General features: G+C 38.6%; 3 protein-coding genes and 1 long non-coding RNA gene across 6 annotated transcripts in view; 1 reads left to right on the top strand and 3 right to left on the bottom strand.

Annotated features, from left to right (window-relative positions):
* LOC138901935 (uncharacterized) overlaps positions 1 to 534 on the bottom strand; it is a 16,528-nt gene extending 15,994 nt beyond the window's left edge. Inside the window, exon 1 of the mRNA XM_070189735.1 lies at positions 301 to 534. Within this exon, the coding sequence (XP_070045836.1) occupies positions 301 to 534 (234 nt within the window). The remainder of the gene's footprint in view (positions 1 to 300) is intronic.
* Positions 535 to 13,091: 12,557 nt separating this feature from the next.
* LOC138900756 (uncharacterized) lies at positions 13,092 to 17,062 on the bottom strand. The gene is made up of 2 exons (XR_011412003.1): positions 16,561 to 17,062; positions 13,092 to 14,939 (listed from the first exon to the last, which is right to left on the bottom strand). It is a non-coding gene; the product is annotated as an uncharacterized lncRNA (long non-coding RNA).
* Positions 17,063 to 19,372: 2,310 nt separating this feature from the next.
* LOC104120069 (magnesium transporter MRS2-11, chloroplastic) lies at positions 19,373 to 38,331 on the top strand. 3 transcript variants are annotated; one of them, XM_009631751.3, is made up of 14 exons: positions 19,373 to 19,943; positions 20,732 to 20,804; positions 21,248 to 21,318; positions 26,095 to 26,180; positions 26,273 to 26,363; positions 27,242 to 27,310; positions 28,599 to 28,679; positions 28,760 to 28,925; positions 29,037 to 29,082; positions 30,403 to 30,483; positions 31,357 to 31,439; positions 37,020 to 37,063; positions 37,166 to 37,284; positions 37,821 to 38,331. In XM_009631751.3, exons 1-13 carry the CDS (start codon positions 19,602 to 19,604, stop codon positions 37,259 to 37,261), a joined length of 1,329 nt encoding a protein of 442 aa, XP_009630046.1. In that variant the 5' UTR covers positions 19,373 to 19,601; the 3' UTR covers positions 37,262 to 37,284; positions 37,821 to 38,331. The 3 variants fall into 3 exon arrangements, with proteins under 3 accessions (XP_009630046.1, XP_070043971.1, XP_009630047.1); XM_009631752.4 differs by lacking the exon at positions 31,357 to 31,439 and having other exon boundaries at positions 19,466 to 19,943; XM_070187870.1 differs by lacking the exons at positions 26,095 to 26,180; positions 26,273 to 26,363 and having other exon boundaries at positions 19,401 to 19,943.
* Positions 38,332 to 39,111: 780 nt separating this feature from the next.
* On the bottom strand, positions 39,112 to 45,698 carry LOC104120068 (uncharacterized). Its single transcript, XM_009631750.4, has 4 exons — positions 45,226 to 45,698; positions 43,562 to 44,542; positions 39,869 to 39,916; positions 39,112 to 39,768 (listed from the first exon to the last, which is right to left on the bottom strand). The coding sequence occupies exons 1-4, from the start codon at positions 45,433 to 45,435 to the stop codon at positions 39,346 to 39,348; spliced, it is 1,662 nt and encodes a 553-aa protein (XP_009630045.1). The 5' UTR covers positions 45,436 to 45,698; the 3' UTR covers positions 39,112 to 39,345.
* Positions 45,699 to 72,089: the final 26,391 nt, after the last annotated feature.

The raw sequence follows: 72,089 nt of genomic DNA, 5'->3' as shown, positions 1-72,089 counted from the left end.
AGCTGAATGAATGGGGTGACCCACATAACCCCTACCATGGTGGGCTATTGGGGCATGAGCTCCAAAATAAGAACCAGTCTCTCGAGACCTCTTGGCCTCTTTCTCCTCTCGGTCCCGGGAAATCATGCCCTCTAATCTCCTAGCAATAATCACAACATGCTGGTAAGGAATATCCATCTCCAGCTCCCTGACCATACTAATCTTGATACTGGGGTGGAGTCCCTCAATAAATCGTCGAACACTCTCTCGAACTGTGGCAACCAAGGCCGGTGCATGTCGGGCCAAATCACTGAAGCAAACTGCATACTCTGACACATTCATAGCATCCTGGAGCAACTGCTCAAACTCCACGCACCATGAGTCCCTGAGGCTCTGAGGGACATACTCCCTCAAAAACATGTCCGAGAACTGAGTCCATGTAAGTGAAGCTTCCTCATCCTGACTACTCAACTCATAAGCACGCCACCACTGATAGGCTTCTCCTCTAGGCTGAAAAGTGGTAAAAGAAACCCCACTCATCTCTGCTACGCCCATAGTACGGAGAATACGATGACACTCCTCCAGAAAACCCTGAGCATCATATGTAGCCAATCCGTTGAAGGTAGGTGGTTGGTACTTCTAGTACCTCTCAAGTCTGAGTTGTTCCGCCTCAGAAGCGGTTGTCCTAGTCTCATGCTGAACCGGGGCTACCGGCGGCATAGGAATGAACTCTAGGGTCTGATCAACTTGGACCCTCTGTTCAGAAGTGTAGGCTACGGGAGTCTATGCCCCTCCCCCGGCCTGAAATATGGCGGGAGCTATCGGAATCAATCCAGCCTAAACTAAGGTGCTGAACAAGCTCATGAACTGGGCTAGAGTCTCCTGGAGGGCTGGTGCAGCAATAGGAACCTCCGGTGCCTTCCCTCCAGCTGGAACTATTGGGGGCTCCTCTGTAGCAGCTCGCGTGGCTGCACCGCGTGGCCGTACTCTACCCCGGCCCCGGCCCTGGCCTCTGGCAACTCTAGCAGGGAACGCAGGTGCCTGGTCGTCAGATCCTCCTGTACGGGTCCTTACCATCTGCGAGAATGAATAGAATAAAGAAATTTTAGAATTTAATGCCAATAACTCGCACGACAAGGAATCAAAGAAGTATGTTTGTTCCTAACAGTTCCATAGCCCCCCGAAGATAAGTACAGTCGTCTCTGCACAGATCCGCGAGACTCTAATAAACCGGCTTATGACTCACGACTGCCATGAACCTAGAGCTCTAATACTAATTTGTCATGACCAAATTTCTCCCTCCATGAATCGTCGTGGCGGCACCTAGTCTCTACGACTAGGTAAGCCTAACACTTTTGCGGAAGTGAAACTAAAGCATGAACATTAAATACTAACAGTAACAAATATCTAATAAACAACTGAATGCCACTCGGCATATATAATTAACACCTCTAAAAATGTACAAAATAATTTTCCAAAACCCCGGAATACCGTAAGACACAAGCTACTAAGAAGTCTTAACTGTTCTATACATCATTTCTACAGAAAGAAGGAAAAATGAACATAAGGGGATAGAGAGGGACTCCGAGGATCTGCGGGCTAGAGCATATGTACCTTGAAGTCTCCAATAAGCAGTCACGACGGTAACTAGTGATGAGGCTGGTAAGATGAACCAGGATCTACACACGAAAAATATGTACAGGAAAGGGCGTGAGTACACCACAACGGTACCCAGTAAGTGCCAAGCCTAACCTCGGTCGAGTAGTGACTAGATTAGATCAGGGCCCTACTGGTATAAATATAATAAAATATCACAGTAAAATAAATTCGGAAATCTAACAGGATCAGGAATATAATCAATGAAAGACAACAGCTCATAACAAAGTGATAACAATATGAGATTTCTCGAGATACCGTCTCGTAGTCCCAAACATAAATGTGCATGGGGATCTCCCAGAATACCGTTCTGTAGTCCAAAAATAAATATGCAAAACAGGGGAATCTCCCGGAATACCGTTCCATAGTCCCAAAGTAAATATGCAGTAAAGGGGGATCTCCAGGAATACCGTTCTATAGTCCCAAAGTAAATATGCAGCGCAACCAACCGAAATAACAATTACAGCAAGAAATCCTACAGTTTAGACTAAGTTCAAGTTAAGGAAAGCAGGTAATTTCACTAAACGTGTTGTACAGAGTTCAAATAGGCAGTTAAACAACTAGGCATGCTATTCTAGTCTAAACAGGATAGTTACATATGCTAGTGTGTTTCAAATAAGGAGAAAACAAGTTATGACTTAGTGTAAAATGGAGTTTTACAACAAATAGTCTGTATACATACTCATCACCTCACGTACATGGTGCTCACATATCAAACAGTACCAAACCCTAAGGGGAGTTCCCCCACACAAGGTTAGGCAAGCTACTTACCTAGAACCAAGCTAAAATCAATCCGTCACAATGCTCTTTTCACGAATATCCGGCTCTAAGTGGGCCAAATCTAGCCAAAATCAATTACATAGCATAAATATAGCTACAAGAAACTTATCTAGCTAACGAAATCAAAGCTAAGGCAAGAAATTGAATAATCGCTCAAAAAGCCTCCCCGGGCCCACGTCTCGGATTCGGGTAAAAGTTACCAATTAAGAACACCCATTCGCTCAAAAGAACACTCGTACCAAAATTATTCAAATCCGATGTCTAAATCCCACTCAAAACTCAGAAAATCGGTTGGGGAATTTTCCCCCATTCTCACAACTTTCTCACTCAAATTCCTTAATTAAATAGAGAAAACAACCATAGATTAATGAAATACAACCAAAAATAAGTTAGGAATCTTTACCCCAAAGCTTTCTCTGAAAATCCCTCAAGAAATCGCCTTCTCCCGAGCTCAAAAATCAAATATGTGAATATGAACCTCAACATTCGATTCTGCCCCTTTTTGCCGAGCGATCTTCGCACTTGTGGGCCATGGGTCGCACCTGTGACGCCGCATCTGCGGAAAATCCCTCACATGTGCAAAAATTGTTTAAGAGGGATGGGTCCACATATGCGGCAGTGGGGGCCGCACCTGCGCGTGCGCGCCTGCGGAACACTGTCCGCTTCTACGGTCTTCCTTCACACTTGCGAATCCTTGGGCGCATCTGCGGGCATCACAAATGCGGAACTTCCTCGCACCTGCGACCCCTGGTCAAGCCTCCAAAATCCGTATTTGTGCCTATTACTCCGCACGTACGAGCCCGCACTTGCGGTCTCCCCTCCGCAGGTGCGAAATACCAAAACCAGCAAAAACTCAGCAACTTCCCTAAGTCCAAAATTCATTCGTTAAGCATCCAAAACACACCCGAGACCCCTGGGACCTTAACCAAATATACAAACCAATCCTAAAATACCATAAGAACTTAGTCGAGCCTTCAAACCACATCAGATAACGCTAAAATCACGAGTCACCCTCCAATTCAAACTTAAAGAAACTTGAAACTTCCAAATTCGACAACTGATGCCAAAACCAACCAAACCACGTCCGATTGACCTCAAATTTTGTACATAGGTCATATTCAACACTACGGACCTATTCCAACTTTCGGAATTGGAATCCGACCCCGTTATCAAAAATTTTAGTATCGGTCCAAAACTCCAAAAATTTGACTTTTTCCATTTCAAGCCTATATGAGCTACAGACCTCCAAAAACACAATCTGGACACGCTTCTAAGCCCAAAATTACCCAACAAAGCTAACGGAATTGATAAAACTCCATTCCGGAGTCATCTTCATACAGTTCTAACTACGGTCCGAATCCTAAAACTTAAGCTTTCCGTTTAGGGACTAAGTGTCCCAAAACACTCCAAAAACCAAAGCGGAATCTCCCGCCAAGTCACAAAAGCAGAAATAGATATGAGAGAAGTAGTTAATATGGAATCGAGGCTATTACTCTCAAGACAACCAGCCGGGTCATCACATCAGGGCTTTATAAGGGTGGCTAGTACACGGAGTGATACAGGTGGTTATCGGAGAGATAAGAGTGGCAATGACATGGATGATGTGTGATGGTTTGTGGATATTGTATTGGTAATTTTTGCATAATGGTGTGATTTTCCTTGTGTTTGTCATACACCTTAGTCTTGATACTTAGTACCGACTGTGGTGTACTCATATTACACTTCTATATATTTGTTTGCAGATCCAGGTACTTCAGAGTCTGTGGATTGTTAGATAGCGGATCAGATATTGCTATGGAGACTTCAAGGTATACCTTGTGTCGCGTTCGCAGGCCTTGGAGTCACCTTCAGAAGTTATTTGTGTACAGTTTATTCCTATTACAGAATAGTTGTACTTAGAGTTTTTAAAGCGAACTCAGTAGAGCTTATGACTTGTACTACCGGTTTTGGGATTGTTGGCTATGTATAGAAATTTCTGTTTCATATTTAATAATTGTTGGTTGAATTTTGGAATTTATTTAATAAGTGTTAGGCTTATATAGTCTTAAAGACTAGGTATCGTCATGACATCCTACGGAGGAAAATTGGGATGGTGATAAGTTGGTATCAGAGCTCTAGGTTCATAAGTGCTACGAGTCATAAGCGAGTTTAGTAGAGTCTTGTGGATCGGTACCGAGATGTCTGTACTTATCTTCGAGAAGCTACATAACTATTAGGAAAAATCTCCATTTCTTTTATTCATGTCATGAAGATTTGTTGATTTCAAAGTTTGAGCCTTTAGATGGCGAGGATACACACTACCGGATCAGCTGAGAAGACACTTGTCACCTTTGCTAGAGCAGCGAGAGGCCAGGGCCGAGGTAGAGGCCAAGGAGGGGCACGTGCCGCAGCTGGAGCACCTGTCAGAGCAAGAGTTGAGGAATCGCCTGTAGCTCCGATTGGGGGACAGGCACCAGAGGCGCCTGTTGTTACCCCTGGACTTCAAGAGACTTTAGCGTAGTTCCTGAGCATGTTTGGTACATTGTCTCAAGCAGGATTGATCTCCATTGTACTAGCCACTTTGCAGATTGGGGGAGGAGCTCATACTCCCAACGCCCGTACTCTAAAGCAGCAGGCTCATATTGGTTAGGTTTCGGATGTGGTGCTAGTACAACCTGTTATTCTGGTTTAGTCTGAGGCCAGGCCGGGGGCATCATAAGGGGAGCAAAAGAGGATCGAGAGGTTCAAGAGGTATAGTCTACCTACTTTCAGTGGCATAGCTACCGAGGATACATAGTGTTTTTTAAAGAATATCATTGTATTCTCCGCACCATGGGTATAATGGAGGTGAGCGGAGTTTCTTTTACTATATTTCAGTTGTCGGGAGTAGTGTATCAGTAGTGGCAGGTTTATGAGGAGGGTAGACCAGCCGATGCAGTACCACTCACTTGGGCTCAGTTTTCAGAGATATTTTTGAGGGAATTTGTTCCCCAAACCCTCAGGGATGCGTGGTGTGCAGATTTTGAGAAGTTGGGTCGGGGCACCATGACGGTGTCAGAGTATGCTATCAGGTTCAGTGAGTTATCCCGCCATGCACCTACTTTAGTTCCTACAGTCAAAGAGCGAGTCCGCAGATTTATTGAGAGGCTCGGTTATGGTCTAAAAGTTAGCATGGCTTGTGAGTTGGAGACTGATACACCATTTCAATAGGTTATGGAGATTGACAAGAGGTTAGAGTGTATCTGAAGTGAGGATAAGGATACCATAAGGTCTCGAGGTTTTGGAGGATTCAGTGGATTCTACTCTTCAGCGATGACCTATCATGGCAGAGGCTCGGCGAGTCGGCCAGTCCAACCCGCACGTCATATTACTCGTGGTGTTCCAATTAGTAAGGGTACTCATATGGGGTAGACATCTTTAAGTGCGCCACCTACACGTGGTTCTTACAATGGTTATTCCAGTTATCTGGCACAAACTCAGTACGAGAAGTCACGCCCGCCGAGGGGTTGTTATGAGTGTGGTGATACTAGGCACATCATGAGATATTTCCTTATACTTGGGAGAGGCGTATTTTATCATAGCACTCAGTCTATGTGCTCCATTCTATTTGTTACTCCACCTACATGTCCAGCTAGGGGTGGAGGATAGGCGGGTAGAGGGTGCCTTAGAGAGGGAGGCCCGACCCGTTGATATGCTTTCTGTGGTATAGATGAGGTCGATGCACCAGATGGTGTCATTAAATGTATATTTTCTATTGTTATATAGGAGCATCATTCTTATTTTGATTCGGTTCTGCTTATTGGGGTGTGTCCTCCTATCTTGCTTCACATATAGGTGAGTTTCGTGATTGTGTACTCTGCTTATGTGCTTACCCCTTTTGGGATATTCTATAGTGGTAGCCGACTTTATCGTTTCGTATTGATTCACTATTGAGAGATATGAGACTAGAAGTGACTTTCTGTTACTCATTACGGTAGGTTTTTGTGTGATTTCCGGATGGTTTGGTTACGATTTGTGATTTTGATGCTCTATCGGTATGGGGAGTCCATTACGTGTTGTGATTTTGTTTGCAAAATTGAGTTAGTAGTAGTTTTTGATTGGTGTGATGTGTATTCTACTTGTGATTCAGAGCTGAGGATGGGATCCTCACGTATTCATGTGGTTTGATGTGTTTGAACCGGGCTACGTGCCGCGGTAGAGTTTTTTTAGGATGAGATCCTTGTGATTATTTCATGTGTTTTGATTCTCCCTGGTGGAATTAATTCATAGCATGGTACTGATATGGAGTTGTTCCTGTCGGGCTTGTTTGATAGTTCTCTCATGTGTTTCTCTTTGCATATTCAGTCATATTTGTGTTGTGCTTATTGGGTTTTAGCTTGTGAGGTGTGTGTCTAGGTGGAATTAGTTGTGACTTGTTGATTTGAGTGAATGTTCATGGTATCTTCATGTTTCTTGCATCTTCGTCAGTGTTGTGAAGGTTTGGAACAGGGTGTTGGATTTGATTATGGGCAGTTATGGTGGTTAGAGATGTTGTTATGGGCATATGTATGATGTTTTACATCATGTGGTTATATCTCGTGGGTGTAGGCATGATTTATTGCAGCTGGTTGAGGCTGATACTGTGTGTTGATGTGGGAATCGAGTCTTTGGGAAATGATCGGGTGGTGAAAAATTTGGTTCTAAGGTTTATTAGTATGGGTAGAAGGAACAATTTTAAGTTGAGATGGTGTTGTCAGTCGTATGTGGATTGGGGTGATGTGGTATCACCCGCGATTACATGTATGGTGAGTACATTCAATGATTTCATGACTTCGGAAGGGTTCTTGGCACGTTCAAGGACGAACGTTTGTTTAAGAGGGGGAGAACGTAACAATCCCACCGGTCGTTTTGAGATTAGCGTTCTTTTCGGTGGCTTAAGGTCTCAAGCAACTTCATATTGTGTATCATGACTTGTGTGTGTGGTCGAATTCGGTTTTCGGATGATTCGAGATTGATTTGGAAGAATGATTCTTGTTTTAGAAGCTTAAGTGGCAAGAGTTGATTGGAGTTTGACTTTTATGTATACGACTGCAGAATGGTATATTGATGATTCCAATAGTTTTGGATGATGATTTTGGACTTAGATGTATATTCAGATTTGGATTTGGAGATCTGTAGGTTGATTTGATGCATTTTGGCAAAAGTTGAAAAGTCAAAGGTTTGGAAGGCTGAGAGGTTGGCCAGGAGTTGACTTTATTGATATCGGATTCGAATTTTAATTCCGGGAGTTGGTATGGCTCTATTTTGTCATTTGAGACTTGCATGCAAAATTTGACGTCACTCCGAGTTGATTTGATATGATTCGGTGCGAGTTGTAAAAGTTGAAAGTTCATAAGTTTATTAAGTTCGGTTTGAGATGCGATTTATAGTTTTGATATTATTTGATGTGATTTGAGGCCTCAATCAAGTCCGCGTTATATTTTGGGACTTATTGGTTTGTTCGGACGGGGTCCCAAGGGGCTCGGATGAATTTCGGATAGGTTTGGGTTGTGTTGCACTTGTTTTTATATTTCGACATCGTTTCTTCAAGCATAAAGAGTAACATATTAAGAAAATGAGCTGCAATTTTTGTTTTGATTGAAGCATTAGATCCGTATCGTAATTACGTAGCCATAGCAAAAAGAATCGTCGAATTTGGACATCATATGAGGAAGTTATGCTCATTTTAGTGTCGGAGAAGAGAGTTGGTGCTTCGCAGATGCGAAGTTGGGTCTGCATATGCGATCCCGCAGGTGCGAAAAATGGTTCACAAAAGCGGAAATGACAGCTGAAAATTCGCAGGTGCGGCATTTTGGGAAATACTTGTGTATAAAAAATCTGACTGTGTTCTTTTGGTATTTTGAGCATATCTTGAGTTCTAGAGCTCCGATTGAGGCGATTTTTACGGCGTTCTTCTCGTATTTTCATGGGGGTCAGTATTCAATCTTAATTTTGTATTTTAATATGATTCAAGTAGTTCATTTGTGAATTAATTCATATTTTGATTGGGAAATTGGGGATTTTTATCAAAAACTTTTTTAAAGAGAATAATTGGGTTTTGAACATCGATTCGGAATCTGAATTGGATAAAATTAGTATGGTTGGACTCGTAATTAAATGGGGTATTCAAATTTTATAAATTTCGTCGGGTTCCGAGGTGCAGGCACAGAGTTCACTCTTTGGGTTGACTTTTAGTTTTCAGTAAAGATCGAAACTTTATTATCCAGAATTATTTTCTCTCGTTTATATTTACGATATTAAGTTATTTTGGCTAGATTTGAGTTGTATAGAGATTGTTTCACATGATAAGGTCATTTTACAGTATCGGTTTAGCTTCTTTGAGGTAAGTATCTTTGCCTAATTTTGTGTGGTGGAACTACCCCTTAGGATTCGAGTCGTTTGTGTTTTTTGTGTCATGTGAAAGCCATGTACGCAAGGTGACGAGTACGTACTTGGGCTTATATACGGAAATTGACCAATTTAGACTCTTAGTCTTCTTTCATGTATTCATTTGCAATTGTTAGCACATGTTGTATCTTTTATTCGTCATATCTATTATCACATGCTTTATTTGAAGTTGTCGTTATATGTCACATTCTTTATTAGTCGAGTTTGCTCTTATATGCTTTATAAGAAGTTGTTATCACTTTTATCATTATGTGATTTCTTTTATTGTGGAGTTATTCTTAGTTGAAATTGTTGTACATGATATCCCTTTTGTTATCGGATTATTCTCATGCATTTAGACGTAGTACTAGTTCGTGCCATCTCTTTCATTATTAGCCTAATTCATACACTAGGAGACGAAGTTTGCCATTTTATGAAAATATTTTCACTATTGAGTTTATCCTTAAACAATTAATTGGAATTGAGGTTATCGAAAGTCATTAATCGACTTTAATTGAAGTTGTGTAAAAAAAAGGGTGTCACTTCTTCTTGAGTTACTTTCCCATTCCTGTTATTGTTATTGAGATTTTATACACATTGTGTTTGAGCTGTGGGCTATTTGTTGTGAAAATATTGATATTATTGGATCTTTGGAAAGGTTGTGGCCTATGGGCATGTATTACGAGTTGATACGTCGTGTTGTTGTAATGTTAGCATTTGTGAATTATTGTGTAGTTTTGGTTGTTATTATGTTGGAGTATAAGGGTAGCATTTCACCATTATTTTTATGCGTAGTATAAGGGTGGCATTTCACCGTTGTTGTTACGCGGAGTAGAAGGGTGGCATTTTACCGTCGTTATTATGCAAAGTATAAGGATGGCATTTCATCGTTGTTGAATGTACAAAGTGATAAGGGTGGCTATTGTGTTATTGTCCGGGCGGGGTGATAAGGCTGGCTATTATCTGGAATGATATGAGTGGCTATCATAGAGATAAGGGTGTCAAATATTATTGTTAGGGCGGAATGATAAGTGTGGCTATTGCACGGAGTGATACGGGTGGCTATCGGAAAGATAAGGGTGGCAATATCAGGGATGATGTGTGATGGTTTGGAGACATTGTGTTGGTGATTTTCGTGTGATGGTGTGCTTTTTCTTGTGCTTTTCATACACCTTACGTGACTTGCTTTGTTTTTTCGATGAGCTACTCGATGTCTTTGATATTACTTGTTGACTTGGGTTGCAGTAGTACACTCACACAAGCATATACCATAGTATGCCATGTATACTAGCTCAGGAGTATGAAACTTGGCATTTATTGATCATGCCCATGTGTTCTTGTATTATCCATTTTTATGTTGATATTGAGCATGTGACCGTGTCGGGTGGATTGTGATTGTGAGCCTATGACCATGCCGGGCGGATTGTAATTGTGAGTCTATAATCATGCTGGGCGGATTATGATTGTGAGTATATGACCACACCGGGCGGATTGTGAATGTGAGCATGTGATCATGTCGGGCGGATTAAGATATTGGCACGTTATTTGTCCGTGTGGTTGTGATTCGAGATGTGGGCACGAGGTGCCATGCGTACATGATGGTGGGTTGAGACTTGTGACTATGAGATGAGGTATCACGGGGTGATTTCGTTGTGAATCTTGTGTTAGCACGACTTGATTAATTGATTGTCCTTTGTGTTCCTTATTTGGTTTCAACGATACTTCTCGGTGTTCTTGTTGCTTTTCTGTTTATATCACATGTTGATTTTGTTGTCATTTACTAATTTCTGCTTTCCATTATTAGCTTTATACTTCTATACTGCACAAGTTACTTTGTCTAGTGAGTGTCTTAACTTGTACCCCGTCACTATTCCACCGATATTAATCTTGATACTTACTGGATACTGACCGTGGTGTACTCATATTACACTTTTGTATATTTTTGTGCAGATCCAGGTACGTCGGAGTCTGTGGATTGTTAAATAGCGGATCAAATATTGCTGTGGAGACTTCAAGGTATACCTGTCATTGCGTTCCCAGGCCTTGGAGTCACCTTCAGAAGTTATTTGTGTACAGTTTATTTCTATTCCGGAACAGTTGTACTTAGAGTTTTTCTAGCGAACTCAGTAGAGCTTATGACTGTTACTACTGGTTTTGGAATTGTTGGCTTTGTATAGAAATTTTTGTTTCATATTTAATAGTTGTTGGTTGAATTTTGCCGTTTATTCAGTAAGTGTTACGCTTACCTAATCTTAAAACTAGGTGCCATCACGACATCCTACGGAGAAAAATTGGATTCGTGTAACTTGCCTTTTACAAATTACTAATCTCATTTTTTATAACCGCTATATGTGGTTAGTTGATAGAATAAATTCTTTTAAGCTAAGTGTATGGAAATGTTTGAGAAAGTTTGTGTGCATAAGAAAAGTCTTTTTTTGTCGAAAATCAACTAACGGCTAATCAAAAGTTTTAGCCAGAGTTGAGAGACACCAAACAGAAATCTCGCCAAGCTTTCTTACAGAGACAGCTAGACAACCTATCGGAATTTAAAAGCAAGTTTGGAGGATGAAATATAACTAAAAATTAGTAGCCTATTTTTGAGGTCTCAATGATTGATTTTAATCACCTATATATATATATATATATATATATATATATATATATATATATATATATATATATGTGTGTGTGTGTGTGTGTGTGTGTCGCATTACAAAACAAAATTCATAATTCTTGTAATGAATTTCAAAATAAAATCCCTTCCGAAAAATAGAGAAAAAAGAACCTAAGAATTTGCAGTGCATGATCAAACACATCATCCCTCATTCCATTAATCCGTTGTTACCGTTTCATTAAGGTATAGACTATCCATTTTAATTGTTTTATTAGCGCAGGTGTTCGTCAAAAGCGAAAGCTGATGAATTTTCCAGCTTTCCACGAACTGAGAAGGTCCGTCGCTCCCCATTTTCTTACTTGAAATCCACTAATCCAGCTACAAGATTTCGTCTTTCTCAGTTAGCTTACTTTAAAGAGCATGTCCAATTTCTCCAAACTAATTGAAATTTCAGCCTGCATATTTCACAAAACTTGTCACCATATATGCAATAGCAATATGTAAAAAGTCGAATTGAAGTGTATATTGAAGAAAAACAATTTAGGGTTTGAGAGTTTTTGAGAACATTTTGGGGAAAGACATTCTTCTATTACTCAAATGGCAAAAGCTGTAAAATGAGCTTCAAGTCTCCTATTTATACATTGGGTCAAAGTGAAAAATGAAACTAAACTAGCATACCACTTACAAAGCTATACAGACTAATCAGGCCTAAATACAAAAATACACATAAATAATATGCATAGCCCAATACTTATTGTGTTCATAGTGTAACTCCAACATCTCTCCAACTCAAGTTGGAGGATGAGCATACGCCCAACTTGCCAGTTAAAGAATGATGAGGAGCACCTGTCAAACACTTGGTAAAGATGTCAGCTATTTGCAAAGCACTAGGAATGTGACTCAAAGAGATTAAACCATCAACTAGCTTTGTGGGTATAAAATGATAGTCAATCTCTATGTGCTTCATTCTTTCATGAAAAACTGGATTGCGTGCTATATGAATAACAACTTGATTATCACAAAAAACTGGAATAGGTGCAGAGAATGTCAAACCCAAATCTAATAGCAAACGAACCAACCAAGACAATTCAGCAATGACCTTACTCATGGCACGATATGCGCATGATAGGAAACTACATTATTTTTTAGACTTCTAACTAATGAGACTACCACCCAAAGTAACACAAAAATCACTAACTGAATGTCATGAATCTGGGCAGACAACCCAATCAGTGTCATAATAACGAACCAAAGAAAAATCGACAGAGTTATTCAAGAAAAGTCCAACCTTAGAAGTCCCTTTTAGGAATCGCAGAACATGTAGAGCTACAGTCATGTGGGGGACTCTAGGAGATTGAAGGAATTGGCTAAGATGTTAAATCAAAGTAAAGGTCCGTACGAGTGTGTGTAAGAAAATTAAGTTTCCCAATAAGACTCATATACATCCTAGGTAAAAGCTCTCCAACATCAGACTTTAATTTGATAGTTAAATCCAAAGAACATATAACAGAAGAAGCTTCAGAACAACTAATTTCAACCAAAAAGTCATAAATGAACTTCTTTTGGTGCAACAGAACACCAGACTGATGATAATGAACCTGTATTCCCATAAAATAGTTAAGAAGACCTAGATCCTTTATTCTGAATTGCTCATCCATAAAGTCTTTTAATGCAGAAATTTCGGTCAAATCATTACTAGTTAAGATGATATCATCTACATATACAGCAAGAAAAATAGTAGAGTTATCTGATCGTCTCACAAATAAATAATAAGCATTTAAAGAATGGGTATAACCTATGGAACAAAGCGCTTAGGACAACTTAGCATACCATTGTCTAGAGAGTCGCAAACCATACAATAATTTTTTTAATTTGCATACTAGATGAGGAATAGAATTAGTAGTTGTAGTAGATGAAGAGACGACAAATAACCCTTGGGGAAGTTTCATATATACTTCTTCATCCAAATCACCATGCAAAATGGCATTGTTAATATCTAGTTGAGAAAAAGACCAATTTTGTTTAGATGCATTAGCGATGAGACATCTAATAGTGCATATTTTTACTATAAGGGAGAAGGTATCATGAAAATTAATGCCTTCTACTTGTGTATCCTCCCTTACAGCTAGCCTCACTTTATATATTTCTACACTCCCATCAGTCTTATATTTGATCTTATACACCCACTTGCAATCAATTTCTTTCTTTCCCTTGGGTAGCTCCACAATTTTCCAAGTCTTATTTGCTTTCAATGCCTCAAACTTCTTCCTCATGACTTCCTGCCAAGATGAACTAGCAGCAGCCTCGGAATATGAGTGGAGCTCAACTGCAACAGTTGATGCATCAGAGATGGAGGCAGCAGAAGAGCAAGAAATAGAAGGAGAAAGCTGAACGACATAATCTTGAAGGTGGGAAGGAAGTTGATAAGATTTAGTGAATCTCCTTAGTTTTGGGAGAGGAGCGGCAAGGGAAGGAATTGATTCAGATTGGACGAAATGGGAAAGGATGAAAGATCAGATCCATAATATAATAAAGAAGAATTGGAAGAAGTAGGGGGAACATGAGTGGAATAAGGGAAAGAGCCATAGGCTCATTGAAAACAGTGGAAGAAATAGGAGCTGGAGAGGTAAATGAGGGAGAAGAATGAAGTAAAAAGGGAAAATAGACTCATGAAAAGTGACATCCCTGAAGGCAAAAACAGATTTGGTGTGCAAGTTATAAAGCTTATACAATTTCTTGCCAAAAGGATAACCAATAAAAACAGAAGGAACAACCCTTGGTTGGAATTTATATCTAAGACATTTAGGCACGGTTGCTTAACATATGTCTTTTTTAAGATAATGAAAATATTCCAGGGCATTATCACCTCTAATTGTGTGGACATGATGGTTAAATTATGTCTTAACCATTGCACTAAATGCTTTAAAAAGAGTAATAGCATTGCTATTAGAGCACATTAAATATGTCCAAGTAGCTGTACTATAGTCATCTACAATTGTTAAGAAGTATCTAGCACCAGAATAAGTTTAGGTATGATAAGGTCCAGATGTATCAACATGGATAAGCTGAAATAAAGAAGTAGAAAGAGATGTGTTATCTGTGAAGGGCAATATAGCGTGTCTAGCTAAAAGACAAATAGGACGAGTAAACGACTGTTTGGGAGACAAATCAGGAGATATAGAAGATATACACTTCATCTTCACAAAAGGCATGTGACCCATTTTGTGATGTCAAAGTACATCAAGTATATTCAAAGAAGCAGAAGAAGAAAATATAGTGTCATTCACTTGTTGTACAATATCGGTAAAAAGAGGAACATGAAAAACATTCACACTACTTGCAACATTATTCAAGGCTGAACTAGGAAAATTATCCAAACTTTACACGACATTGTTCAAAGCAGAAGTAGAATTTTGCATCACATTGTTTAAGGCAGAAGTAGAAGAACATGAAGAAGGGAAATGATAAAGCTTATACAGTCCTTGGTCCAATCTACCAGGTACCAAAAGCTTCTTCCTCAAAGGTCCTGTATCAAATAGGAAGAAGAAGTGAAAATGACTACACTGTTAAATTGTTGAATTAATATGTATACGTAAATGAGGTTGTAATTGAAAGTAGGAATGTAAAGTACTTTATGTAGAGTAGAAGTAGAAGATAAAGTGAGTGATCATGTATAGGTAACCTTTAGTTTATATCTATTAGGCAAAGTAACAAAATAAGGGATAGAAAAAGGTGTGATATCAATAAGAAGTTCTTTATCAAAGGTCAGAGGTTAGTCGCTCCTGAGTCTAATCCAAACACATTTTGCCATGCTAGTCAATATGCAAGCAGAATAAGCAACATGATTAAACTCAGAGTGGGGAGATTACTACCAACAAAGTTGGCAGAACCCATAAGGTTGGGCTGAGGAGTGGAAGCAAGACAGTTGGACTGCTGTAGTAGATTCATGAGCTAGAAATATTATTTCCTTAGTAAGAGGACAACAAAGAATCCAGACCAGTGAAAGCACATAGTGGACCAAATTCGGGATTCCTAGAAGATGAAGACTCATCATTTATAACAGTGTCAAATTTTTTGCCCTTAGTAAACTTGAAAAGTTGGGGAAATCCATTCAATTTGTAGAATTTATCAATAGTATGTCCACTCTTCTTACAATATTTACAAAAAAGAGAACCCTAGTTATTTGTATCAAAATTAACCTTCTGATTGAATTATCTGTGTGGAGGAAATTCATTGGTTGCATTGACATTAAAGGAGGCCAGATCAGGAGAAAATTGAGTACTAGGAATCACTTGTCTTTGCTTTTCATCTTGCAAAAGAATATTGTATACACTATCAAGTGAAGGAAGTGGATTCATCATCAGTATATTACTTCTTACATTGACGTATATTTCATTGAGACCTATTAAAAAATGGTGGATTTTATTCTCTTCATCTTCCTTTAGTGAACCAGGTTTTGCAGCATAAGTACAACTCTTAGAATGATTTGAGCCCATGATCTCCATTTCATCCCAAAGTTTTTTTCAATTTGTTAAAGTACGAGGCTATGTCAAGAGGTCCCTGGAATGTGGAAGATAATTCTTTCTTTATTTAAAATTTGTGTGTCCCATTTACCGTCCCATATCTATGATTTAACTGCTTCCATATACTTTCAGTAGTATCAGAGTATTGTACACTCTCAGCAATTTCAAGAGAAAGAGAACTTGTTAGCCAAGAAATAACCATATTGTTAGACTTATCCTATTGTTTGAACTCGGGAGATCTTTCAGTTGGTTAGGACATGTACAATCGATGAAACTTTATTTCTGGCAAACAACGATATAATTATGCTCTTTCTCCATCCACCAAAACCATACCCATCAAAAAGGAATACTAACTAGTGACATTCCAGGAATGTCAAAGGAGTGAATGAATAGAGGACTAGAAGAATGAGAAGTAAATTTATAATCACTATCACTAGAGCTTCCTATTTTTAGAGTTAAGTGAAACAGGAAAACTGCTAACCCAGAATACCAAGACAACTATCCGAATATCAACATCTACATGAATCAAATCTACACATGTAAATACTAACAATAGAAGAGCAAGTTTTTCATAATGACTCAATCCACAATCATGGAAGAATATAGAGAGTGAAATAGGTTTACCACACTTCTTCATAACCGGAAGAAGCGCAGCCTTCAATTATCAAAAACTCACAGCAACAAATGATGAGAAATACCCTTCACGTTACCGGAAGAAACCCTAGTTCTGAAGGTAAGCAAAGAAACTCCAACCGTAAACAAAAACACCACCAAAACGACGATTGAGTGGAGAAAATTAAATGAGAACTCTGAATCCCACCAAAAAAACAAAAAAAGAATCTAACGACCGGCGAACAGAGAAACCGACGAAACTCCGGCGAAATAGGCCGAGAGTACCACTGCTCGAAAGATGATGATGAGATCTCCCAAAACCCCGCTCTGATACCATGTAAAAACTCAAATTGAAGTGTATATCAAAGAAAAATAATCTAGGGTTTGAGAGCTTTTGAGAACATTCTAGAGAAATACATTTCTTCTATTACTCAAATGGCAAAAGATGTAAAATGAGCTTCAAGTCTCATATTTATACAATGGGCCAAAGTGAAAAATGGAACTAAACTAACAGACCACTAATAAAACTGTACAGACTAATCAGACCCAAATACAAAAATACACACAAATAATCTGCACAAGCCCAATACTAATTGTGTTCACTATGTAACTCTAACAAAATAAGCAAATGATCCAGGCAATTCACTTGACCTAGAAAATCCAACAGTACTAATATTTCCTGAACTTCTATATTAGGTAACTATCAATGAATGTATTTAGCACAGAAATATTAGAGATTAAATTAAAAATGTTGACCATATGAGTTCTAAATAAATCCTACAATCAACAAATCGAGTAAATTACTCAAGACCATATATGTCTTTTGTCATCTTGAGATTACTGCATTATAGTATATGGGTAAATTAGACAAAATTCTAAAAACAAAATATCGTGATTTAGTATAGGTAGAGAGTTATAATTTTGAGTGCCAAGCTAGAAATCATCCAAAGACAAAAATAACTTTTTCCTAATGGTTGCGGTGATGTTAAACTGAAAGTCTAACGGATAAGTTGCCGATTTAACCCGTTTCACTTTTTTTTTAAAACCAACTATATATGCTGATTCTGAAAGGAAAAAATAAATGCTTACTCTGTCTCAATACCTTTTCTTTCTCGTTGGAAACAAGCATAGGAGGAGTGTTCAGAAATAGCAATGGAGACTGGATCCTTGGGTTTCACAAATTATGCTATGCAACATCTGTCACAACCCAAAACCTAACATATCGTGATGGCGTCTAACATGCAACTAGGTAAGCCGACAACTCAATTATTTCCAGCAACTTTAAATTAAATATGAGCTAAAACAGGTTTAATAATTTAAGCTCTAATAAACTGGATAAGATCAAAACTAAATATGAAATACGAAAAATTCCCAAAACCTGGTATCACCGAGTACATGAGCATCTATATATAACAACATAGTCTAGTACATTGTCTGGAAAGTAAGACTAAATAAATAAAACCAAAAGATAAGGAAAGGAGGATCATGGTCTGCGGACGCCAAGCAGCTACCTCGATGATCTCTGAGCAGGTAGACTCCACGATCAACAACCGTCGTGCCCGAAAATGCCTTAATTTGCACACGAGATGCAGGGTGTAGTGTGAGTACAACCAACTCAATAAGTATCATAAATAAATAAGGCAAGGTAAGAGAAGTTTAATTTATTGAGGTCACTAATAAAAGCAGTACAATTTTGTCCCTTTTCATTAGCCTAATATACGATTTAAAGTTAGATCATAAGGATTCGTGATACGAATATTCGTGTGTGCATGTGCACTGGTTCTAAAATATCCTACTCAATAGTATTGTGGCATGTAGGGGAAAGAAAATAAGTAAATCAGATAAATGATCAAGAAAATATAAGTTCCACACATTGCACTTATAACTCACGTGATGCACGGACAACTCACGTGCTAAAAATAGAATTTGTACGGGGTTACAACTCTCAAAATGACCGGCCAGGTCATTACAACATCCGCCATGCAAACTGAATTAATGGCTTTACGGGAAGGAATACAAATTGCAAGAGAAATGAATTTCCTCAAAATGGAAGTTGAAACAGACTCCACATAAATCATCAAACTCGTGAATGAAAACAACCAACATTTTTCTAACATTCTTCTTGATTGCAGGTTATTAATGCACCAGCTGAAGCTCCCAATTCTCAGGCATAACTTCCGAGAGGGAAATGGAGTGGCGTACACCGCCTAGCTAAGGAAGTTGTTAACCACTTCACACCAGCTAAATGTAGTTACCTCGCTCGTCCTCCCCCTTTTGTTGAACTAGAATTGAACAGGAACAAACAAGGAGTTAGTAGTAGTATTAAGTATCTTTCTACCTCTGTTTGTAATAGCATTGCCGCTTTTGGCAATAGTAATATCCTCAGGAACCATGTAATGACCGTGTAATCTCTTATGTTAGCAATATAATTCCTGTTTGTACCTTAAAAAATACCTTTTCTTTTAGTCCGTCAAAAAAAAAAATATATCTTTTTATATTTAAAAATACTTTTATCTTTAAACTTATCAGTTATCTTTTTATCTTTAATGAAAAGATTTATAGTCATAAAGTTTTTTGCAACTTATTTTATACCATAAGTTTCAAATATAGTTTTTTTCCCTTAAACTTGTGTCTATTTAAGCACCCTTACATTGGTGGAGCGACTAGAAAGTTGTTACGCTAGTGAGTAAGCTAAGTATAACGGATTTTTAACGGTTTTGGAATTAAAAACGGTAAAAAGAGTCAACGTTAAGGTCGTTGGGTATTATCCAGTGAGGTGGAAGCAATCTTCACCATAAAATATGTTTTCTTCTCTTTCCCTCCCATTCACATGTTCTTCAAACCACAACCACCAGCTTCATCGTCTTTTCTCTCTCTCTCTCTCTCTCTCTCTCTCTCTCTCTCACACACACACACACACACACACACACACAGTTTCTCACCTACACCTATATATACGCCATTGTCATCCCGCATTATCCGTATGACTTGAGAAATCACCAGAAGATTCTCTAGATCTAATCTTCACGTGATCTCCGCTAGCTTGTGCATTAATGGCGGCAACTGCTCCGCATGTACTTCAGTTACCGGTTCGGTCGCCGGAGCTTCGAGTTTTGATAGCTGGATACGCGGTTTTCGGGTCGCGATTGGAGTTGCCGTACTTGCGTAAGAATCACGCGCCTCTGCAGGTTAAGGCTCGGAAAGTGAAAGTTAAGTGTGTTGCAAAATCGACTGAAGAGGAGACTGAGCTGGAGGCGTTGGTCAAGGACGATGAAGATGATGATGACGTGGCGATTCGTCGGGAGTACTCCAATGGCTCAGCTAGTTCGCAAAAGACTGTTTCTACCTCTACTGGCGATTCCTTGTCCCTTGGAATCCGTGAACCTGTTTATGAGGTCCTTAACTTTCTGATAATGCAGTTAATTTTACACAATTTTGTTCCTAAGTTACTTTCTACTCAAAGATTTTGCTTAACTTGTAACTTAATCTACTTTAATAGCAAAATCAAAAAACTTTTTGTTGGTCACATTAAAATAATTGAATTTTACTCACTTTAATAATAAAATCACAAAATTATACTTACTATAACAGTAAAGTCACAGATTTAATTTTCTGTCACAGCAAATTCACAAAACTTACTATAAAGACAACTATTTTTACTGTTATAACGGATTAACGGTAATGTTTTGTGATAGTGGGTAAAACTTTATGATTTTATTATTATAGTAGGTAAATTTCAGCCTACTTTAATGTGATATAAGATAGTTTAATGACTTTAGTGTTATAATGGTTAACGTGACTACATATGATTTTGTGTATTTAGTAAAGTATGCAAAAATTGAGTTGGTGGATTGGAGCTACCGCAAAATTTACACTGCACATACATATGTACCTGTTGTCAAATCTATTTGATGCACCACTTTCAGTAAAGTTTTGGCCAAATTTATGTTTGATCTGAACTACGAGAAATGGTTAGGCATAAACATGTGCATTTGTCACTAGTTCCCTTGGAGGAGTTCGCGATTATTAAGATAACAATAAGGGAAATCAGGCATGTTGAATTCCTAAAAGGAAGAGGTTTTGAGTTTTTGGCTGCTTAAAAAGGCATTGATATTTGCTGATGGATTGCGAATTCATATTTTCTTGTGCTAAGTCATTGCTAACACTTCAATTCCTTCTTAAGGTAGTGGAGGTAAAGTCATCTGGGACGGTAGCGAAAAGGAATATAAACAGAAGGCACTTGCTGAAGTCAAGTGGTGAGTCCCTTCTTCTTCTTCCCTCTCTCTATATCTCATACCTTCCCTCCTTTTCCTATAAAGTTGAGATAATATGATCAACTGACTATGCACTCCGCAAAAAGTTCCGCGCATTTGAGAGAAACTCCGTCTTTGTTGATTGTGTGAAATTGTAGAGTTCTAATGTTGAATGATATGGATTAGCTGGTGTGTGTTGTGTTCTCTGATTCAGATAAATCTCTTGTTAGTATCTTATTCTATCATTAGCTCACAAAACTAACTCTCAACTTCTCTGTTAAACATTGATCATGCTTCTCTGTTTAATCATTAGTCACACTTTGGACCCTTTTATTCTTCATTCTTCTAATAGATATTACATCTCTATTAGTTTGATCTGAAATCCTTGATATTAAAACCTCTTTCTTATGTGCATTCACTGGTTTCCTGAATATATATGAAAACAGGTCTACGCCCTCGAGATATCAGGAGTGTTGATCCATCATTGTGGTTGACAAATTCAATGCCTGCTTTGCTGGTACTCCAATTGCTTTTAACCATGTATTTTATCTGAAAGCATTCCGTGGATGTTTTATTTGCTTGTTCTCAGTTTAATAACCTTTCAAATGTAGTTAAAAGTAAAAGTAAGTAAACAATCAACGATCAATATAAAACCTTTGCTACATGCAACTTATGAAAGGTTTTTTTCATTAATGTGAAAACTGCATGGGAGAAAAATCTATTATTAATATTCTATGTTATAATGGGCCCTATTTATATGTATACATAACACATAACCTACTCCTATTACATAAGGGACTAGAACTAACTATATATATATATATATATTCACATAACTATTCTAACACTCCCTCTCAAGCTGGTGCATATAAATCATATGTACCGAGCTTGTTACATATGTAGTTAATACGAGGACCAGTGAGGGACTTGGTGAAAATATCTGCAAGTTGATCATTCGATTTCACAAACTTTGTAGCAATATCTCCCGAGAGTATCTTTTCTCTCACAAAGTGACAGTCAATCTCAATGTGTTTAGTTATCTCATGGAACATTTGACGCAATATGAAGAGCAGCTTGATTATCACACACAAGTTCCATCTGGCTGATCTCACCAAATTTCAACTCCTTGAGCAACTGATTGATCCAAATTAGCTCACATGTCGCCATAATCATTGCTCGATATTCTGCTTCTGCACTACACCGAGCAACCACATTTTGTTTCTTGCTCTTCCAAGACACCAAATTTTCTCTTACTAAGACACAATATCCAGACATAGAACGTCTATCAGAAGGTGATCCCGCCCAATCAACATCTGAGTATCCAACGATCTGCTCATGGCCTCGATTCTCAAACAATAAACCTTTGACTGGAGCTGATTTTATATACCGAAAAATGCGGACAACTGCATCCCAATGACTATCACAGGGAGAATCCATAAACTGACTCACAAGACTCACATAAAAGAAAATGTCAGGTCTAGTCACTGTGAGGTAATATAATTTACCAACCAGCCGCCTATATCTTGCACGATCACTAAGAGGCTCTCCCTGTCCTGGCAGAAGATTAGAATTCGGATCCATTGGAGTGTCAACAGGTGTACAACCTGTCATTCCTGTCTCCTCAAGAATGTCTAAGTCATACTTCCGTTGTGAGATCACAATACCTGAGCTAGACTGAGCGACCTCAATACCTAGAAAATACTTTAATCTGCCCACATCCTTAGTCTGAAAGTGCTGAAAGAGATGTTACTTCAACTTAGTAATACCATCATGATCATTGCCGGTAATAACAATATCGTCAACATAAACGACCAGATAAATACAGAGATTTGAAGCATAATGTCGATAAAATACAGAGTGATCAGCTTCACTACGAGTCATGCCAAATTCCTGAATAATTATGCTGAACTTACCAAACCAGGCTCGAGGAGACTGCCTAAGACCATAGAGTGACCGGCGCAACCGGCATACAAGGCCACTAGACTCCCCCTGAGCAACAAAACCAGGTGGTTGCTCCATATAAATCTCATCCTCAAGGTTACTGTGAAGTAAAGCATTTTTAATGTCCAACTGATGGAGAATCCAATGGCGAACAACAACTATGGATAGAAAAAGGCGGACTGATGCTATTTTAGCCACGAGAGAGAAAGTATCACTGTAATCGAGCCCAAATATCTGAGTATACCCTTTTGGCAACAAGACGAGCATTAAGTCGATCAACCTGGCCATCTGGACCAACTTTGACTGCATACACCCAACGACAACCAACAGTCGATTTACCCGAAGGAAGAGGAACAAGCTCCCAAGTACCACTCGTATGTAAAGCAGACATCTCGTCAATCATAGCCTGTCGCCACCCTGGATGGGACAGTGCTTCACCTGTAGATTTTGGGATGGAAACAGAGGACAAAGATGATACAAATGCACAATGGGATGATGACAAACGATGGTAACTTAAACCGACATAATGAGGATTAGGATTAAGTATGGACCGTATATCTTTTCGTAGTGCAATCGGTTGACTAAGAGGAGACAAGTCCGCAGTAATAGCAGGGTTAGGTGCAGGACGTGAATCAGCTAGGCCTGATGCTGGGAGCGGACGACGATGATAAGTCAGGAGTGGTGGAGCTGTAGAAGGTTGAACTGGACTAGGTGGTAGCACTGGAACTATAGGTGGTGGAGCTGCAACTGGAGCTATAGACGAAGATGAATGGGAGATAGTGACTGAATCTCCAAAAACTGGAATTGGTAGCACCTCAGAAATATCTAAGCGATTACCTGGACCTGTGAAGTATGATTGGGTTTCAAAGAAGGTAATATCAGCAGACATAAGGTACCGCGGGAGGTCATGACAATAGCATCGATATCCTTTTTGCGTTCTCGAGTAACCCAAAAAATACGCACTTAAGAACACAAGGAGCTAACTTATCTTTTCCTGGAGTAAGGTTATGAACAAAACACGTGCTCCCAAAGACACGGGGTGGAAGAGAGAACAAAGGTAAGTGGGAAAACAGGACAAAGAATGGAACTTGATTCTGGATAGCTTAAGATGGCATACGATTAATAAGATAGCAAGATGTAAGAATTGCATTCCCCCAAAACGCAACGGAACATGAGATTGTATGAGTAGGGTACGAGTAGTTTCAATAAGATGTCTATTCTTTTTTTCAGCTACTAGATCGATTTTTCATCAAAAATATCCAAGTGCACCTGGAATAATCGTCAATGAAACTGACAAAGTAGCGGAATCCCAAGGTAGAACTGATCCGACTAGGACCCCAAACATCTGAATGGACTAAAGTAAAAGGTGACTCTGCTCGATTATCAAGACGCCGAGGGAAATGGAGCGGGTATGCTTACCGAGCTGACATGACTCGCACTCTAGAGTGAACAAGTGAGATAAACCAGGTACCATTTTTTGAAGTTTTGACAAATTGGGATGTCCCAACCATTTAAGTAATAAATCTGATGAATCAGTAACAAGACTAGTTGTTGAAGGAAGACAAGATGTGAGTCCATGTGATTTTGCAAGGATAAGGTAATAAAGTCCATCTGATTCATGCCCGGTACCAATGATCCGCCCTGTATTGTGTTCCTGTATAAAAACAAGGTCATCAAGATATAAAACAGAGCATTTAAGTGATTTGGCTAAGCGACTAACAACTATGAGATTAAAAGGACTATCGGGAACATAAAGAACTAAATCTAAAGGTAAGGAAGGAAGTGGTCTTGCTTGACCTATTCCAATTGCCATGGTTTGAGACCCGTTGGCCATTGTGACTTTTGGGAGAGATTGAGAACATGAAATAGTATGAAATAGTAGTGAAAAGAGATTTGTTACCAGAAATATGATTAGATGCACCTGAATCAATAACCCAAGACTCAGAGGTTGAAGATTGGCAAACACAAGTCACGCTACTATCTGTTTGAACAACGGAAGCTATCCCTGAAGATGTCTGTTTACATGTCCGGTAGAGAAACCATCCAACTATTCATAGTATTGGATCCCATTTTTCTACAACTAATTTTTCAAATTCTTGATAAAAAGTTGTATCGTTAACCTTGGAATGCCAAAGAGAACACCCCCCCCCCCTTTTTTGAGAAAACACTGTTCACTTGCCGGAAAATTAAAAAAGGTTGTCGGAATCTGATGAAACTTGAATGAAAAGACTCGGAATAACCTCTTGAGAAATCTGTCCAAAAGAAGCTTCGTCGAAAAAATCACTATAGCAGCAGGAAAGTCAGTGTAGTCGCCGGAAAATCTCAAAGTGATCGGAGTAAAAAGAAAAAGGTATGGGTAGGGTCGGAATTACTAGGTGAGCAGACTGTTCAAAAGAAAGTTTTTCAAAATCTGACCAGAACAAAGCACACGAGCCGGCGAGTGTGACAGACGCGCCGCCGGAAGCAGATCTCCGACAGGCGCATGGGGGGCGTGGATGAGTATTTTTCGGGGAATGATTCTGGAGTTTGGTCGAATCTCTCTTGAGAACCTTGTGGTAGTGTTGTATTTTGCACAACACTAATAAATAGTGACTTTGACGCAATCAGTCACTTAGGTCACCGAAAAATTGCACGGTGACTGAGTTCTTTCTTCCCGGATGTCGTTGGAATGACGCACAACGATCTTTTCTCACCGATGCTCTGATACCATGTGAGAATGCACGGGAGAAAAATCTATTATTAATATTCTATGTTACAATGAGCCCTATTTATATGTATACATAACATATAACCTACTCCTATTACATAAGGGACTAGAACTATTCGTAATTCATATAGCTCATTAACTAATCCCAGGTTTTGTTTGTAATTTCTCTTGGTGAAAATGATATGCACCATATCAGCTGAATGCCACTTAATGAACTCGCTTTTAGGACAAAATGATGGGCAAGCCCACATAGTTTAGGCTTGTGTTTGGAAGGCACTGATAAGATATCCTTTCTTTGTATGTTTCTACTACAGAGCATCTTCTCCTTATCCTTGTATTTCTGTCTTTCAATAATTTCTTTACAAATCCAAAAAGACAGTCAGAAGTTTTTATTTCATAAACAATTACTTTCTGAGGTGGGAATACCTGCTTCTTACTCAGATTTTACAGTGATGCTGTTTAAGATTAGCCAAGTTGTTTTTTCCTTCACTGATCTTGTGCAGTTGGACCTTTTCTTCCTTTAAGTTTATAAGTTCTCCACATAATTTGTGCTCAAGAATTATCAATTAACTTCTTGCTCAACTTAAGCATATAACTTTCTCCACTGGTTGTTTTTGATGGACATCATTTTAAATCTTCTTCCAGGTCCGTGAGCATGCAATTCTATTGAATCTAGGTTCTTTACGGGCCATAATAATGCAAGAACAAGTCCTTATATTTAATTATAACCGGTAATACTTCATACCAGATACTCTAAAAGTTTAAGGTCTGACCTAGCATAGAATGCAAGTGAAATTAACAATTTTATTTGCTATGCTTATAGTAAAGGAGGAAAGGCTTTCATTGATGCATTGTTACCACGGCTAAATCCTAAAAACACAAATGGAGGACCGTCGATGCCTTTTGTGCTAGAGGTTAGTCAGTCCAACCAGCTGCTTTACGTATTGAAAAGAGTTGATTACTCTGTCCGCACCTTGATCTGTAGTTTCTTCTTTACGATAAGTTTTGCTACTTTGGAAAATGATGGATGTTATATATTCTTGTGATCCAAATCATATTTCTTGCCATTCTTTGTCAATGTTACATGACATAGGATGCAAAAATTCGCTTGAAGGCCACTACTTCAGTTGAAATGCTACCACGATGATCCCTAAGGAATTGTAGACAATTTTATTTTTATTTTATGATGGTGGTTTTTGGGCCAGCTTGCACGCACCTAGAGTAAAATCCACCGGATACCTACTACCTCCCACCAGTACAGGTATCGGGAACCCTGTCACACCAAGACTTAGACATATGGGAAGAAATAACCTAGTATTTTTTGTCTCCACTAAGATTTGAACACACCCTTGAGTGCATCAATTCTGCAAAGCTTATATTTGCTTGATAAAAAAAATCAATTCTGCAAAGCTATCTAAGTCGTCCTCGATCTATTAAATGGGTGGAAAGTTTTTATTTTAATTTTTATGTTCTTCACTTACTAAAGCAGGAGCTTGATGTGCTCCATGTATCAGTACTTGAATTACAAAGTATGTTGGACTAAAATTTATTTGCATTTCTTGGGGGCTTTCCATTTTGAAGTTAGTGCCAATAGATAAAGCAGAACCCTAAGCACATTTGCCGTAGCACAGTTAGTGTGGCAGTATAGTCATCTGAAGTGGACATCTATTCATGTTATGTTACTGAATTAGAAATAAGGATCACAAGACGTAATGAAATTTCGAATGGAAGTGGATATCAAGCGTAATAAAAGGTTGAAGTCTGTAAAAAGACTTTCTTCTGAAATTTTCAGGTGGTTGAAGCAGCATTGCATTCACGGATACAGAGATTGGAGCATAGACTGTGGGATTTAGAACCTCGTGTGAGTATGGACCATAGTGAGTTTTGTTTAACTTTTTTTCCTTTTCCACCTTCCTTCTTCCACTCGTTGTCTATATCTTGAAAACAGAATGCTCCATTGGGCATATTTTGAAACCATGAATGCTCTTTGTAAGCATGTTGTCTTGGTGAGGGAGGTTGACTGAAAATGCAAGGAATCTGTCACTTTCCTTTAGATTTGCTTTTTGCTGTTGTTATGACAAATATGTTCTAACTAAAGCTTTTTGGATGAATTGTTTATAATTTTGTGCAGATCATTTTTATGTGAAACTGCCCTAATTTATGGAGTATCTTTTAAAGTACATGCTTGCCTAGCTGTTAGAGTATAGGGGTGTCAATGGATATTTAAAAACCGACCAAACCGTACTGCACCGAACCGATTTTTAGGTTTCTTTTAATAAAACCGTATGTTTTTATATAGATCTACAATTGTACCGATAATTAGGGTAGATTTGTTATTTTATGAAATAAACCGAAAAAATACCGAACCATACCGAATAAATTTACATGTGAAAAATATATTTATATACTAAGTTTAAAAATAATAAAGCATTAAATTTTTCCTTAACCTTTGAAATTATAAAAATGATTACAAGCCAACAAGTAACTAAAATCAAAATCTTAATTCCCAAACTTATTATGTTACTCCTACTGAAACTAAATTATTTCCAGCATATTCACTAGCAAGACACAAAGTATTCTAGCTATTATGAGTAGCAAACTACAATATATTGAATTCCTTTTGTATGATTTAGATTTATCTTTTTGAATATTTAATCTTCTATAGACTTTATTCTTCAGTCCAACTTGGTTAATATCTTTCTACTCGTGTAATTTATTTTTTTGAAGAGTAGTTGATGGATCTATAATATGGTCATCTTTTATGTTTTCTTAATTAATCACCATTTAAACAGTAAAACTGTCTAGAGAGTTTTGCTAAGTCCAATAAAAGTATGTATGTTATTGCATTTTACTTTTACTAGCGACTTTTCCATGACATTTAAAAACTACCGAAAATTAACCGAACCGTACCGATACCAAAGAGAACCCGACATGATTCGGATGGTTTCTAAAAGTTTAATTTTGGTTATACATAATAGAATAACCGAAATATTGGTATGATACAAATTTATTAAATAACCGGCCGAACCGAACCATTGACACCCTTAGTTAGAGTATATCCCCTTAGACCTTGGAATTAAGGTTTTCTCTTTCCACATTCTTGCGATAGATATTTTCAATTTAGAAATACTTTGTCTCACTTGGTGCAGGTCCAAGCATTACTTGAGGTTTTGCCTAATCGATTAACTGCAGACATATTGGAGGAACTCCGTATCAGTAAACAGAAATTGGTAGTTACCATTCAGGCATGTCTTATACAGTTAATTCTTGATATTTGCTACTAACACTTTCCTTCTCTTTCTTGTGACAGGTGGAACTGGGTTCCAGGGCCGGGGCTCTTAAGCAAATGCTGCTTGATATTCTAGAGGATACTCATGAAATACGTCGCATCTGTATCATGGGGAGAAATTGCATACTTAAGAAAGAAAATGATGAGATGGAATGCTCTGTGCCCCTAGAAAAGGAGGTTGCTGAGGGTGTGTTTACATTTCCATACTCAATGTGACTTGCATATGGCATACAACAGATGCCTGATCAATATGCATCTAACAGACTAACACTTGCTTGCTTGTCTTTCTCTTTTGCAGAAGAAGAGGAAGAAATTGAAATGCTGTTGGAAAACTATCTTCAGAGGTTGTCTATTGCTGCTTCTTTAACTCCATTCGTGCAGATAGTGTAGCTCAGTAATTGTTCCATCCGTACTTTATATTTAGCGCAATAACATAATCAAGCAACATGCACTATTTAGGCTCTGGTTAGACTCAGATGAAGTTCTGCAGAATAAGGGCTCAATAACAAACTCAAAAGAATCCAGAATATGGTTTGGTTTGACTGTATTGTACTATATAATAAATGATAAGCTTACTAAAATATCCTTAATTACGTAAATATTTAATTTATCAACAATTCAAAATAAAAAAGAAGATGATCGAAAAAGGGAGAGTAAAGTTGCTGGAAGGAGTACTCATATAAAGTGGCGAGAAAGAGTAGTATTGATGAAAAAGGGTTGTTAAAATATGACATCAGACAATTCAAAACTCAAAAAGGAAAAAATAAAAGGATAACAAGAAGGTGGTGAGATGGAGAACATTAATAGTGGCAAGGAATACTTACGGAAAGGAGGGGCTTAAAATATGATGAAGACAAAATAGGGTAATGGCTGGTCTTAAGAAAGAAATATGGGGTAAAATGAGAAATTTAGATAATATGGGCAAAATGGAAATGAGATACTTATCAATTCCACCACACCAAATTAGTTGTTACGTAAAATGGGTCTTTTTATTGTTACGTAATGATAGATTTAGCAATACAATATAATAAATTTAAGTACCAGTCAAAACAAACATTGTATTTAAAATAACAATATAATAAAATATGATACGAGGAAACCATCCATAATGTTACATATCACACAAACTCGTGAAAATATTATAGTTTCCTATAAGTCAAAATTTACGATTTTAAAATCTCCGTCGAGTCAAATACCAGCATATAAATTGGGATTGAAGAGAGTAACAAAAAATATCTGCAAATGTAAAAAAAGAAAAAGAAAAAGAAAAGAATGATGAACCAAGTCTTATTAGATGCAAAGTAGTTAGCTCTGTGAATAACTGAGTAGGATTTAATATAATCAAATAACAAAATCTTGAGAGAAATCTTTTCGAGCAAGAAATCCTTGAAACGTGCAAGGTAATCCTAAAGCATTCAACTTCTTTTTTGTATATATAGCATTCACGATTCCTACTTTTTGCATTTTACTTTTAAGGCGGTTTATATGGCAGTTAGAGGATATTTGTCCACCCAGCTCGGTCCAATACAAAGCAAATTTTATGATCATACTAGGTTTCCACCCATCATTTCTTGTTTGTCTTTTACCATACATTACTCTAGTAATTTGCCAAAAGGTTTTTTTTTTATATATATATTTGATATCATTGGTTCATCCAACTGCAGATGTGAATCTTGTCACGGTCAAGCAGAAAGGCTCCTTGATTCTGCAAAAGAAATGGAAGACTCAATTGCCGTAAACTTGAGGTTTGTACATGTCTTGTTACTTTCCTTGTTCGAGCTTTTATCTTTGGGATGGTGAACTCGGTGATAGATAGCTGAGAAGTGTGAACAACAATTTGTATGTAGGGTAAATTAGTACCAAAGATGCTTTCCTTCATCTGAAAAAACTCTTCTATGTAATTTTCCTGGCCTAAAGTGTTTGAAACTTTTCTCCTACTGTAGCAACATATAGGACGATATTTTATAAGCTGGTCTCGTTTCAGCAGATAAACTTAGCATATGCCAAAGTATTGATGGACTGCTGATTAATAGATTCTGTTGGTATTCTTATCAGTAAGCCATTTGTTCAATTGTGCGAACTAGCGATCAACCAAGTGAAAAGAGCATTAAACTTCTATATACAACTTCACGAGTCCACGAGTAAGAATTCATTGCAGAACTTTCAATCACTGAACCTGTAATTTGTGTCATAATAAGAAGGATGTCTGTCAGAAAATGCTTATCCTACAAAAGAATGAAAAGAAATTTTAAAGAATAAAGAGAACTAGATGAAGCATGTAACTATTTAATTCCTGTTGTACCTTTCGTAACCTTTTCAAAGTTTTTTCTTCTTTTTTCTGGTGATTAGTCGTACCTTGACTAAACAATAGTTAAGACATACTCTTACCATGGAAAGCAGGGTTCTTTAGCTAAAAATGCTAGGATTCCTTTAAATAAATGCATACAAGAAATCAAGGTAATACTACTAGACTGTAGTTGATTTATAAATTGGTGAAAGTGCGTTTGATTTCATTCTGTAATTTGCCTTCTTTATGGTGTACTGACACATAGTTGTGAAAAATATTACTATCAGTGAGCATCTTGGTTAAACTTCAAGAGTTTTCCTTCTCTTTTCAGTTCTCGAAGGCTTGAGGTAAGCAGATTTGAATTGATTCTACAGGTTGGGACATTTTGTGTTGCCGTCGGTGCTATGGTAGCAGGTATCTAATCTACTAACCAAAAGCAAGTGTAACAATTTATGCTTAAACCATGTTTTTTCTACAGTGGTTTCTTCTTTGACACCTTCTCAGGAAAACCAGTTGAGTTGCCCCTCTAGTTTTGTCTGTAAGACGTTTCTACAACAACAACAACATACCCAGTAATATCCCACACCGTGGGGTCTGGAAGGGTAGTGTGTACGCAGACCTTATCCCTACCTTGTGAGGATAGAGAGGTTGTTTCCAATAGACCCTCAGCTCAGGAAAGTATAAGCACCACATTAATGAAAATAGAGACAAGAAGGGACAGTACCAAGAAGCCATATAAAAGCAGAATAAAAACAACCAGATAGTAAGGTGATCAACAATGAAAGAAAATAACAGTTAGTCATAAAAACCTACTACCAACAGAAAGCGAGAGTGTGTGCCAATACTACTGGTATGAACACTCTAGACTACCTACTCTATTACCCTAATCCTCGACCTCCATACCTTCCTATCAAGGGTCATGTCCTCGGTCAGCTGAAGCTGCGCCATGTCTTGCCTAATCACCTCTCCCCACCTCTTCTTTGGCCTACCTCTACCTCTCCGTTGGACCTCCAATGTCAACCTCTCACACCGCCTCACCGGGGCGTCTGTGCTCCTCCTCCTCGCATGACCAAACCACCTAAGTCGTGCTTCCCGCATCTTGTCCTCAATAGGGGTCACACCCACCTTGTCGCGAATAACCTCATTTCTGATCCCCGGTGTGCCTGCACATCCATCTCAACATCCTCATCTCTGCTACCTTCATCTTCTGGATATGAGCGATCTCGACTGGACAACACTCAGCCCCATACAACATTGTTAGTCTGACCACCACTCTGTAGAACTTACCCTTGAGTTTCAGTGGCACTTTCTTGTCACACAAAACACCGAAAGCGAGTCTCCATTTCATCCATCCCGCCCCAATACGATGTGTGACATCTTCATCAATCTCCCCATCCCCCTGAATAATAGACCCAAGGTACCTAAAACTCCCTCTCCTAGGGATGACCTGCGAGTCCAGCCTCACCTTCCCTTCCCCTCCTTGAGTCTCGCCACTAAACTTACACTCCAAGTATTCTGTCTTGGTCCTGCTCAACTTGAAACCTTTAGATTCCAGGGTCTGCTTCCATACCTCTAATTGCGCATTCACACCGTCTCGCATCTCGTCAATCAATACAATATCATCTGCAAATAGCATGCACCACGGTATCTCCCCTTGGATGTGGCGCATCAGTACATCCATCACCAGAGCAAACAAAAAAGGGCTGAGTGTCGACCTCTGATGCAACCCCATCATAACCGGAAAATGGTTAGAGGCCCCACCCACCGTCCTCACTCGGGTCTTTACTCCATCATACATGTCCTTAATTAACCTAACGTAGGCAACAGGTATGTCTCTAGCCTCCAAGCATCTCCACAAAACCTCCCTCGGAACTTTATCGTATGCCTTTTCTAAGTCGATGAACACCATATGCAAGTCCTTCTTTCTCTCCCTATATTGCTCTATCAATCTCCTAACAAGGTGGATGGCTTCTGTAGTCGAACGCCCCGGCATAAATCCAAACTAGTTCTCGGAAATAGACACACTCCTCCCCATCCTTAGCTCTACCACTCTCTCCCACACTTTCATAGTATAGCTAAGCAGCTTGATACCCCGATAGTTATTGCAATTTTGGATATCACCCTTGTTCTTGTATACAGGAACCATCGTACTCCACCTCCACTCTTCGGGCATCTTCTTCGTTCTAAAAATGACATTAAATAACCTAGTGAGCCACTCCAAGCCTGCCTTACCCGCACTCTTCCAAAACTCCACCGGAATTTCATCCGGCCCGGTCGCTTTGCCCCTGCTCATCTTACGCATAACCCCTTCAACTTCATCAACTCTAATCCGCTTACAATACCCAAAGTCACAACGACTCTCGGAGAGTTCCAAATCACCCAGGACAATCCTCTTGTCCCCCTCCTCATTCGAGAGACCATGGAAGTAGATCTGCCATCTCCGATTGTTTAAGCCCCTCATCGAACAAAACTCTACCTTCTTCGTCCTTGATGCACTTCACTTGGTCCAAGTCCCGCGCCTTCCTTTCTCGCGCCTTGGCTAACCTGAACAACCTTTTATCCCCACCTCGGCCCTCGAGTTCCTCATACAAACGACTAAAAGCTGCAATCTTGGCCGCCGTAACTGCTAACTTTGCCTCTTTCTTAGCCAGCTTATAATGCTCCCTATTCGCCCTCTTCTCTTCCTCGTTTACACTTTCCACTAGCATTCCACGAGCTTCAGATACGCTGCTTTCTTGATTTTCACTTTTCCTTGCACCTCTTTATTCCACCATCAGTCTCCCCTGTGACCACCAGAGTAACCCTTTGAGACCCCTAATACCTCTATTGCGGCTTCCCTAATGCACTGCGCAGTCGTGGTCCACATAGCGCTTGCGTCCCCACTACTCCTCCAAGCCCCCATAGTCACCAGCTTGGCCCCCAACTCCTGCGCTTTAGCTTCCGTCAAGGCTCCCTACTTGATCCTATGTTGGCTATACATCGTCCTCTTCCTCCTCTTCCTCGTGATCTCAAGGTCCATGACCACGAGCCTATGAAGGGTCGAGAGGTTCTCACTCGGAATGACCTTGCAATCCGTGCAAAGACCTTTATCGGACTTCCTGTAGAGTAAATAATCAATCTGAGTCTCGACCACCGAACTCCGGAAGGTGACCAAGTACTCTCTCTTCTTCGGGAAACTCGAGTTTGCTATCACCAAATCAAATGCTTTAGCAAAGACGTTCCTCCTCCGTTTCTATCTCCAAAACCAAAGCTACCATGAACATCATCATACCCCAGACGTCGCTCCAATGTGGCCGTTGAAATTTCCTCCTATGGAAAGCTTCTCGGTATGCGGGATACCACGCACCATCTCATCCAAATCCTTCCAGAAACGCCTCTTGACTTCCTCATCCAAGCCTGCTTGGGGTGCGTACGCACTGATTATGTTCAAAGTAAAACCTCCGACAAGGCGACAACTAGCTTAATAGTCATCAGCCTGTCATTCACCCTCCTAACTTCTACCACTAGTTTACAGAGGTCCTTATCAACCAAGATACCTACCCCGTTCCTGCCCCCCACCCTCCCAGAATACCAAAGTTTGAAACTGCCCACATCCCGCGCCTTATCTCCTACCCACCTAGTCTACTGTACACAAGCTATATTAATATTCCTTTTCTCGAGAATCTTCGCTAACTCTACAGATTTTCCAGTCAAAGTTCCTATGTTCCAAAACCCCACTCTCAGCCTAGTAGCTCCCTTAGCCCTCTTACCCCCCGCACCCCCTCCCCTGCGCTGACACCCCCGAGGACAAGGCCTTACCCTACCATCATTCACCAAAGCCACTATAATCTACGAGTCACTAAGCAAGCATTATCCCGAAAACAAGCGGCAAAAATAATATGAATTACCAAAAAATAATCTACCACTAAAGGTCGCAAAACAGGTGAATAAATAAAAATAAAGGAACTAACGGGAACTATAATCTACAACTGAAGGTCAGGCAAACAGGTGAAGAAATAAAACAAGGGAACTAAAGGAATTATAATCTACAACTAAAGTGTAGAAAAATAGGTGGAGAAATACAATACAAGAGCTAAAGGGGCTATAATCTACAACTAAAGGTCCCAAAGGATATATGAAATAAAGATTCAAAATATCGATATAAACAGGTAGATAACAATATAAACAAGTAGGCAAAACTATCACTAATGCAATTAATTTGACAATGCTAGGGCAAATACTAACTAAAGATTCAAGAACAAAATAGGCAGGCAAGGGGATAGAATTATGCTAAAATATCAAACTATTAAAATATCAAGACAAGAGAGGAACAATAGAACCTGGATTGCAGCAAGGAGGGGTGTAATTCAATCGCACAGTGATTCTTGTCCTCTTCAAGATGCTGAAGAAAATGGCAGTCTTTTTTTATTCTCTGATGTAGAGCCAGAACCCAGAAATAATCTCTGTTTCTTGATATTCTGTTTATTAATGGTAAATCTGATATGTTTACGGAAATCAAGAATCTTGATGAAAGTGGCAGAGAAGAAATAGATTGAAGATGATTATGAAGATGACGATTGGAGTTTCTCTTATTATCTCTTGACCAAAACCGAAAACGTAGATAATCAACGGCGATGAACTTTTCCCTTTCTTGGATTTTCAAAGCAACAAATCACAGAGAACAATAAATTGGGAAATCACAGTAAATTTGGGGGAATTTAATTCTCACAGCTAAAAGGTGAAGATTGAAAAATGCACCCAAGTGAATGAAACCCACAAAATCTTCACACAAAATCTCCAAAATGATTCTGAGTTGAAAATGCGATCACTGGTTGAAAATGTGATCACCGATCTTGACGTTGATCCAATTAAATGAATTGGCTGCCTAATCCCGGTCAATCGAACCAAAATCTGTAGTCAATGGCAAAGAAATTACCTAGAAAGAATATTAAGAACGAATCTTTCAGAAGGGAGAAAGAGGAGAAAAGGTTAAAAATTGAACCAACCTTCTCTTTAATGTTGAGAACCTCTGTAAGACGTTTCTATGATGCATAATTATCCAATTAGATATGCCTAGTGCTAGTAGAGTTCACATGGCTTAAGAGACGCAAATTTATTACTTCTACATGGATTACCTCCAGTGAGTGCTCAACTGGGATTATTACTTAGTATTGTTCGTTTTGGATGGCAAGGGATATAGGCCAAATATTGAGTTCTTTCAAGTTCGTTTTTTGGAACAAATCCATCGACTAGGTCCTTAGTATACATATGACCCTCGCACTTCTTAGTTTGCTGTTCTTGGTGAGAGGTGCAGAGGTTTTATTGATTTTTATATCATACCTGTGCCTCGGCGTCTCACTTTTAATACGTAATATATGTTTCTACACAATTTAGTCGTACATGTTTTTGAATGCTTTTCTCTCTGATCATACTCTTTGCCCCAAATGTAGTTTAACTTTACCAGACCATGTCCATCATGCACCATAGTGTCTCACTGTTGATAAATAAGCTGCTCATATATCAGAATGAAGTTGGTTGGTTTTCAACCTTTTGTCCCTTTTCTTTTCTTGGTTTTCAACTTTGTGTCAGATCAGTCAGATTGTTGACCTAAACTAGCTTTGCTGTCTTAAAATTTATAAATTCCTAAGTTATTGCTATCGAGTCATCCGGTTTCAATCACAGAACTCTTTCAAGTTTTTTTACTTGGTGCTACTAAGTTGTCTGTTCCTACTTTCTGCAAGTTAAAGCTACTCATGATTTGAAAAAGAAAATGTTGCTCATAATTAGTTGTTTGTACTTTTCTGAGGCACATTTTAAAACCTTATTTAGGAGAAATCTCCGGAGAATTGAAAGTAAAGAATAGACAAGTGCTTGCAACTGGATTGAAAAATAGAAAAGATGGTTCTTTGTCTATTCTACTGCTGCAAATAAATTCCATCTGCATTAAAAGATTAGATTCATAGATGTATATTATGTAGCTTGTGTTATGACATACCTGCATTGGCTTCGGTACAGGTATATTTGGCATGAACTTAAGATCCTATCTAGAGGAACATGTGGTATGTTTCTTAAATCTCAAGACCTCATTACCTCTCTCCTCCTCTTGGGGCAATATTTCCGATTTTTGTCCTCTCATTATGTGTTTGTCTAATTAAATGCAGTTTGCATTCTGGCTTACAACTGGAGGAATAATCGTTGGGGCTGTTCTGGGCTTCTATCTCATGTACTGGTATCTGAGAACAAAGAAAATACTGTAAGCAACAGCTGCTTTGGCAATCAGGTATAGCCCTCACCCAGAGGCGAATCCAGGATTTAAACCCTATGGGTTCAGTCTTTAAGATTTTTAGCATTGAACTCATTATATTTTTAAAGCTATGGGTTCAATTTTATTAGATTTTACACATAAACTTATGCTCCGCATCAGAAGTTATAGGTCCAGTTAAACCCATCACATGTACGCTACATACGCCCCTGTCCTCACCATTAGTGCTCTACCGACTTACCTCCTTGCAGTTAACATGAAACAATGATTTTCTTGGACTAGGTACTTGTAAGTGGCAAAATGGAGAAAGGGTGATGAATTAGTTGACTAGAACTCGGATGTTTTATTGGGGATAGGAGGTGCAATAAAAACAGCAATGTAGGCTGGCCATTGGGTGTAACTTACATGTCAAAAGACTTGTCCATCTTTCACCAGTACCACACCCAGTTAAAACATGACCCCTCCTAGCCTACTACTGAAATATGTGGCGGTGTCTAAGTCGAAATACATCTATTTCACATCATGATTTTGATGAGCTCTCTTTCTATTCTCAGGTGACACGAAACTTGACAAAGATTCAGCTTGCAACTGCAATATAGTGCCCAAAAATTGCTGGATACTAGCATATTGTGTGGCAAGATTGTTAGATAGGAGCATTGCGCATTAATAAGGAGCTTCATAAACACTCGGAAACATCAGCAAAATTAGGTACTCATTCTGTCCCGAATCAAGATCCACAGGATTTGAGAATAAAGGTGATGCCAAATCCTCGGCAAGCTAATACCATGGTTGTCAATTAGGAATAGCCATCATCCTCTATACCAGCTTGTTAGGTAGCATAGTGTTTCCAGTTATAAGTTACTACCACATTCTGGCATTAAAGGTATTGTTGCACTTGCACCCTTGTAAACCCTGAATACGCTGAGTGGTGAATCAGTTGAACAGAAGTGCCAATTGAGAGAGTTCTTATGCCCAAGATTTGATTATCATTTCTTCTTTCATTGTAAGTGTGCAGAGTAGGTTTTGAACTTATAAAAAATAACTAATTCATGTATTGATGCCAAATCGCTCCCGGAGTTATGGACGGATTCTTGACCACTGAAACAACCCCTTTGGGTTCAAATTCTTTTCTGTTGGATTAGTGGTTTGTTACATGTAAAATCATGGAGATGTTTGCCTTGTAAACTTTGTTAGTGGTTTGTACTGCTCGTCTTGTTTTCTTGTGTGGTTATATCATTGCAAAGTGACCCAAGCCAAACATCTCCATGATTTCACATGTAACAAATGTCTCACGACATACTATCCTGTATGGCACTAACTTTTGAGAAATGAGAAACGCAAAATTGACCGAGATGGAATGGAATAGGTAAATTCAATCACAAGGGTCGTCACAGAACAAGGCCCTTAACTCTTGGTTAATCTTCACGGGAAATAAATCAAACATGTAAAAGCAAGGACTAGAAATTCACCGAAACGTTGACACAGAACTACATCAATATAATACTCTGAAAAATGTCCCCCATAATATTTGGTTCCCGTCACTAAAATCTTACTCCAAACCGCTGCTACTGCACACGTTCAATTTGCCAGGGGTGGGAATGGGAGAAAATCTATCAATCAAGTCCCCGGCACACTAATGTAATCATAATAGAAAATATTTAGTCTAATTAACTTGGCAGCTTAACGAAACGTATGATTTGCCTGAAACAAGACCATCAGCTGGATCAACCAGAGAATCCGCCCACTATCATCGCATGTACACGCGAATAAGAAAACACGAGGACAAAACTTTCTATAATGAGATACAAGCAATTAAGATCCAAGAGTAATTTTGTAAATAGAAGGTACACGAAAGGACAGAATATTCAACTTTCACAAAGAATACTCTGATACTAATACAGGGTAATCAAAATCTTAAAATGGTTCAACAACGATACATTAGTGATCATCTCAAAAGAATGAAAAGGCAAATGAAATAGGTATAAAGGGAACCAAAAGTACTCCATGGTCCACTCACAAACTTTCATAAGGGGCAAAAAATGGTTAAATCAAGATGGAACAAGAAAACCACAACCTGAATCAATCAACTCTGCTTTTTGCTGGTTTTACAGATTGAGAAACTTTGACTGGCTTTGCAGTTCCATCAATCACAATATTGCCCACTCCAACTTCCATCGCCTCCCTCTCATCCCTCTCCCTCTTCTTCTCCGAGCCACCATTTTCAGTTGCTTCGGATGTAGAATCAGTTTTAGAAGGAGCAAGACTCCGAGGGCCTCCAGTGATCCACGGATGACTGAGACATTGAGCCGCAGTAGGTCTTTTCTCAGGCACAAAATCAAGTATGGGAACAAGGAAGTCTGCCATGTCACTAGCATCTTGTTCACTGAACTCATACTTTTCCCTAAGCACTTTGCTTATAGGCCAGAACCGCAATCGCCTAATATGCCTCAAGTCTCCATATCGGTTGAAGAACTCTCGCGAATAGCGCCCACCTAAGGCAATCTACAGACAAACTTAAGATCAGCTCTCCTACCTGAGTTAATTTACATACAACAAACGAAATATTAGCTATACGCTGCTTGCACCAGAAATCGAGCCTCACCTTGCGTGGCATCATTCCAAGAAGCTCCATCATTAGGGCCAAGTGATCCTGTGCGGAAAGGGGAAGTAAGAAAAAACCATCGAACTGAACCAGCAATTACTAGCATTAAAGGGCATCCCGGTGTACGAAGCATCCCGCTTACGCAAGGTCCGGGGAAGGGCCGCACCCCAAGGGGTGTGATGTAGGCAACCTACCCTAATGCAAGCATCAGTGGCTAATTCCACGGCTCGAACCCGTGACTTATAGGTCACACGGAGACTACTTCACTGTTGCTCCAAGGCTCCCCTTCACTAATGCTTGCATCAGGGTAATAGCATTAAACTGCAGAATTAATCAAATTATCTCTATGAATAATATCTGACAAAAACTAATCCAACAAAAAGGATGACAAACTCTGGCTTCAAAAGCTTGACCGAATGCTTAAAAAATTGAACTGGCCTTCCATTATCTTTTATACAATCATGTCTTATGTACAACAACATACCCAGTATTATCCAACACCGTGGGGAGTGGGGACATTCATGTCTTATGTCAATAACAAAAATTGATGCCATGATAGTAGCATGTAATTGTTTGAATTTTATATCAATGAGGTAAATAACCAATTTGAGTAAGTATCATACTGTATATGTTGCCTTTCAGAGCAGTATACTCTGATTTACTACGAAAGTCACTGCTTCACCCTCCAAAAACTCAACTAAATGAACAATTAAAAGATCACAGAAGATGAAACTAGTAGCTGGTACTACAAACAATCTATTCAGGCAACCCTAGGAAATATTGATTAGTCAATAATATACAGTAATGAATTCTAGGAAGCATAGGAAGAACATACTTCAGAAAGATTGACACAATTTGCATATTACATTTTTTTATTTGATAAGGTGATAAATTTATTGACAGATTTGGGCATAAAACCCGCATACAAGAGGTATACCAAAAGTAGAGACCTACATAAAAGTATGGTTCTCTACGAATAACATCCAATCTTCTATACAAAGAGGAACTTCATGGGTGCACCAACAAGAAATAAGGGATATGAAACTACTTCATATGTAATTTGCATACTACATATTAAAGTAATGATTTAAAGCCACAAATGCATTCTGTATTATTCCATTTATTCTCAAATTATTACTGTATAACCAGTTGATAACTTAGTCCTAACAGAAAGATCCTTTTCCCCTATCTACTGAAATAACATTTGCTGAGTGCAAAAGAGAATTAACAGAGGGCAAAAGAGTAGGTAAAGGCTATTACCATTAGGGGTCATTTGGTTTAGAAGCAAGTTATGCAGGTAATGCAAGGATTAGTAATACGGGGATTAGTAATGTAGGAATTATATATTATTGGATATTTGGATGGTTCTACTAAAGCTTATTATACAGTGTATATTTTAAAATATGTTTATGATTGTTTAACAAAATAAAATCTTAGTCTACATGAAGGGTTACTTTGGTCATTAACTGCGATAGTTTTAATCTGTGTGTCACTAATCCCCATACTCATATTCTACAAAGCATAAAATGATACATACATTCTCGCATGACTTATGTGGGTATTAGTTATGTGAAAAAGAAAAAATGAAACTAAACTTTGTATAAAATAGTGCTATGTTTTATTAAGGAAAAGAAAAGCAAAACCAAACAATGTTATTGTATAAAACAATGTTAAATTTTATAACGTCACCTTCGATTTTTCTATTTTGGTAAAATAAATTTAAGTAAAGATGGAGGAGTATGTAGCCTCCTCAAGATGAGTGTCATAGAATGCAGATGTTAAAACGGATGTGCCGTCATATAAGATTGGATATAGGATACAAGTATCACACATAGAGGATAAAATATGGGAAACCACATAAGATAGTTTCATCATGTCCTACATATACCTCCAAATGCACCAATTCACAGGTGCGATTATGGTGATTGAAAAGTAAAGAGGTAGACATTAAATCAAATAGAGTAAAGTTGTTACAAAAGATCTATAATTTCTAGTGATCAATTGAAACATAGCTAAGAATAAAACACAACATAAGCAAAGGATCCATATAGGTGATGCCGACTAGCCGGAGAAATTTTTGTTTTAGGTCTGGCCTGGGATAAGTTTGAGATATAGAGAACCTCAATTTTAGAGAACCCCTTATTTGACACAAAACAAAAAAATTACCTTTTTGGGCCTTTTTTGGGGGAGGGGTGTAAAGGACTTAAAAGACAAACTATTTACAAATAGAGCAATAACTACACCTCAATCCCAAGCTTCTTAAAAATAGAGCAAACTTTACGCAAAACACATATCGCTAACCCCAACTAGATTGGGATAGACTTAGTTGTCTGATTCAGTATTGTCCAAGGTGAAAAGTGCAAAAGGCACAAATGTATTTTAAGCTAGCACAAACATAACAAATACGCGCTTTAAAAAGATAAAGATATGCTTACAGGCAAATACAAGAATTATGTGGCCAGAGGAGTTGACAAACTGCAATTAAGTAGATTATATCAAGAAAAACCACGTCAATCACGTTTGAATACCAGATTAAATTTTTGATTCATATGCATACATGCAACTAAGTTTCTTATTCAAATCAAATGTCTAGTTTTCTTTGTAAATTTCTAATTTCATAAACCTAATCACCAATATTCCATCCATAAGTTTACTTAACAACTAATATATCATTTTGTCAAACATATGTGTTGTTTACCATAGCTTCTTTAAGATGACCTTAAATTGATCTAATTTTTAAAGATAGTTGGTCATCATGTTTTTTGCTAAGATCTACACCTGATCTCCTTAGCACTTCCACAAAAGCATTCCCCCTAACTGAGGCGAAGCACCAAGCTTGTGTCGGGCCTAGCTTTAAGGCTTAAGTATGCTTCCAGTTTGCACTGGATTGATTCGGTCATTTGGTGATTGTAACACCCCTCAAGTTGACAGATAGAAGGAAGTGATTGCTTTGTTTTAGTAATTGTAGTGTCCGAAACAGCTTGCGTGCACCTCAACTAATTCTACGGGGTACCTGCTACCTCCCATCAGCACATGTATCGGGTAACTTTGTCCATCAAGGCTTGGTCAGAAGGAAGTGATTATCTTAACTTCCCTTCCAGTTGTAACAGTCATCATCATGGATAAATACCCTTCCTTCGTCATAGCCAAAGTTATATTCCAAATGCGTTGTTTTCTAATTAAATTTTTAGAAGAACGGGCACTCAAAATAGGTATCGCTGATACAAGTCTACAAAAGCTAATAAAGCATATATCTTGTCAATACGATTTCTTTACTTAAAAGTTAAAACTTAATTTAGTAATTGTTACACGGCGTGTCATTATTACTAGTAGTATTAGCACTATTCTTGTAGTTTCGTATTTCTAGATCTTTGTTAGTACACGATGTGTCATTTACTTTTGTTATCTTATTACCTTGTTTTTGTTATTGTTTGTTCATTGTGCCTTTTTCACTGTTCTTGAGCCGAGGGTCTATCGGAAACAGTCTCTCTACCTTCATAAGGTAGGAGTAAGGTCTGCGTACACATTACCCTTCCCAGACCCCACGTGTGGGATTTCACTGGGTTTGTTGTTGTTGTAAACTTAATTTAATTAAGGCAATAATGGAATTAAATAATACGCAAACTCCTAAACTAAAGATCTCAATATGTTTGCATCTTAATAGTTAAACAATTGAAAGTAAAGTTACTGTACCTCATCCCTGTCATAGTTGTCACCACTGTGAGGATCAAAAAGAACATCACCAGTGGCAAGCTCAAAGCAAATGCAAGCCAAGGACCAAAGATCAGCTGAAGTAGAATATTTAGAGCCTAGGATAACCTCAGGACATCTGTATTGTCTTGTCTGGATATCACTTGTGAATTGTTTATATGTCCAGCATGCATTACCAAAGTCGACTAATTTGCACTTAAGGTCCACATCAGCCAATAGTTTCTGCCTCACTGATCGGCTGCCTCTTTTAGGTCTTTGAGTTCTCTGCTGCCCATCCCTTGCTCTGTCTGTCATTGAGCCATCTTCACTTGCTTTAGTATTAGTCTTTCCTTCAACTGAGTCTTTATCGGGTTTCTCATCAGGGTTAGGCTTTTCAGGACTACTGGCTTCATTATCTTGTTCGGTTTCCTCAGAAGCTTCCTTGCCCGTACATCTTTGAGCTGCTCGCTTAGCCTTTTTCCGAATTTTCTTTTTCTGGTTCTTAGTCAGGTCACTATTTGAACTCTTTACTTCCTTGGAAGCACCAGATTCAGAAAGAATCTTACTTTTACTAGAAGGGAGAACAAGGGGAGCGCCTGACTTTGTCGGATCTTTACTTTGATCAATCATTGATAATAGCAAAATATTTTCCGGCTTCAAGTCAGTGTGAATAATAGAAAGCTGACGATGTAAATAATCCAAACCCACCAAAACGTGGAAGCAAATTTCTTTAACCTTATTAATCGCTAGCCCTCGATAGTCTGAGTATTTAATTAGAGTCAAAAGATTATCCCCCAAGTATTCAAATACCATACAAACATGCTGCCCATTCGGCCCAGAATGCTTAAAGTGATCCAAGAGTTTTACCACACACTTCTTGTCATCGGGATCTCCCTCTGCAATCTGCTTTAAGATAGTAATCTCATCCATAGCCGCTTCTGTGTAATGCTGCGCACTCTTTTGAACTTTTAGAGCAACATACCTCTATTCCTCACAAAACACAACCAGCAATTAGCTAAACAATCCTCATTTCAAAAGAATTTGCAAAAACATCGAGAAGAGCTCATAAGCACCATAAATGAAAGTCCACAGATGTGAATTTCTATAGTAAACCATAAACTGCTAAACCGAAGAAAAAATACTACAATAATTGCAGCATCACAACTATGACCAAAATACAACAGCAACAAACCCAGTGTAATCCCATAAGTGCGATCTGGCACAACTATGACCAAAATGCCAACAGAAAACAAGTACTCTATATCAAAAGTATTTAAATAAAACAAAAGAATCTCCACTCTCACACACACAGAGAAAACTCATACTTCCTCTATTCCAATTTATATGAGACGATTTCCTTACTAGTCCGGTCAAAAAAGAATGACACATTTTTATATTTGAGATTATTTAACTTTACACTTCTGCTCTTATAGAGCCGGAAAGGTCGGAAAGGTTATGGCATGTTTAACGGTTTAAGACCACAAATTTTTAAAAGTGTTCCTTCCTAAACTCCGTGCCGAGTCCACCTATATCACATAAATTGAAACGGAAATGCAAAAATTGCTACAGTAAACAATAAGCAGCTAAATCAAACGAACAAATACTACAACACTTGCAGTATAATAAGTATATCAAAAATGCGAAACTTATAGTGTAGAAATACTCACAGATTTTTGTGTATCCCAAGCGAGCCAAACAGTTGAAAAGTGTCCCCAGCCAAGCTTGCTCTGCACTACATATCGTCCGTGTTTGAATGTATCTCCGATTCGTACAGCGTGATAACCTCCGCGCCTGTAATCGTCAGTACCTTCGTCCTCCGATGTGTAGTCACTCGTCTCACTCCGATCGCCTCCGTTCCTCTCCTCCTCTTCCGCCATCCGCAGATCCAACAACCACCGCACTCCGATGAATTAGTACCGGCGAACGGCAACGGAGAAATGGACGCTGAAAACCCTAGCCCTAGTAGAAGAAAGTTCTGGAGAGGAGAGGGAAAAATTATGGATATTTTTGTAATTAATTTTGAAGGAAGAAGAAAAAGACGAGCTTTTCGTGTTGTTTATTGGAGAAAATAAAAAACTTTTTTTATTTTTTATTTTTTGTTTTTCCCTCGCTTTTGGTTTACAGGGTTGGATGAGATGAGAGGCGATTTGGTTTGTGTTGCCGGGAATATAAAGGCAAATGAAATAATGGCGAAAGGGACGGCTGTTAGCTGTGGGATTCTGTAGAACTTAAATCACATCTTTGTTTTTCTTTTTTTCAAAATTTTCTACTGTAAGAAGTGTTTTGATATATATACTCATTATTTTTACTAAAAGAAGTTATTCGAGATATTCCATTCGATCCTATTTACTTGTCACATTCGTTAAAAATAATTGTTCCACACTAATTGCTAAGAAATAATTAAGTATTATTTTTAATTTTACCAATCATATTCTAATGCTCCCTCCGTTTAATTTTACTTGTCCAATATTCTAAAAATAGATTTTTACTTTTACGTGTCACTTATATCATATCAAGAAAAGACCATTTCTTTTTTCCTGTTATACTCATAGTATTAATTACTCATTTTAAATCATTTTCTCAAATCTATTTAAAATATGTATCAATTAAAATGGGTATCATGGTAAATTATGCACCTCATTTATTATTTCTTAAGGGGTGTGCAAGGTCCATAGCGGACAAGTAAAAGTGAACAGAGGGAGTATAAAAAAGGACAGTCGAGTGCACAAAATATTCTACATTCATGCAGGGTCCGGAAAATGACTGCATCTCAAAGGTGTAATTTAAATAGTTTACATCGAAGATAACTTTACCGTGGTTGTATGCCTCTCCCTTCCATACTTCTTTTTAAAAGAAGTAAAAAGATTGAGCTATCAAACGAATAAATAAAAGTAATTTGTGTAATCTTACCTACTAGTGGAGGTCATGTTTGGACCTTTTAAATCGTACACTTCTCTATTTGCATAAAAATGAAGAAAGTGAAAGTTGTGGAACTTTCCCAAGGATGAAAATAGATTAATAAAATGGAGTTCAAGTGAATAAACGAAGATGTTGTTCCTTAGAGAATAATGTGCACGGCTCCTTACATTTTCATAATTCTTTAAAATTTTATACATCTTTTTGCTTTTGCCTTTAGAAGATAGAATCTGCCACATATATAAACATTATTGATGTGTAAGTTCTGTAATACTACTTTTGCCTTCCAATTGTTTACTTCCTCTTTGACTATACTTCTTTTTCTGCCCATCACCTAAAGCTTCCAAACTACAAATGAATAATATGAATGAGCCACCATTCGTGTTTTTACATTCAAGTCTTTTTATATTAATCAATATTGCACCTAATATATGACGAATGTCGTTCAATTCCCAGTATATATATATATATATATATATATATATATATATATATATATATATATATATATATATATATATATATATATATATATCCAATCTCCTTTATGAAGCTTAAAGAATGTGCATGTTGATAGTGAATACCTATGTGATTCTGATCGAAGAGAAATTAGATCGTGAGGAGCTTGAGTAAGAGGCATTATATTTAGGAATGAGATATATAAAAATGAAGATGAAGATGAGAGAGTTTACACGAAATAGATAAAATCAAACAACGGAATAATAAGCTCCTAAAACTAGAGATAGAGCTAGCTACCATGACTTTTTGCACTAGTACAAGCTTGATGTATAATCTCATTTATGAAGCATAAAGAATAAGCGTGTTGCTAGTGAGTACCTACATGATTTTGATTTAAGAGAAATTAGATCGTGAGGAGCTTGAATAAGAGGCTTTATATTTAGGAATGAGATGCATGTAAATGAATGTCACGACCCGAAATTTCCTCCTTCGGATCGTGATGGCGCCTAATATTTCACTTGCTAGGCAAGCCAATGTTAGAATAATATTAACCAATTTTTAAATAATTTTTAAATTATTAATAATCAAGGAAATAAAAGCGGAAGCAAAGTTTGAAATATAGTGAATAATCCATAAAAATAACGGTATCTAAATATCATCCCAGAATTGGTGTCACAAGTGCACGAGCTTCTAGATAAATACAAATAAGGTCTGAATAAAATAAAGCTGTCTGGAAATAAACACACAGCTAAAGTAAAATAGACGGGGACTCCAAAACTGCGGACGCCATGCAGTTATACCTCAAGTCTCCTCTGGTAGCTGAAATCCGAGCAAGTCTATGATACGCCGCTAGGACCAACTCCAAAATCTGCACAAGAAATGCAGAGTGTAGTATCAGTACAACCGACCCCATGTACTCGTAAGTGTTGAGCCTAACCTCGACGAAGTAGTGAGGAGGCTAAGGCGGTTCACTTACATTAACCTGTACGCAATATTAGTAACAACAACAATAATATAGATAAATCAAGTAATTCATTTATAATAATTGAAAACAACTCAGCAGTCATAACCAATTATCATTTTCATTAATTCTGTTGCAGCGTGCAACCCGCTCTCACAATATATTCACATCCAATTCTGTTGCAGCGTGCGCAACCCGCTCTCACAATATATTCACATTCAGTTCAGTTGCGGCGTGCAACCCGCTCCTCCAATATATTCATTTTAATCAAGTCTGTTGCGGCGTGCAACCCGATCCCCCAATATATATATATGTATATCGACTTTTCATAAGTCTGTTGTGGCGTGCAACCCGATCCTCTAATATGGACTTTTCATAAGCCTGTTGCGGCGTGCAACTCGATCCTCCAATATGGACTTTTCATAAGTCTGTTGCGGCGTGCAACCCGATCCTCCAATATACTCATTATAATTAATTTTGTTGCGGCGTGCAACCCGCTCCTCCAGCATATTCATTTACCAATTCTTATAGAAGGAATTTTTCCAATAAATGCAACAATTAATATGAAATTATAAGACAACAAGCATACAATAATTATGATTTAATCATGAAACAGACAAAATCAAATAGCAAATTATTATAGAAATCAGGGAGAAAATAGGCAGTTTAATATTTAATATGCTAAATGTCAAATAATAATTAAGACACATAATTCATGTAGCATGTAACAATTAATGCAGAAATTCAAGAATTAATATTTGGCAAAGAATAGGAAAGAAACAATTATTATAATAATTAATTCATGATTTAAAACAATTTATAATTTTTCAAGTAAGCATGCAAACAATTGATTTGACGACGTATAGACACTCATCACCTCGCCTATACGTCGTTCACATGTAATTCACATAACAATTAAATTAAGGGTTCTATTCTCTCAAGTTAAGGTTAACCACGACACTTACCTCGCTTTGCAAATTCCAAATCAATTATTCAACCACAGCTTTTCCTTTTAAATTTGCCTCCGAAAGCTTCAAATCTATTCACAAATAATTTGATATATTCAATACGAATCATAGGAATTAATTCCATATGAATTTATATATTTTTCGGATAAAAATCCGAAATTTATTAAAATATTCGGCAGTGAGACCCACGTCTCAAATTCCGAAAAAACTCACGAAATTCGAATACCCGTTCCGATACGAGTTCAACCATACCAAATTTGTCCAATTCTGATATCAAATGCACCTTCAAAACTTAAATTTTCGTTTTTGGAAGATTTTATAAAAATCTAATTTTTCATCCATAGATTCACGGATTCATGATATAAATGAGTATGAAATCATGAAATATAATCAATATAGGATGAGGAGCACTTACCCCAATGTTTCCCGTGAAAATCGCCTAAAAATTCGCCTTAACCGAGCTCAAAATGACCAAAATGAGTAAAAATATCGGACTCTTCGATATATACACTGCCCAGGCATTTTCCGCACCTGCGGTGCCTGGGCTCGCACATGCGAGCTCGCATCTGCGAAAAAAATCTCGCATCTGCGGAAAAGGGCTGTCAGCGTATGTCCGCATCTGCGAACTTTGCGCGCATCTGCGGACGCGCTTCTGCGAGAAGTTGTCCGCTTCTGCGAACGCGCGGGTGCGTGCAGATTTCCGCACCTGCAGACTTTTGCTCAGCCACGCCCGGGCGCATCTGCGATCGAATGCTCGCTTCTGCGAGCTCGCACCTGCGGTCAAAAATCCGCAGGTGCGATTATAACAGAAGGCAAAAATATAGATTTTGCTTAAGTCCAATTCTTGATCCGATTTCAATCCGTTTCACTCTCGGGGTACTCGGGACCCTGTACGAATATACCAACAAGTCCAATAACATAATACGGACTTACTCGGGGTCTCGTATCACGTCAAACAACGCTGAATTACAATTTACACCCCGATTCAAACTTTGAGTTTTAAACTTTTAAATTTGTAAATCTCGTGCCAAAACATATTAAATAAATCCGGAATAACTTTAAATTTGGCACACAAGTCATAAATGACATAACAAAGTTGTTCAAATATCCAGAATCGGATTCCGGCTCCGATATCAAAAAGTCAACCTCATGGTCAAACTTGGAATATTTATCCTTTAAATTGCTAGTTCCATTAAATGGTCATAACTTGAGCTAGGGACCTCCAAATTAAATTTCGGGCATACGCCCAAGTCCTAAATCACGATACGGAGCTACTGGAATTGTCAAAATACTGATCCGGGTCTGTTCGCTAAAAATGTTGACTAAAGTCAACTCACTTGAATTTTAAAGCTCTATTTCATATTTTAATTCATTTTTCACATGAAAACTTTCGGAAAAATTTTACGGACTGCGCACGCAAGTCGAGAAATGATAAATGGTGCTTTTCGAGGTCTTATAATATAGAATTACTTATTAAATTTAAAGATAAAATTTTGGGTCATCACATTCTCCACATCTAAAACAAGCATTCGTCCTCGAACGGAGTTAGAAGGAAGTACCTGAGCTTTTGAATAAGTGTGGATATTTACTCCGCATGTCCAACTCGGACTCCCAGGTAGATGCCTCTACCGGCTAACCTCTCCATTGCCCGAACTGAAGGATAACTCTTTGACCCCAACTGTCGGACCTGCCGGGCTAGAATAGCCACCGGCTCCTCCTCGTAAGTCAAATCTTTGTCCAATTGGACTGAGCTGAAATCTAACACATGGGACGAATCACCATGATATTTTCGGAGCATAGACACATGGAACATCGGATGAACCGCTGATAAACTAGGTGGTAATGCAAGCATATAGGCTACTTCACCCACCCCTTTAAGAATTTCAAAGGGTCCGATATACCTACGACTCAACTTACCATTCTTTCCGAACCTCATTACACCTTTCAGAGGTGAAACCCGGAGCAATATTCATTCTCCAACCATGAATGCAATATCATGAACTTTACGGTCCGCATAACTCTTTTGCCTAGACTGAGCTGTGCGAAGTCGATCCTGAATAATCTTGACCTTATCCAAGGCATCCTGTACCAAATCGGTACCCAACAACCGAGCCTCTCCCGGTTCAAACCAACCAACTGGCGATCGGCATCGTCTTCTGTATAATGCCTCATATGGAGCCATCTGAATGCTCGACTGGTAGCTATTATTATAAGCAAACTCCGCAAGTTGTAAGAAATGATCCCAAGAACCTCCAAAGTCTATAACACAAGCGCAAAGCATATCTTCCAATATCTGAATAGTGCGCTCTGACTGTCCGTCTGTCTGTGGATGAAATGATGTACTCAACTCCACCCGCGTGCCTAACTCACGTTGTACAGCCCTCCAGAAATGTGAGGTAAACTGCGTACCTCGATCTGAAATAATAGACACGGGCACATCGTGAAGGCGGACAATCTCACGGATGTAAATTTCAGCTAACCTCTCTGAAGAATAGGTAACTGCCATTGGAATGAAATGGGCTGACTTGGTCAACCTGTCCACAATTACCCAAACTGCGTCAAATTTTCTCTGAGTCCGTGGGAGCCTAATAACAAAATCCATAGTGATACACTCTTACTTCCACTCAGGAATTTCTAACTTCTGAAGCAAACCACCAGGTCTCTGATGCTCGTACTTAACTTGCTGACAATTCAGACACCGAGCTACATGTGCAACTATATCCTTTTTCATTCTCCTCCACCAATAATATTGCCGCAAATCTTGATACATTTTAGCGGTACCTGGATGAATAGAATACCTGGAACTGTGTGCCTCTTCAAGAATTAATTCACGAAGCCCATCCACATTAGGCACACAAATATGGCCCTGCATTCGCAGAACTCCATCTTCCCCCACAGCAACCTGTTTGGCATCACCGTGCCACATCGTGTCCTTAAGGACAAGTAAATGAGGATCATTATACTGCCTCTCTCTGATGCGCTCATATAAAGAAGACCGAGCGACTGTGCAAACCAGAACCTGACTGGGTTCTGAAACATCTAACCTCACGAACTGATTAGCCAAAGTCTGAACATCTGCAGCTAATGGCCTCTCACCAATCAGAATATATGCAAGACTGCCCATACTTACAGCCTTTCTGCTCAAGGCATCGGCCACCACATTGGCCTTTCCGGGGTGATACAAAATGGTGATATCATAGTCTTTCTACAACTCAATCCATCTTCTCTGCCTCGAATTAAGATCCTTTTATTTGAACAAATACTGGAGGTTACGATGATCAGTAAATACCTCACACGAGACACCGTAAAGGTAATGCCTCCAAATCTTCAGCGCATGAACAATGACTGCCAATTCTAAGTCATGAACATGATAATTCTCGTGAACTTTCAACTGTCGTGACGCATATGCAATTACCTTGCCATTTTGCATTAATACTACACCAAGCCTAATGTGAGATGCGTCACAATATACCGCATACGATCCTGAACCTATGGGTAATACCAACACCGTTGCCGTAGTCAAAGCGGTCTTGAGCTTCTGAAAGCTCATCTCACACTCGTCTGACCATCTGAATGGGACACCCTTCTGGGTTAGTCTGGTCAAGGGGCTTGCTATAGATAAAAACCCTTCCATGAACCGACGATAATAACCTACTAAACCCAGGAAACTCCGAATCTCTGTAACTGAAGTAGGTCTAGGCCAATTCTGAACAACCTCAATCTTCTTAGGATCCACCTTTATGCCTTCTGCCGATACAACATGTCCCAAAAAGGCAAATGAGTCTAACCAAAACTCACATTTTGAAAATTTGGCATATAACTGATTATTCTTCAAGGTGTGAAGCACACGTCGAAGATGCTGCTCATGCTCCTCTCGACTGCTGGAGTAAATCAAGATATCATCAATGAATACAACCACAAAAGAATCCAAATAAGGCTTGAATACCTGATTCATCAAATCCATAAATATTGCTGGAGCATTTGTCAACCCAAATGACATCACTAGGAACTCGTAATGCCCATACCGAGTCCGAAAAGCTGTCTTAGGGACATCAGATGCCCTAATCTTCAACTGATGGTAACCAGATCTCAAATCAATCTTCGAAAATACCTTGGCACCCTGAAGCTGATCAAATAAATCATCAATTATTGGCAGCAGATATTTGTTTTTGATAGTGGCCTTGTTCAACTCCCGATAGTCTATACACATCCGCATCGAGCCATCTTTCTTCTTTCCAAATAATATTGGTGCACCCCAGGACGAGACACTGGTTCTAATGAATCCCTGATCAAGCAAGTCTTGTAACTGCTCTTTCAATTCTTTCAACTCTGGCGGGGCCATACAGTATAGTGGAATAGAAATGGGCAGAGTGCCCGGAGCCAAATCAATACAGAAGTCAATATCTCTGTCAGGTGGCATCCCCGACAGATCTGCAGGAAATACTTCTGAAAATTCACGAACAAGTGGTGTTGAGTCCATAGAAGGAGCATCCGCACTGGGATCGCGAATATAAGCCAAATAGGCTAGACACCCTTTCTCTACCATACGCCGAGCTTTCATATAAAAAATAACCATGTTGACAGAATGGCCAAGAGTTCCTTTCCACTATAACAGAGGTAATCCGGGCGTAGCTAGGGTCACTGTCTTGGCATGACAGACCAATATAGCATGATAAGGAGACAACCAATCCATACCCAAGATGACATCAAAATCTACCATATCAAGAAGTAGAAGATCCACACTAGTCTCAAGATTACCAATAGTAACCACACACGGATGATAGATATGATCTACTACAACAGAGTCTCCCACCGGTGTAGATACACACACAGAAGCACTCAGAGAATTACAAGGCACAACCAAATATGAAGCAAAATAGGAGGACACATAGGAATAAGTAGATCCTGGATCAAATAGAACTGAAGCATCTCTATGGCAAACTGGAATAATACATGTGATCACAGCATTAGATGACTCGGCCTCAGGCCTAGCTGGAAAAGCATAAAATCGGGGCTGGGCCCCACCACTTTCCAAAAATTTTTACGGACTGCGCACGCAAGTCGAGAAATAATAAATGGTGCTTTTCGAGATCTTAGAACATATAATTACTTATTAAATTTAAAGATGACGTTTTGGGTCATCACAATGAAGATAAAGATAAGAGAATTTACACGAAATAGACAGAAACAAACAACAGAATAATAAGCTCCTAATATTAGATTTTTCCTATTATGTATATGACCCAATATAATAAAGCCCATAATTAATATTTAATGAAATACAAATATCATTTGTCCGATCGGTTACTTGATGGACGTATCGGATTAAATGAGAACCTCTATAAATTGGCTTGTTCCCCACCCATTAGGATTACCACTTTTTCTATTCTCTCTTCCATCACTAAAAGTAGCAGTAACGAAAGCTAGGGCAAGGGATGAGAAGCTAGTTTCAATAAACTCTTCCGCTTCACGATAATGGCTTTCGCTTCAGGTATATTTTTTGTAACGATTATATGTAAGATTATCATGTTCAAGATCCTGGTATGAATTAAAGTTTATGTTTATATGTGGTATCAGAGCCTGGATATTTGAACTGATAATTTTCGTGAAAGAAATACTAGATTATTATGTATGTATAACAGTTCCGACGGGATTATCGAATTGCTTCAAAATCGTTGTTATAATCTATACTGCTTTCGAATCTGATCTTGTTTTTTCTTATAATATGAAAATTTCAAATAAAAGTATTTAATCCTATTATGAACAGTGAGTAACTTAGGGCCTAGAATGTTCACAGAACTTTGAAAACGGCACCAACAAGTTTATGCTAGACAATTTGGAATCTCACATTAGGATTTCACATGGACTCACAAAGGATAAAATAGTTTTGTATCCTTAAGCCCATTGTGTGCTTCTACACACGAAAAACTAATTTTATTATTAAAGGTTTGTCTAATTTAAGTATTATATTATTTTCATATACTGGATTGAGCAAAGCTTCTTTAAGAGACATGAACTTAGGCCAAAGTTTATTACATTAGTAGTTCGGTCTATTAGACTATTTTGGATATTTATTTCTTGGGCCATAAAATAATATATTGTCGGCGATTAACTGATAAAGTCATTTATTATTTATCTTATATATATGATTATGCTTATACAGTTTGTTTTTCACCAAAATGGTGAAACTAGAATGTCTAAAATATACACATACATAATATTTATATTTATTTTATGCATGTATTAATGTCATATAGTTTGTTAGTCACCAAAGTGGCCAAACTAGATCGTTTATTCACATGCATAAAATTTCATGATGTTTATTTTATGTGTGCATTTATGTTTACATAGTTTGCTAGTCATCAAAATGGACAAACTAGTATGCTCATGAAAAAATATGCATACATAAAATTATAATTTATCCATGAAATTAATAATATGCCTATAATTAAAAATTGGTAGATAAATCAACTTTCACTATTGCTAGAACTTAAAGATTTACCCAAAGGTGGATCAATTATTCTATGAATAGTGAATATGATGAGGTAAATTAATATTCTTTAGTCAAATATATATTGCATGTCCAAAGATGTCATATATGTTTGGTTTAAAATATTTAATTACATATTAAAAACTAAATGACATTTAAATTATGATAGTGTATCGTAGTATTTACCCAAAGAATAATTGCGATAGCTTAATTATTTTATTGAATCCATATTGATTGCGAGCATGTATTATCTATTTTGCAACTATTCCTCTTCATTCACATGATTCGTCTATTACTATGGTTAATGGATTGAACTTCTCTGAATGGCAAGAACAAGTACAGTTCTACTTAGGTGTAATGGATCTTGACTTGGCTCTACTGAATGATGCCCGCTACCACTACTGATACGAGTAGTGCGAATGAGAAGTTTTTCCATAAAATATGGGAACACTCTAACAAGCTAAGCATTATGTTTATGCGAATGACTATTGCCAACAACATTAAGAGTACAATTCCACAAACAGAAAGTGCCAAGGAATACCTTAAGTTTGTGGAAGAACGTTTTCATTAATGGCTGAACTCATGAACATGAAGTTTGATGTGTAGTATGCAAAATCATATCATCGAGATGACTAACATTGCAGCAAGACTTCATACCTTGGGGATGAAAGTGGATGACTCCTTCTTGGTTCAATTTATTTTGAACTCGTTGCCTTCTGAGTATGGACCTTTTCAAATTAACTACAACACTGTTAATGATAAGTGGAATGTTAGTGAATTGTCCAGTATGCTTACTCAGGAGTAGTCAAGACTTAAGAAACAAGGGAGTCATTCAATTAACCTCATGGGTCAAGGAGCTAGTAAAGGACTTAAAGTGAAGGCCAACAAGTTCAAGAAAAAGAAAGTACCTGCTAAAGCTTCACAGGATGCTAAGAAGAAACATATGGCAGATACATGTCATTTTTGTAACAAAGAAGGACACTATCAGAAAGATTGCCTTAAACGTAAAGCTTGGTTCGAAAAGAAAGGTACAATAAGTGATTTTGTATGTTTCGAATCAAATTTAGTAGAAATTCCTAATAATACTTGGTGGCTTGATTCTGGTGCAACTGCTCATGTATCTACTACATTGCAGGGATTTGTTATGATCCAAACTACAAATCCAAATAAGGATTTCTTGTTCATGGAAAATCGTATGAAGGCTCCAATTGAAGGCATAGGGACTTATCGTTTGATCATGGAGACTGGACATCACCTTGATTTACTACAGACCTTTTATGTACCTTTAGTTTCTAATTTGATTTCTCTTTCAAGACTTGATGTTTCTGTTTTTTATTTAAAGTGTGAAAATAGATGTTTCAATTTATATAAGAATATTTTTTTTATGGTTCTGGTGTTCTTAGTGAAGGTTTATATAAATTAAAACTCGATATTGGTTTTTCTGAATCCCTTCTTACTGTTCAACATAATGTTGGAAGTAAACATAGTTCATTAGATGAAAGTTCTGCTTACTTGTGGCATAGACGTTTGGCTAAAATATCCAAAGAAAGGTTAGAAAGATTAGTAAGGAATGAGATTCTTCAGAATCTAAATTTTACCGATCTTAATATATGTTTGGTTTGCATTAAAGGAAAGCAAACAAAGCATAGTAAGAAAGGTGCCACAAGAAGCACCCAACTTCTTGAAATTATATACACCAATATTTGTAAACCCTTTGATGTTCCATCATTTGGTGGAAAAAAATATTTTATCACTTTTATCGATGACTTTTGACGTTATGGATACATCTATTTGCTGGAAAAAAAATCTTAAGCAACAGATGCTCTCAAGGTATTTGTTAATGAGGTTGAAAGGCAATTAGATACAAAAAGGAAAATCATTAGGTCAGATAGAGGTGTTGAATATTATGAAAAATATAATGAATCAGGACAATGTTCAGGTTCATTTGCAAAGTTCCTCGAGGAACGTGGCATATGTACACGTATACTATGCCAGGAACACCTCAACAAAATGGTGTTGCAGAAAGACGTAATCAAACACTTATGGATATGGTTAGGAGTATGATGAGTAATTCCTCATTACCCAAATTATTGTGGATGTATTCTCTTAAAATCATTGTATATTTATTATAAACATGGTTCCTAGTAAGGCAGTTCCAAAGACTCCTTTTGAACTGTAAACGGGAAGGAAACCTAGTTTAAGGCACCTGCATGTTTGGGGTTGCCTAGCGAAAGCTATAGTTTATAATCCATAAGAAAAGAAATTATATTCTCAGATAGTAAGTGGTTACTTTATTAGTTACCAGAGAAATCTAAGGGTATGTGTTTTACTGTCCAAACCATAGTTCGAGAATTGTTGAAACCGGTGATGCAAGATTCATTGAGAATGGTGAAGTTAGTGGGAGTGTTGAAAAATAAAGTATGGAAATAAAAGAGGTGAGGTTCAATGTTCTATTACCCACGAATATGCCTACTTCCACACAAATACCAAATAATGTTCCAGTTGTTGAAGACCACTTTGACAACGCCGAGTAACATTTGGATGAAATACTTCATGAAGAAACTAATTCACAAATATTTGACACAAATGAACCACAAGAGATGCCATTAAGAAAATCTCAAAGAGTAAGAAAAACAAAGTGGGAGTGTTGAAAAACAAAGTGGGAAAATAAAAGATGTGAGGTCAATGTTCTGTTACCCACGAATGTGCCTACTTCCACACAAATACCAAATATTGTTCCAGTTGTTGAAGAACACTTTGACAACACCGAGTAACATTTGGTTGAGACACTTCATGAACAAACTAATTCACAAATATCTGACACAAATGAACCACAAGAAATGCCATTAAGAAAATCTCAAAGAGTAAGAAAATTGGCTATTTCAGATGATTACATGGTTTATTTACAAGAATCGGATTTTGACATTGGTCTTACTAAGGACCTGGCGATTTCATTTTCACAAGCCATAGAAAGTAATGATTCTCAAAAATGGATTTATGCCATGATGGAAGAGTTAAAATCCATGGAATACAATAAAGTCTAGGATCTCGTTGAATTTCCAGAATGTTCTAAAAGAATCGGGTGTAGATGGGTCGTTAAGACCAAACGCGATTCAAATGGTAATATTGAACGATATAAAGCCAGACTTGTTGCCAAGGGTTATACTCAGAAAGGAGGCACTGGTTATAAAGAGTCTTTTTCACCGATCTCTAAAAAGGATTCATTAAGAATTATTATGGCTTTGGTGGCTCATTATGATTTTTAGAGTTACACCAAATGGATGTGAAAACTGCCTTTCTTAATAAAGACCTCGAGAAAGAAGTTTGACCAACCAGAGGGTTCGAAACTAAAGGAAAAGGTCAATTGGTGTGTAAGCTAAAGAAGTCAATATATGAACTCAAACAAGCCTCACGACAATGGTATATAAAGTTTAATGATGCCATAACATCTTTTGAATTTGTGAAAAATACCGTTGATCGGTGTATATACCAAAAGATCAGTGGCAACAAGTTTATATTTTAGTCCTATATATTGACAATATTCTACTTGCTGCTAATGATTTAGGCATATTGCATGAGAGTAAAGATTTTCTCTCTAAGAATTTTAAAATAAAAGATATGGGTGAGGCATCCTATGTGATAGAAATAGAAATATTTCGTGATAGATCACAAGGATTATTGAGATTGTCTCAGAAAGGCTATATCGAAAGAGTTCTAGAGAGATTTAACATGAACAATTGTTCAGCAGGAATTGTTCCAATTCAAAAAGGGGACAAATTTAGTCTCATGCAATGCCCTAAGAATAATGTAGAACGAAAAGAAATAGAATCAATTCCTTACTCTTGTATTGTTGGTAGTCTGATGTATGCTCAGACTTGCACAAGACCGGATATTAATTTTGTAGTCAAAATATTGGGAAGATATCAGAGTAGCCCATGAATTGATCACTGGAAAGCTGCAAAGAATGTCTTGAGGTACCTGAAAGGAACGAAGGATTACATGCATGTGTATAGGAAGCATTTGGAAGTTGTTGGATACTCGGATTCAGATTTCGCTGGATGTAATGATAGTAGAAAGTCCACGTTTGGTTATTTGTTCTAATTAGCAGAAGGAGAAATATCTTTGAAGAGTGCCAAACAATTTATCATTACTACATCCATGATGGAAGCAGAATTTATGGCATGCTTTGAAATCACAATTCATGCATTATGGTTGCGAAACTTTATTTCAGGACTTGGGGTTGTCAACACCATTACCAAGCAGCTGAAAAGTTTTTGTGATAATTCTGCATCAATATTCTTCTCCAAGAATGATAAGTACTTTAAAGGTGCCAAACATATAAAATTAAAGTATTTTACCGTCAAAAAGGAAGTTCAAAAACAAAGAGTGTCACTTGAGCATATTAGAACTGATCTCATGACTGCAGATCCATTAACAAAAGTTTTACAACCAAAGATATTTAAAGAACACGTACATAGAATGGGTTTTGATTGTATTTATGATTGATGTATTTATGATGTTTTGACACTCTGAGCTCAATTATGTGTTTATGATATACATTAATGATTTTTCTGTTTCTCATAATGGTGTACACATTATTATTTTGAGATATTACAGGATATGTTTCAATGAGACATTATTGTGGACCATAATATTTTATAGATTACGGCCCTGATACGATGAGTTGCTAATGTTGTAGTATATGGAAGGGAGTATGTAGACAAAATTATATGTATAACCGCCATAACTCACATTTAGCGGTTTGTTGTATTATGGTATGTATGATGGTCATTATAGAAGAGATTTGTTTATACTTGATTAATGGCCCAATATTTAATGAAAGACAAATCACATCCGTCCGATCGGTTACTTGATGGACGTACCAGACTAAATGAGAACCTCTATAAATAAGTCATCTCCCCACCCATTAGGGTTATCATTTTTTCTATTATCTCTTCCATCACTAAAGGTGGCGGTAAAGAAAGCTAAGGCAAAGGGCGAGAAACCAATGTCAATAAATGCTTCCGCTTCAAGATAATGGCTTCCGTTTCACGTATATTTTCAGTAACGAATATATGTAAGATTATCATGTTCAAGATCTTGGTATGATTTAAGGTTTATGTTTGTGTCACAATCCAATTCCCACTATAGGCCATGATGGTGCCCAACATCGCCTCTAGACAAGCCAATGGTGAACTATCCATGTAATTGTTCATTTTAATATTTTTAAAGTCATTGATTTTATTTAATAAGAGAACGATTAATAGGTGATTGTAATAATGTAAAGCATGAAATAAACGAAAGAGTGAAGTAGTGAATTTAAAGTCAAAAACCAAGAAATATCTACAAGAATCTCCCAAAATCCGGTGTCACAAGTGCACAGCAAGCTGGTAGAATATACAAAACCTCTTATACTATTGTCTAGAGTAAGATAGACAGAAAAATAAATGCAACAAGAAGATAATCCGGGCGCTGCAGAATGGGTATAGAGAGGAGCTCACCACTAGGTCTCCAGGTAGCGGGGGTGCGCGCCTGAATGGCCGCTAGATGCACCTGCCTCAAATCCTGCACGATTAGTGCAAAAGTGTAGCGTGAGTACATAAACAACATGTACCCAGTAAGTGTCTAGTCTAATCTTGAAGAAGTAGTGAAGAGGGGTCGACATCGACACTTACTAAGGGTCAATAAATAAAGTACAGAAATTATAAATAGGCATGGAATACATAAGTAATAACGAAATAGTGAACAATAAGTAAGTGGTTCTTTAACTAAATATCAATTAAAAATCTCTAACTATCACACTAATTTCAACAAATAAGAGCCATCAAGTAAGTATAAATTGATTAAATTCTCAAGTCATGGAAGAAATATCAAGTATAATCGGACTCCGAGCAATATCATGCACGATTTATGCCGAGGTCGTACGGCCCGATCCAGAATAGTGTGTACACTGCTGAGGGCCGACCGGTGCGAATCATAGATGCATCTATTATACTGCTCAGGCATTCGGCCCGATCCACAGGAAGAGAGAATACTCCACGAACTCTGATTAATGGCTACTATATAAGAATAATACTCAAGGAAGGTACAATTTCCACCAACAGTCAAGTAACCCGCCAAAACTCAAAGTAGTGAAGCTTAGTCTTTACAAATCCCTTATCCAATTTAAAATATAATTTATGTAATTAAACTAACAAGTTGGGTACAAATAATACAAGTAATACATGGTAGAGTACTAAAACTACCCGGACATAAGCATGATTTTTAACTACATGCGGACTCTCATCACATCGTGCACACGTAGCACCCACAATTATTAGCAAACAATCACTTATAGCACCTATGGGAAAAATTCTCTTTTACAAGGTTAGGCAAGAGACTTACCTCGTTTTCAAGTCCTCTTCCGGTCCACAATTCACACCAAAGCCTCAAATCGGTGCCATGCAATCCGAAACTAGCCAAATATTATATAAATTAATCAACATATGCTCAAAAATTTATAATTTAACTATTAGAGTAATTACCCAACTCAAATTGAAAAATTTCTAAAATTCACCCACGGCCCACGTGCCCGAATTCCAGAATATTTTATAAATAAAAGTTACCTATAACCTCACGAACACATATATATAATTTTTACTCAATTCCATAATCATTTTCATGATCTAATTCCATTTTTATCAAAATCTAAGTTTTTCAACTAAATCCTATAAGTTGCACAATTTATATGTTAAAATGTATCCAAAATCCATGTATTAAACTCAATTACTTACCTTACAATGACAGGTGAAAAATCCCTCTCCAAGAGCTCCAAAATCGGCTAACCCAAGGTAAAATGAGATAAAATGAACTCAATCCCTGATTTAAAACAAGTTTCTGTCTAGCTGACCCTTCTTCGCGATCGCGGAAGAAGCCTCGCGATCGCGAAGACAAAGCTGGCCCAGGCCCTGAGATCCTTCATCGCGAACGTGAGGGATCTATCACAATTGCGAAGGCTTGACTCGACTTAGCTTCGCGAATGCGGTGGCCCCTTCGCGAACGTGAAGAGTAATGAAGCTGACCCCTCCCAGACTCTTTTTCCCCTACGCGACGTAGGCCCTTACACGCGAACGCGAAGGCTACAGGTCCTAGACCTTTGCGAATGCGAACTGGGGATCGCAAGAACGAAGAGACAATACGCAGTCCCTAATTTCCTTCTCCGCGACCGCGATACAACCTCTGCTATCGCGAAGAAGGAAACCAAAACCAGCAATAACAGATTTTTAAACTTAGCTCTGGGTGGTCCGAAACTCACCCGAGCCACTCGGGACCCAGTCCAATTGCACCAACAAGTCCATAAACCTAATATGGACCTGCTCGAACCCTCGGAACACGTAAAATAATACCAAAACTAAGAATCGTACCCCAAAATCAAATTGAATCAGCTTATGAACTTCAAGCTTTTCAACTTACTCCAACGCGCCGAATTATACTTAGACTACTCGGAATAACATCAAATTTTGCGTAGAAGTCATAAATCACCATATAAAACTATTCCCAGGATCGGAATCCCAAACAGGCCTCGATAATACCAAAGTCTACTCCAAACCAAATTTAAAGAACTTGAAAACCTTCAATGTGCCAACTTTCAACATTAAGCGCTGAAACGTTCCCGGATCATCCTAAACCCAATCCGAACACACATTCAAGTCCAAAACCATCATACGAACCTATTGGAACCGTCAAATCCCAGTTCTGAGATCGTTTACTAAAATTGTTGACTCAAGTCAAACTTGGCCATCTTAGGCCATTATTAAGGAACCAAGTGTTCCGATTTCAAACCGAACCCTTCCAAACCCAATTCAACCATCCACGTAAGTCATAAAACAGTAAAGGCACATACGGGGAGTCTTGATTAGGGGAACGGGGATCTAGAAAGCAAAGCGACCGGTCGAGTAGTTACATTCTCCACCTCTTAAACAAATGTTCGTCCTCGAACGGGTCTAGAATCATGCCTGAAGTGTTGAATAGGTGTGATATCCGCTTCGCATGTCCTCCTTGGTATCCCAATTCTCCTCCTCAACTGGTTGACCCCTCCACTAGACCTTTACCGCAGAAATATCCTTAGACCTCAACTGGTGAACCTGCCTGTCAACAATGGCAACTGGCTTCTCCTCGTAACCCAAGCTCTCGTCTAGCTGAACCGTGTTGTAGTCTAACACATGCGATCCGTCGGCATGATATTTACGGAGCATAGACACGTGGAAAATCGGATGAACTCCTGATACACTGGGAGGCAAAGCATGCTCATAGGCAACCTCCCCAACTCGCCTCAACACCTCAAATAGGTCAATAAAGCTTGGGCTCAACTTGCCCTACTTCCCGAACCTCATGATTTCCTTCATCGGATAGAATTTCAAGAGAACATTCTCGCCCACCATAACTGATAAATCATGTGCCTTCTAATCCGCGTAACTCTTATGTCTGGACTGTGCTATGCAAAGTCGCTCCTGAATCAACTTTATCTTCTCCAAGGCATCCTTCACTAAATCAGTGCCACATAACCTAGCTTTGCCGGGCTCAAACCATCGTATGGGCGAACGATATCGCTGACCATATAAATCCTTAAATGGAGCCATCTCGATGCTGGACTGATAACTTTTGTTATAAGCAAACTCAACCAAAGTCAAGAATCGATCCCACTATCCTCCGAAGTCAATCACACATGCCCTGAGCATATCCTCTATGATCTAAATTGTCCGCTCCGACTGCCCGTCGGTCTGTGGATGAAAGGTTGTGCTGATTTGTACCCGGGTACCCAACTTGCTCTATACTGCTCTCTAGAAATGCAAAGTGAACTGAGGGCCTCTATCTAAAATGATGGAAACAGGCACACCATGCAACCAGACAATCTCTTGAATGTAAATCCGGGCCAACTTCTCTGACGAGTACATAGTCATCACTGGAATAATGTGTGCCTACTTGGTCAGCCTGTCAACAATGACCCAAATAACATCAAACTTCCTCAACGTCCGTGGCAACCCAACTATGAAATCCATAGTGATGTGCTTCCATTTTCACTCCGATATAACCATCTGCTGAAGTAGGCCACCGGGCCTCTGGTGCTCATACTTAACCTGCTGTCAATTTATCGCTACATACTCAACTATATTCTTCTTCATCTGCCGCCACTAATATGCTGCCTCAGGCTGCAATACATCTTCGTAGCACCTGGATGAATAGAATATCGAGAACTATGTGCCTTCTCTAGAATCTTCTCCCTCAATCCATCGACATTAGGAACACACAAGCGACCCTGGAGTCGCATAACACCATCCTCACCGATAGTAACTTCCTTGGTACTACCCTGTAGTACTGTCTCCCTAAGAATCAGCAAGTGTGGATCATCATACTGGCAAGCCTTGATCCTCTCAAATAATGAAGATTGAGCCACAATACATGCAAGAACTTCACTGGCTTCTGAAATATCCAACCTCACAAGTCTGGTAGCCAAAGACTGAATGTCCAAAGCCAGTGGCCTCTCCTCTACTGAAATGAATGCCAAACTGCCCATACTCTCGTCCTTTCTACTCAAGGCATCCGCAACCACATTCTCCTTTCCCGAATAATACAGGATGGTAATATCATAGTCCTTCAGTAACTCAAGCCACATGCATTGCCTCAAATTGAGATCCCTCTACTTGAACAAATGCTGCAATATGCGATGATCGGTGTAAACATCATAGGACACACCATAAAGATAATGCCTCCAGATCTTGAGATCATAAACTATCACGGCCAACTCCAAATCATGTATGGGGTAATTCTTCTCGTGGGGCTTCAGCTGACGTGAAGCATATGCTATAACTCGCCCCTCCTGCATCAATACACAACCCATGCCAACGTGTGAAGCGTTGTAATACATAGTATACATCCCTGAACCGGAAGGCAACACTAACACCGATGTTGTAGTAAATGCAGTCTTGAGCTTCTGAAAGCTCGCCTCGCAATCATTAGACCATCGGAATGGAGCACCATTTTGGGTCAATCTAGTCAAAGGTGCCGTAATATATGAGAAGCCCTCCACGAACCGACGATAATAACCTTCTAACCCCAAGAAGCTCCTAATCTCAGTCTCTACAGTATGACGAGGCCAACTCTAGAATGCCTTGATCTTCCTGGGATCTACCTTAATATCCTCACCTGATATAACATGCCCCAAGAATGCCACAAAATCTAACCAGAACTTGCACTTGGAGAACTTAGCATATAGCTTCTATTCCCTCAAGGTCTAAAGCGCAACTCTCAAATGTTGCTCGTGCTCCTCCATACTACGCGAGTAGATTAATACGTCATTAATGAAGACAATGACAAATGAGTCAAGATATGGCCTGGACACATGGTTAATCAAATCCATAAACGTCGTTGGGGCATTGGTCAAGCCAAAAGACATCACTAACAACTCATAATGGCCATATCTAGTCCAGAAAGTCATCTTCGGAACATCCAAAGCATGAATCTTCAGTTGATGATACCCAGATCTCAAGTCGATCTTAGAGAACACCCTGGCACCCTACAACTGGTCAAACAAATCAGCAATACGCGACAATGGGTACTTGTTCTTAATGGTAACTTTGTTCAACTGGAAGTAATCAATGCACATCCACATAATCTCATCCTTCTTTTTCACAAACAACACTGGTGCACTCCAAGGCGACACACTCGGCCTAACAAACCCCTTCGCTAGTAGCTCTTCAAGTTGTTCTTTCAACTCCTTCAACTCTTTCATAGCCATGTGATATGGTGAAATTAAGATAGGTACCCTGGCACCAAATCAATACATAAATCGATATCACGATTTGGTAGCATGCCTGGTAGATCAGAAGGAAACACATCAGAGAACTACCGCACCATGGGCACTGAATTAATCATGGGAGTCTCTGCACCAGTATCCCGAACGTAAGCCAGATAAGCCAAACAACTATTCTCGACCATATGTCGAGCCTTCAAAAACGAAATGACCCGACTAGATGTACTGATAGATGAACCCCTCCACTCCAATCTAGGCAACTCCGGTATCATCAAGGTGACAGTCTTGGCAGGGCAATCAAGAACGGCGTGTTACGGAGACAACCAGTCCATGCCCAGGATGACCTCAAAGTCGGTCATGTCGTGCAACAAAAGATCCGCTCTGGTCTCATAACCACAGAAAGTCACAATACAGGACCGGTAAATCTGATCCATAACAACAGAATCGTCCACTGGCATGGACACATATACAGGAGCACCCAAGGATTCACGAGAGACACCCAGAAAATGAGCAAATAGAGATGAAATATATGAATATGTAGACCATGGATCAAATAGAACCGAAGCATCCCTATTGCAGACAAAAATAATACATGTGATCACGATGTTTGAGGCTATTACAACTGGTCTAGCTATAAAGGCATAGAACCTAGCTGGAGCTCCACCTGACTGGCCTCCACCTCTAAGGCGACCCCTACTCACCTGCCCTCTACCTTTGGTAGGTCGGAAGGCTGGTGCGGCAACTGGTGTAGTGATCATGGGATGATGGCCCTACTGTACTGCCTTGCCCCGAAACTTGGGGCAGAATCTCCTCGCATGACCAAGCTCCCCGCACTTATAGTAACCTCTCGGTGCGAAAGTTGGCTGACCCTAAGTATGACCCTAGGGACCTGAACACCCACCAGAAGGACCCTAAATAGTCGGTAGATGATAAAATCTCTCTGGAATGGCGCTGAAATAGGGCTGCACTGGAGAACCCCGAGAAGGCGGCAATGGCAAATATGTGGGCTTGCTAGAATGGCCCCTCACAAACTGACTTCTACCCCTAGAAGGAGCACCACTGAACCCTCCAGAATATCGAGGTCATTTGTCCCTCGGCGCCTACTCTCGGTCCTGCTGACGTATACCCTCGATCCTCCGAGCTATCTCCACAACCTGCTCCTAAGGAGTCCCCATATCAATATCTTGTGCCATCATGACCTGGATACCATAGTGCAAGCCCGCAATAAACCTTCGCGCTCTCTCTGCATCGGTAAGGAGTATCATAAGTTTATGGCGAGACAAGTCAGATAATCTCACCTCATAATCGGTCACAGACATCTGACCCTGTTGGAGCCCTCGATATGACCCCGTAACTCTTCCCTATGAGAGGGTGGGATATATCTCTCCAGAAAGAGACGTGTGAACTGGTCCCAAGTCAAGGGAGAAGAACATGTTGGTCTGCTGAGAAGATAGGACTGACACCATCTACGGGCCCTGCCCTCTAGTTAAAATGTGGTAAACTCCACCCCGTGGGACTCAAATACTCTCATGTTGTGTAGTATGTCCCTGCAACGATCAATAAAGTCCTGGGGGTCCTCATATCACTCACCGCCAAAGGCAAGAGGATATATCCTGGTCCATCTATCCAATAGCTTCCGTAGCTCACCGGGCTCGGTTGGTCTGGGCTCTAATTTAGCCACTGCAACTGGCTAAGCCCCGCCTGCACGTAGTGTACCCGGGGTCTGATATACCGCATCAACATGCCCTGGATCCTGAGCAGTGGGGGTTTGTGCTCCTCCTCCCGCCTGAGATGTGGATGGGTCCATTGGAAATAAACCAGTATGCGTCATAAAGTCCATGAACCGCAGCATATGGCCCATGACCTCCTGAAATCCAGGTGCGGACATGAAATCCACGGGCCCCAGCTTAGCTGCAGGTACCTCGCCCTGCTCCTCAATAACAGGATCTTCCATTGGATCCACTGGTGGCACAATAAGAGCAACTCTGGGATGCCCTCGTCCTCTGGCATGAGCTGAAGCCCTCCCTCGGCCTCTGCCTCGGCCTCTAGCAACAGGGGGGAGAAGCTATTTCATCGCCGGGTACATCTGCCTCGCGCATTCTTACCATCTGTGAGAGAATAAGAGAAAGATTCTTTGCACAATATCAACTGCACGATATGAGATGAAGAAAGAGAAGTTTCCTAACACCCTATAACCTCTTAGAGAAAAGTACGGGACGTCTTCGCACCGATCCGCAAGACTCTAATAGGCCCGCTCATGACTTGTGAGACCTATGTGAACCTAAAGCTCTAATACCAAGCTGTCACGACCCAATTTCCACTATATGTCGTGATGGCGCCCAACGTCGCCGCTAGGCAAGCAAATGGTGAACTATCCATGTAATTATCCATTTTAGTATTTTTAAAGTCATTGCTTTTATTTAATAAGTGATTGTAATAATGTAAAGCATGAAATAAAAGAAAGAGAAAAGTAGTGAATCTAATAGTCGAAAACCAGGAAATATCTACTAGAATCTCCCAAACCCCGGTGTCACAAGTGCACGAGCAAGCTAGTAGAATATACAAAATCTCATACACTATTATCAAGAGTAAGATAGACAGAAAAATAAATTTCACAAGAAGAGACTTCGGGCGCTGCAGAACATGCATAGAGAGCAGCTCACCACTAAGTCTCCGGGTAGCGGGTGTACGCGCATGAATGGCCACCAGATGTACCTGCCTCAGATCTTGCATGATTAGTGCAGAAGTGTAGCGTGAGTCCATAAACGACATGTACCCAGTAAGTATCTAGTCTAATCTCGAAGAAGTAGTGACGAGGGGTCAACATCGATACTTACTAAGGGTCAATAAATAAAGTGCAAAAATTATGAATAGGCATGGAATACATCAGTAATAACGAAATAATGAACAATAAGTAAGTGGTTCTTTAACTAAATATCAATTAAAAATCTCCAACTATCACATACTAATTTAAACAAATAAGAGCCATCAAGTAGTTATAAATTCTCAAGTCATGGGAGAAATTTCAAGTATAATCGGACTACGAGCAATATCACACACGATTTATGCTGAGGTCGTTCGGCCCAATTCAGAAAAGTGTGTACGCTGCCAAGGGTTGACTGGCGCGAACCATAGATATATCTATTATACAACGGAGGCGTTCGGCCCGATCCACAGGAAGAGAGAATACTCTACGAACTCCGATTAACGGCTACTATATAAGAATAATACTCAAGGAAGGTATAATTTTTACCAATAGTCAAGTAACCCGCTAAAACTCAAAGTAGTAAAGCTCAGTCTTTACAAATCCCTTATCCAATTTCAAATATCATTTAAGTAATTAAACTAACAAGTTGGGCATAAATAATACAAGTAATATATGGTAGATTCTTAAAACTACCCGAACATAAGCATGCTTTTTAACTACATGCAGACTCTCGTCACATTGTGCGCACGTAGCACCCATAATTATTAGCAAACAATCACTTATAGCACCTACGGAGAAAATTTCCTCTTACAAGGTTAGGCAAGAAACTTACCTCGTTTTCAATTCCTTTTCCTGATCCACAATTCACACTAAAGCCTCAAATCGGTGTCATAAAATCTGAACCTAGCCAAATATTGTATAAATTAATTAACATATGCTCAAAAGTTTAATTTAACTATTAGAGTAATTATCCAACCAAAATTGCAAGATTCCTAAAATTCACCTCCGGGTCTACGTGCCCAGATTCCGGAAATTTTTATAAATAAAAGTTACCCATAACCTCACGAACATAAATATATAATTTTTACTCAATTCCATAATTATTTTCGTGGTCTAATCCCATTTTTATCAAAACATAGATTTTTCAACTAAATCTTGTAAGTTCCACAATTTATATGTTAAAATGTGCCCAAAAATCGTGTATTAAACTCACATTAAGTAGTAATTACTTACCTTATAATGATAAGTGAAAAATCCCTCTCCAAGAGCTCCAAAATCGGCTAACCCAAAGTGAAATGAGAGAAAATGAACCCAATCCCCGATTTAAAACAAGTCTCTACTAGCTGACCCTTCTTCGCAATCGCGAAGGCAAAGTTGGCCCAGGCCCTGAGATCCTTCATCGCGAACGCGAGGCTCTCTCGCGATTTTGAAGGCTTGACTCACCTGAGCTTCGCGAATGCGGTGGCCCCTTTGCGAACGCGAAGAGTAATGAAGCTGACCCCTCCCAGACCCCTTTTCCCCTACGCGAACGTGAGCCCTTTCACGTAGGGGTGGGCATAAAATCCGAAAAACCGAATTCCGAACCGAACCGAATTAATTCGATATTTCGGTTTCGGTTTTTTTGGTATTTCGATATAATTCGGTATTACATTTTTGGTATTTCGGTATAACAGTTCGGTCCTCGGTATTAGGATCTTGAAATTTCGGTATACCGAAATACCGAATTTTTAAAGAATTTTATGTTGGACCTATACTGCCCAACCTAACCCAATATGTTGTATATCTAATTCTCTACAGTGCCCAACGCCCCAGCCCAACCCAATAAGGCCCAATAGAAACCTCTTTAGTCTTTCACTATAGGGATTAGGGAATTAGAAAGGGAGAAACAAAAACAGAGAAACCTAACCTAAGAGAATTTAGTCTTTAGTCTTTCACAACAGATCGGCTGTTGTGACTGTGAGAGAAAACTCAGAGAAGTGAGAACCTCGACGTGATAGAGACGAGTCAGACGACGTCACGACGACTTCATGACCTCGGCGCCGATGACTCTATTGGCGGTTTTCTCATTTTTTACCTTCAATCTTCAATTCTTCAACAGGTTCATAACTTTTCATTCTTAAATCTTCAGTTATTTTTATAATAATAGTTGTACTGTTGGAGAAGGAATGTTATTTTGAATTTTGGGGTATGAATTTTGATGTAGCTGTAGTGTTGAATTTTGGGGTATGAATATTTCTAAGTGAACTGAAAAAATAATGATTATTATTGCCTCAGGTTGCTCTAAATTATGGAGATGGAAATCCTGTAGAGGCAAAAGGCATAGGACGAAAATTTTTGGACAAGGTGCAACAAACGTATACATTGAAGCTAGCCGGTAAATATTTTGCCAGTGATGGTGAGAAGAGCCTGTTTACAAGTGGTGCACTACCTCACAACAAACTTGAGTTTACTGTTGTGTTGGAGGATTTCTCTTCTTCTTCTAGGTACAGTACTGAATTTCTTTTTGCATTTTACAATAAACGATTTTGGTTTTTTAAAAACCAATTTTATGTATCAACTAAACTTTTGCTTCATGTGTACAGAAGCACTACTCGAGGTGGAAGTCTTGAAAGGAGCCCCGACGAGGCTGATAAAAAAAGGTCAAAGAGGCAGCCCTGGTCAAAGGCATACAAAGTGGTAATTAAGTACTCATTTTTCTGTTTTATTTAATTCGTTTCTGCTTGTATTGTCGCTTAACTAGGTTGATTTGATTAATTATGTCACTATTAATATGTGTCTTGCCTCTTTTATGATTTTATTTTTCTCTCTGATTAATTGTGTTAGTATTGAGTTAATTCCAGGAGTTTGAAAATGCTGAATTATTTTGCACAATTCTGTGAAGATGTTGCACTCCTTAGTCCTTAATCATTGTGCAATGTGTGAGTTAGGTAGAATTGTTAATTGTGCAATGTGCACTTTGAATTCTGCTGCACTGTGTGAGTTAAGCTTTGAATTGTGCAATGTGCACTTTGAATTGGCAGCTTTGAAGTTTGAATTGTACACTGTGAAGATGTTGCACTCCTTAGTCCTTAATCGTTGTGCACAGTGCATTGTTGCACAGAATTATGCACTTGTTAATCATTGTGCACTGTTGTCACTTATTAGTGTTGCTTATTTAGCGATTATTAAACCGAAACCGTACCGAACCAAAATAAAAAATACCGAACCCTACCGAAATAATTTGGTACAGTATTTGGTATAT

This window comes from Nicotiana tomentosiformis, chromosome 11, assembly GCF_000390325.3.
Source record: "Nicotiana tomentosiformis chromosome 11, ASM39032v3, whole genome shotgun sequence".
Lineage (NCBI taxonomy): Eukaryota > Viridiplantae > Streptophyta > Magnoliopsida > Solanales > Solanaceae > Nicotiana > Nicotiana tomentosiformis.
The sequence above is the reverse complement of the archived record's forward strand: the minus strand, read 5'-3'. Positions and strand labels throughout refer to the sequence as shown.

Bases quoted from the DNA above. Each gene is read 5' to 3' on its own strand.
- LOC104120069 (XM_009631751.3), top strand. From the start codon at position 19,602: ATGGCGGCAACTGCTCCGCATGTACTTCAGTTACCGGTTCGGTCGCCG. The intron at 21,319-26,094 runs GTACTCCAATTG...ATCTTCTTCCAG, and splicing joins ATTCAATGCCTGCTTTGCTG to GTCCGTGAGCATGCAATTCT. The intron at 28,926-29,036 runs GTGTGTTTACAT...TCTCTTTTGCAG, and splicing joins AGAAAAGGAGGTTGCTGAGG to AAGAAGAGGAAGAAATTGAA.
- LOC104120068 (XM_009631750.4), bottom strand. From the start codon at position 45,435: ATGGCGGAAGAGGAGGAGAGGAACGGAGGCGATCGGAGTGAGACGAGT. The intron at 44,543-45,225 runs GTGAGTATTTCT...TGTGAGGAATAG, and splicing joins CTTGGGATACACAAAAATCT to AGGTATGTTGCTCTAAAAGT. The intron at 39,769-39,868 runs GTGAGGCTCGAT...GTTTGTCTGTAG, and splicing joins TTGGAATGATGCCACGCAAG to ATTGCCTTAGGTGGGCGCTA.